This window comes from Eretmochelys imbricata, chromosome 7 (genome assembly GCF_965152235.1).
Source record: "Eretmochelys imbricata isolate rEreImb1 chromosome 7, rEreImb1.hap1, whole genome shotgun sequence".
Classification (NCBI taxonomy): Eukaryota; Metazoa; Chordata; order Testudines; family Cheloniidae; genus Eretmochelys; species Eretmochelys imbricata.
Genome location: NC_135578.1, coordinates 15,197 through 87,285, shown reverse-complemented (window position 1 = coordinate 87,285; position 72,089 = coordinate 15,197). Strand labels below are relative to the sequence as shown.

The 72,089-nt window shown below is 43.4% G+C and overlaps 1 protein-coding gene and 1 long non-coding RNA gene across 3 annotated transcripts; one reads left to right on the top strand and one right to left on the bottom strand.

Annotated features, from left to right (window-relative positions):
* Nucleotides 1-19,237: 19,237 nt before the first annotated feature.
* On the bottom strand, nucleotides 19,238-53,168 carry CCDC51 (coiled-coil domain containing 51). 2 transcript variants are annotated; one of them, XM_077821779.1, is made up of 4 exons: nucleotides 53,049-53,168; nucleotides 41,538-41,884; nucleotides 38,377-38,541; nucleotides 19,238-20,693 (listed from the first exon to the last, which is right to left on the bottom strand). In XM_077821779.1, the coding sequence occupies exons 2-4, from the start codon at nucleotides 41,844-41,846 to the stop codon at nucleotides 19,911-19,913; spliced, it is 1,257 nt and encodes a 418-aa protein (XP_077677905.1). In that variant the 5' UTR covers nucleotides 41,847-41,884; nucleotides 53,049-53,168; the 3' UTR covers nucleotides 19,238-19,910. The 2 variants fall into 2 exon arrangements, with proteins under 2 accessions (XP_077677905.1, XP_077677904.1); XM_077821778.1 differs by lacking the exon at nucleotides 53,049-53,168 and adding an exon at nucleotides 49,469-49,550.
* Nucleotides 53,169-53,199: 31 nt separating this feature from the next.
* LOC144267645 (uncharacterized) lies at nucleotides 53,200-70,588 on the top strand. Its single transcript, XR_013346645.1, has 4 exons — nucleotides 53,200-53,290; nucleotides 53,632-53,687; nucleotides 63,901-63,984; nucleotides 70,411-70,588. It is a non-coding gene; the product is annotated as an uncharacterized LOC144267645 (long non-coding RNA).
* Nucleotides 70,589-72,089: the final 1,501 nt, after the last annotated feature.

Genomic DNA, 72,089 nt, shown 5'->3' with positions numbered 1-72,089 from the left:
TAAACTTGGAGAGTGGCCAGTTTGGATGAGCTATTACCAGCAGGAGAGTGAGTTTGTGTGTGTATGGGGGTGGGTTTTTGGAGGGGGGTGAGGGAGTGAGAGAACCTGGATTTGTGCAGGAAATGGCCTAACTTCATTATCATGCACATTGTGTAAAGAGTTGTCACTTTGGATGGGCTATCACCAGCAGGAGAGTGAATTTGTGTGGGGGGGTGGAGGGTGAGAAAACCTGGATTTGTGCTGGAAATGGCTTTTAGATAAGCTATTACCAGCAGGACAGTGGGGTGGGAGGAGGTATTGTTTCATATTCTCTGTGTATATATAGAGTCTGCTGCAGTTTCCACGGTATGCATCTGATGAAGTGAGCTGTAGCTCACGAAAGCTCATGCTCAAATAAATTCGTTAGTCTCTAAGGTGCCACAAGTACTCCTTTTCTTTCTAGGAAAATTAAAGTCACCCATGAGAATCAGGGCATGCGATCTAGTAGCTTCCGCGAGCTGCCGGAAGAAAGCCTCATCCACCTCATCCCCCTGGTCCGGTGGTCTATAGCAGACTCCCACCACTACATCACTCCTGTTGCTCACACTTCTAAACTTAATCCAGAGACACTCAGGTTTTTCTGCAGTTTCGTACCGGAGCTCTGAGCAGTCATACTGCTCCCTTACATACAGTGCTACTCCCCCACCTTTTCTGCCCTGCCTGTCCTTCCTGAACAGTTTATAACCATCCATGACAGTACTCCAGTCATGTGAGTTATCCCACCAAGTCTCTGTTATTCCAATCACGTCATAATTCCTTGACATCACCAGGACCTCCAGTTCTCCCTGCTTGTTTCCAAGGCTTTGTGCATTCGTATATAAGCACTTGAGATAACCTGCTGATTGCCCCTCATTCTCAGTATGAGGCAGGAGCCCTCCCCTCACAGACATTCCTGCCTGTGCTTCCTCCCGGTATCCCGCTTCCCCACTTACCTCAGGGCTTTGGTCTCCTTCCCCCAGTGAACCTAGTTTAAAGCCCTCCTCACTAGGTTAGCCAGCCTGCTCGCAAAGATGCTCTTCCCTCTCTTCATAAGGTGGAGCCCGTCTCTGCCCAGCACTCCTCCTTCATGGAACACCATCCCATGGTCAAAGAATCCAAAGCCTTCTCTCCGACACCACCTGCGTAGCCATTCATTGACTTCCACGATTCGATGGTCCCTACCCAGGCCTTTTCCTTCCACGGGGAGGATGGATGAGCTTGCTGCAGCCGCACTGCCTCCTGTTGGATGGCTGCCTGGACATGGGTAGCCTCCTTCTGGGCAGCTGTGGCTTGTATCAGTGCCCACACTACCTCCTCCATTGTGGTGAAAAATAAAATAAATAAACCCTCTCCCTTTTTTTTTTTCTTTTTTTTCCCAAAGACCCTCCTTCTTCCGCCGCGCTGTGCACACCAGATCCCACTTTTGCACCAGTTGTGACAAAGTTCCTGCTCTACCTTGGTGGGTCTTGCACTTATTGGCAGATTTGCTCGCCTTGGAGCTTCACAGCAGCCCTCAGTTTGGCCGTTTTCATGAACCCACAGTCCAGGTCAACTCCTGGACTTGACCAGGACTTGACCAGGAGTTCGGAGGTTTGGGGGGAACCCGGGCCCGCCCTCTACTCCGGGTTCCAGCCCAGGGCTCTGTGGAATGCAGCTGTTTAGAGTGCCTCCTGGAACAGCTGTGTAACAGCAACAACTCCCTGGGCTACTTCCCCATGGCCTCCTCCCAACACCTTCGTTATCCTCACCATTGGACCTTCCTCCTGGTGTCTGATAATGCTTGTACTCCTCAGTCCTCCAACAGTCCATGTTCTCACTGTCAGCTCCTAGCGCCTCTTGCTCCCAGCTCCTTACACGCACACCACAAACTGAAGAGAGCTCCTTTTTAAACCCAGGTGCCCTGATTAGCCTGCCTTAATTGATTCTAGCAGCTTCTTTATTGGCTGAAGGTGTTCTAATCAGCCTGTCTGTCTTAATTGTCTCAAGAAGGTTCCTGATTGTTCTGGAAACTTCCCTGTTACCTTATCCAGGGAAAAGCGACTTACTTAACCTGGGGCTAATATATCTGCCTTCTATTATCCTCCTGTAGCCATCTGGCCCGACCCTGTCACAATATCTAGTGTAGTATGTAGCACACTGCCTCCAGATTGGCATACATACATCATATGATACATCATATCATATCACTGCTCAACAATACTGGATCCATCCCAAGGTCATAGTCCTTATGTGATAGAATGTACCCATGTTCACACCTTACACACTATTGTAATAATTTTTGTACAAGGCACGTTTTGTAAGGTATCATTTGAAAACTCATAATTTGCTCAGCAAAGTTATGAGATTCCTTGTATCATGTTATTAATACATGTTCCAAACCCCACAGCCCAGCTCAAACAGAAGTCGGCAAACAAGTCTGTCCTAGACAAAGGAATGCATGCTCTGCTTAATTTGCATTTAAGCAGTAAACAGAATCGTCAAGCAGGAAAGGAAACAAGGAAAGCTCAAACAGGTGAGAAAATGCCAAGAGGAAACATCCTTCCATGTAGACTCTGTCAGTGTATGGTCCCAGTGTTTGCTGGCATTCAAGCAACAACCGTTCTTTATCTCTTTGTGTTATCCTCAAGAGAGTAATATTGTTCATGGTAACCTGGTTGAAATAGGGGAATTTAATTAAGGGGACATTCAGAGGTGGCCGTTCCTATTGGGCTGTTTGCCTGTGGCTGAAAAGAAATCCCCCTGCAGTTAGTCACTCCTTTTTTCCTCCAGCAGCTGCAAATGTTTCAAGCCTCCCTCCTTCATCCCAAAGGCTATCTCAGATAAGGCAGTGAAAAAAAACACATGCACAATGAAATGTTCTCTGAGCTCATGCAGTCCTCCGGCACTGACAGAGCTCAGCAGAATGTATGGAGGGGCACAATAGCAGAGTACAGGAAAGTGGCCAATGAACGTGAAGAGAGGTGGCGGCAGGAAGATCAGAGGAAGCATGAGGCAACGCTGGAGCTACTGCGGGATCAAACGGACATGCTCCAGCATCTGGTGGAGGTTCATGAATGGCAGCAGGATCACAGACTGCTGCTGCAGCCCGTTTAACTGCCCTCCGTCCTCCCCAAGTTCCATAGCCTCCTCACCCAGACGCCCAAGAATACGGAGGCTCCGGGCACCCAACCACTCCACCCCAGTGGACAGCCCATGCAACAGAAGGCTGTCATTCAAGAAGTTTTAAAGTGGCCTTTTCCTTCCCTCCTACCCTCCTCCCACACCCCACCTGGGCTACCTTATGAGTTTTCTCCCTATTTTTATAATCAATTAATAAAGAATACATGTTTTTTAAACGATAGTGACTTTATTTCCTTTGCAAGCAAGCTGTGATCAAAGGGGGAGGGCAGGTGGCTTACAGAGAATTTAGAGGCAACCCAGGGGGTGGGTTTTCATCAAGAAGAAACAAACAGAAGTGTCACACAGTGCCCTGGCCAGTCATGAAACTGGTTTTCAAAGCTTCTCTGATATGCAGTGCTTCCTGCTGTGCTCTTCTAACTGCCCTGGTGTCTGGCTGCGCATATTCAGTGGCCAGGCGATTTGCATCAACCTCCCATCTGCCATAAATGTCTCCCTCTTACTGTCACAGAGATTGTGGAGCACACAGCAAGCAGCAATAACAATGGGAATATTGGTTTTGCTGAGGTCTGACCGAGTCAGTAAACTGCACCAGCGACCCTTTAAATATCCAAATGCACACTCTACCACCATTCTGCACTTGCTCAGCCTATAGTTGAATTGCTCCTTACTACTGTCCAGGGCTCCTGTGTATGGCTTCATAAGACAGGGCATTAAAGGGTAGGCTGAGTCCCCAAGGATAACTATAGGCATTTCAACATCCCCAACAGTTATTTTCTGGTCTGGGAAGTAAATCCCTTCCTGCAGCCCTTTAAACAGACCAGAGTTCCTGAAGACGCGAGCATCATGAACCTTTTCCAGACATCCTACGTTGATGTTGGTGAAACGTCCCTTGTGATCCACCATTGAAAAGTACCCCTTCCGGTTTATGTACTGGCAGCCCTGGTGGTCTGGTCCCAAGATAGGGATATGCGTTCCGTCTATAGCCCCACCACAATTAGGGAATCCCATTGCAGCAAAGCCATCTAGTATGACCTGAACATTTCCCAGAGTCACTACCTTTGATAGCAGCAGCTCAATGATTGCGTTGGCTACTTGCATCACAGCAACCCCCACAGTAGATTTGCCCACTCCAAATTGATTACCGACTGACCAGTAGCTGTCTGGCTTTGCAAGCTTCCACAGGGCTATTGCCACTCGATTGTGAACTGTGAGGGCTGCTCTCATCTTGGTATTCTTGCGCTTCAGGGCAGGGGAAAGCAAGTCACAAAGTTCCATAAAAGTGCCCTTACGCATGTGAAAGTTTCGGAGCCACTAGGAATCAATCCCAAACTTGCAACACTATGCGGTCCCACCACTCTGTGCTTGTTTCCCAGGCCCAAAATCGGCTTTCCACGGCATGAGCCTGCCCCAGTAACACCATGGTCTCCAAATTTCTGGGGACCTCGGTTTCAGAGAAATCTGTGTTCATGTCCTCATCATCGTGCTGCCATTGCCTCCTCGCCTGGTTTTTCAGGTGCTGGTTCTGCATAAACTGCATGGTAATGTGCGAGGTGTTTACAATGGTCATAACTGCTGCAGTGAGCTGAACGGGCTTCATGCTTGCTATGCTATGGCGTCTGCTCGGGCAATCCAGGGAAAGGGGCATGAAACGATTGTCTGCCATTGCTCTGACGGAGGGAGGGGTGACTGACAACATGGCTTACAGGGTTGGCTTACAGGGAATTAAAATCAACAAAGGGGGTGGCTTTGCATCAAGGAGAAACAGAATGACCCCCTCAAGGATAGAACTCAAAACCCTGGGTTTAGCAGGCCACTGATTTCACGGAAGGAGGGAAGAAGGGAGGAGAAAATGAATACAAAACAAATCTGTTCTATTTCTTGATTTGATCCACTTCATCTATCTTTATACATCTTGCTGGCAGCAGATGGTGCAGTACGACTGCTGGCCATCATCATCTCCCGGGTGCTCGGCAGAAGACGGTGCAGTATGACTGCTGGCCATCGTCGTCTCCTGGCTGCTTATTAGAAGACGGTGCAGTAGGACTGCTGGCAGGACTGAATCGCCATGAGACGAAACTTAAAAGGGAAATGACCTGGCTGAGCCACTCCGATGTTTGCCCAGGTGCCCCTGACCGACCTCACCGAGGTCGGCTAAAAGAGCACCCTGGAGTACAGCGACAATGGCTACCAGTCATACTGCACTGTCTGTTACCAAAAGGCAATGAGCTGCTGCTGTGTAGTAATGCACTACCGTGTCTGCCAGCACCCAGGAGACATACGGTCACTGTGAGCTGAGCGGGCTCCATGCTTGCCATGGTATGGCGTCTGCACGGGTAACCCAGGAAAAAAGGTGCAAAACAATTGTCTGCCACTGCTTTCATGGAGGGAGGGAAGGTGGGGCCTGACGATATGTACCCAGAACCACCCACAACAATGTTTTTGCCCCATGAGGCATTGGGATTTCTGCCCAGAATTCAAATGGGCGGTGGAGACTGCGGGAACTGTGGGATAGCTACCCACAGTGCAACGCTCCAGAAGTCGACTGTTGCCTCGGTAGTGTGGACGAACTCCGCCAACTAAATGCACTTAGAGCATTTGTGTGGGGACACATAATTGACTGTATAAAAACGCTTTCTACAAAACTGAATTCTATAAATTCAGTCTAATTTCGTAGTGTAGACATGGCCTAAGTATTTAAAAATGACATTTATAAAATAACATGGTGTAAAACTATCATCACAAATTGCAAATTAAAACTTTTAAATGTATAAGCATTTTACTTGCTTGGGCGCATTTGCCTCATGGCACACAAATTTGAACTCTGCTTCAAAAATTTGCACAGAAGAAATTTTTTGCGAACATGGCCTGTCAAAAATTAGTGGGAACATTGGTCCTGACTTGCAGGGGGTGGTCAGTAAAACTGCTGAAAGGCTGTGGTGAGAAACTCTGATTTAATCTGATATTGTTTGTTAAGTTACATAGCAGTAAACTTCTTAACTTCAATTTCTTTTAATCATTTCTGACTTTTATGCCTCATTTGCATTCACGTAAAATCTCTCTCTGTAGTTAATAAACTTGCTTGACCTAATCCAGTGTGTTTAAACTGAAGTGTCTGAATAACTAGTTGAGATGATAAACTGACATATTATTCCCTAAAAGAGAATAATAGACTTAAAATATTTGTACTGTCTGGGAGAGGGCTGGGCCATACAGGGCATACATATCTGGGGGAAAATCCGAGACTGGGGGTGTGTTGTAGTCACCCTGCAATATAACCAAGGCTGGTGAGAGCCAGCGTGCAACCCAAATGTGGCTGGTAGAGTGCAGTTACACACAGACACTCAGGGTGTGGCTTTCATGCTGGAAGGCTCTTTGAGTGGCCCAGGTGAGAGCTATTTCAGCAAGGCATGGTAAGGCACCCAAGATTGTAGGGCAGGGGTGACATAGCCCCCCACTGTTCTGGACTGTACCTTGGTATGTCACACCTTATCTGTACATATGAAAATGGGCTAGGACCCAACTAACACCACGACTGTCTTGAGCATGGTGTACCGCATGAATAGCGGTCAAAAGGATGCTCTGACAGAGCCTAAGTTCATCTACACAAGAATTGGAAGCAAAGTGTTCATCAGTGGAGAGTCCATGGCTACAAAACTTTTGGCCACCAGCGTAGGCTGAGCCCTGAATCTCACCACTTGAGAGTGCAGCTTTAGATATTCTATTTACAAAAATTACATTCCAAAAATCTGGATAACAATCCCCCTATAACAATGCTGCCTTTGGTGAGACACAACTGAGAGTACCAATTTAAGACAAATTGCTTAGGGCAGAGCAGCTCAAGGCTGGGGTTCCTTTGCACACCAAGGCAAACCAAACCAGCCAAACAGAGAAGACTTTGGTTTTACCCCAATGGCTATCCAGAATTTATACAAGCAATTCCCTTAGGGTATGTCTACACTACGGAATAAGGTCGAATTTATAGAAGTCTTTTTTTAGAAATCGGTTTTATATATTCGAGTGTGTGTGTCCCCACAGAAAATGCTCTAAGTGCATTAAGTGCATTAACTCGGCGGAGCGCTTCCACAGTTCCGAGGCTAGAGTCGACTTCCGGAGCGTTGCACTGTGGGTAGCTATCCCACAGTTCCCGCAGTCTCCGCTGCCCATTGGAATTCTGGGTTGAGATCCCAATGCCTGATGGGGCTAAAACATTGTCACGGGTGGTTCTGGGTACATATTGTCAGGCCCCCCTTCCCTCCCTCCCTCCCTCCGTGAAAGCAAGGGCAGACAATCGTTTCGCGCCTTTTTTCCTGAGTTACCTGTGCAGACGCCATACCACGGCAAGCATGGAGCCTGCTCAGGTAACCGTCACTGTATGTCTCCTGGGTGCTGGCAGATGCGGTACGGCATTGCTACACAGTAGCAGCAACCAGTACGACTGGTAGCCATCCTCGTCGTATCCGAGGTGCTCCTGGCCACGTCAGCTGGGAGCGCCTGGGCAGACATGGGTGCAGGGACTAAATTTGGAGTGACTTGACCAGGTCATTCTCTTTAGTCCTGCAGTCAGTCCTATTGAACCGTCTTCTGCCGGGCAGGCAAGAGATGAGGATGGCTAGCAGTCGTACTGTACCATCTTCTGTCGGGCAGGCAAGAGATGAGGATGGCTAGCAGTCGTACTGTACCATCTTCTGCCGGGCAGGCAAGAGATGAGGATGGCTAGCAGTCGTACTGTACCATCTTCTGCCGAGCAGCCATGAGATGTGGATGGCATGCAGTCCTTCTGCACCGTCTGCTGCCAGCCAAAGATGTAAAAGATAGATGGAGTGGATCAAAACAAGAAATAGACCAGATTTGTTTTGTACTCATTTGCCTCTTCCCCCGTCTAGGGGACTCATTCCTCTAGGTCACACTGCAGTCACTCACAGAGAAGGTGCAGCGAGGTAAATCTAGCCATGTATCAATCAGAGGCCAGGCTAACCTCCTTGTTCCAATAAGAACAATAACTTAGGTGCACCATTTCTTATTAGAACCCTCCGTGAAGTCCTGCCTGAAATACTCCTTGATGTAAAGCTACCCCCTTTGTTGATTTTAGCTCCCTGAAGCCAACCCTGTAAGCCGTGTCGTCAGTCGCCCCTCCCTCCATCAGAGCAATGGCAGACAATCGTTCCGCGCCTTTTTTCTGTGTGGACGCCATACCAAGGCAAGCATGGAGGCCGCTCAGCTCACTTTGGCAATTAGGAGCACATTAAACACCACACGCATTATCCAGCAGTATATGCAGCACCAGAACCTGGCAAAGCGATACCGGGCGAGGAGGCGACATCAGCGTGGTCACGTGAGTGATCAGGACATGGACACAGATTTCTCTGAAAGCATGGGCCCTGCCAATGCATGCATCATGGTGCTAATGGGGCAGGTTCATGCTGTGGAATGCCGATTCTGGGCTCGGGAAACAAGCACAGACTGGTGGGACCGCATAGTGTTGCAGGTCTGGGACGATTCCCAGTGGCTGCGAAACTTTCCCATGTGTAAGGGCACTTTCATGGAACTTTGTGACTTGCTTTCCCTCTGCTGATGAGCTCTGCATGGTCACCTGCAGCTTGCCACGCTGGCCAAACAGGAAATGAGATTCAAAAGTTTGCGGTTCTTTTCCTGTCTACCTGACCAGTGCATCTGAGTTGAGACTGCTGTCCAGAGCGGTCACAATGGAGCACTCTGGGATAGCTCCCGGACGCCAATACCGTTGAATTGTGTCCACAGTACCCCAAATTCGAGCCGGCAAGGCCGATTTAATCCACTTGTCAGGGGTGGAGTAAGGAAATCGATTTTAAAAGCCCTTTAAGTCGAAATAAAGGGCTTCATCGTCTGGACGGGTGCAGGTTTACATCGATTTAATGCTGCTAAATTCGACCTAAAGTCCTAGTGTAGACCAGGGCTTAGACACTCCAGTTTCCCAGTATCACCACCAGTGCCACTTGTTATGGGGATGTATGGTTATTAAAACCAATACCCCGGTAAAAGAAAAAGGTTCTCCGGATTGCAAAGGGCCAAGCCCCAGACCCAGTCAATATACAAGTCAGATCTTACCCACAAATCATGCTGTTGCCAATCCTTTAGAATCTAAAATCTAAAGGTTTATTCATAAAAGGAAAAAGATATAGATGAGAGCTAGAATTGGCTAAATGGAATCAATTACACACAGTAATGGTAAAGTTCTTGGTTCAGGCTTGTAGCAGTGATGGAATAAACTGCAGGTTCAAATCAAGTCTCTGGAGTACATCCACAGCTGGGATGGGTCATTCAGTCCTTTGTTCAGAGCTTCAGTTTGTAGCAAGGCTCCTCCAGAAGTAAGAAGCAGGATTGAAGACAAAATGGAGGGGTTTCCAGGGTCCTTTATATTCTCTCTCATGTGGGTGGAAACCCCTTGGTTTTCCTGTGCAAAATTACAGCAAGATGGAGTTTGGAGTCACACAGGCAAGTCACATGTCGATGCATGACTCAGTTCTTTACAGGCTGATGCCATTGTTTACATGTTAGTTTGAACGTTCCCAGGAAAGCTCAGATGTGAACTGTCATCTCCCAAAGTTTATTGTCAGTTAAGTGTTTCTTGATTGGGCACTTACTGAGAATCGTCCTTTCTCAAGAAGCTGACAAATGCTTCACTGAGGCTACTTAGAATCAAAACACATTGAGATACAAGTACATAGCCAATATTCATAACTTCAACTACAAAAATGACACACACCCACACAGATAGCATAATCATAACGAGCAAATCATAACCTCTTTATAGACACCTCATACAACAATCTTTGTACAATATTTGCTGCAAATATACAACAGTGGTTGCAACAATGATCTATATGGTTACAAGTTATGTCAGTAATGTTGCACCTCCCTTTACTTATCCCCCACATGACTGCACTAATGAAGGAAGAGGAAGAGAGTTTACCCTTTTAGAAAGAACCAAATGTATCCCTTAAAATTATGGGGCACTACGATACCATGTGATGGTCATAAGAAATATATTGTTGGTGAACATCTCAAAAGTGCTGAGCACAAAAGTCAATCAAAACAGAAGAATTATAGTTGCCTATCAGAATAGAGAGACTTGCATACTAACATCAGGTTTATCAAGAAATAGCTGGACAATGAACATTGAAATCCCTGCGCTATAGCTAATGGATGGCAGAAGCTCAGACTACACAGATTTGCACACTGCAAAGTTGTGAAATAATTAACTATACACTGACCATGTAAATAGACATCCAGAACAAGAGTGAGGGGAATTAAAAATCACAAAAGGTACAGTTATGGGTCAGTAACTGTAGAGCACCCTTGCACTCTGGGTGAATGAGACATCTCCATTTCTGTATGACACAGGATACAAAGTAGTTATCAAGTTGCAAAGTGACTATAAAATATCAGACTCAAAGAAGTTATGAACAAACCAAAATCCCTTCTTCTCTGTCTTGAGGCATATTATTAATCCTGAAGTGAACAGTGGGTCTCTTTCTGTATCACAATTCAGATTCACAGCATTTTTTCTTTACACTACAATGAGAGAATCAAATTCTCCTTGCCCTTCTCATTCCAGTAGTCCCAATGAAGTCAGTGGGAATACTTACATATTGTGAGCTCAAAAAGTTACAAAAGCATCCAGAAGGGTAGCCTTAATCAACAATAAATTATGTATAAGATTGAATTTAGGAAATGTATATATAAATTTCAGTTTGCATTAATTACTAGTGTGCTATATTGCCCTCATGTGGGGATGAAAATTGTGAGATATTCCCTGTATATTTATTATTAGTATGTGTATAAATGCCCTCATGAAAGAATTAATAAAGTCACTAGCCTCCAAACTTAGTTTTACCATGATGCCTCTGGAACACTGCCAGCTGATATTAGCTAGGCAAGGAATGAACTGCAATGTCTACTACTGATCTCCTTATTTATCTCCAAACAAACTTCTGTCTACAGCAGTGGTTCCCAAACTTTAACAACCTGTGAAGCCCTTTCACTAAAATGTCAAGTCTCGCAAACCCCCTCCTAAAAATGAATATTTCCATGGATTTCTTCTTTACCTGAGTATAAATTATAAAAGCATTGATCTTGGAAATACAAAATTTGTTTTTATGACATACTTATTACACACTATTTATTATTAATCATTACACTATTTTTATTACATTATGAAAACGGCAACACTCTTCCAAGATCTCACTTTCATAGCTTGTATCACTTTGAATAAGCCTGTTATAAGACAAGGCTCCACTGGTCTATAGCTAGTCTACACAAAAACATTTCCCTCACTGTCACTGTAGCGAGGTGATGACTCACAAGTGCGGCACCTCCTGCTGGTTGTCTCAGGAATTAGCTCTTCCAGACCCAAGCGCCCTCTGTAGGCTGGTGTCTCGCCTGCCGCTTGCCCCCCGTGTCCCTCCCGGACCCCGCTGCCCTTTACCCAAGGGTTCCGCCCCAGCAATACCCTCACACTCTGGGTCTCCCCTCCCAGGGGAACCCCCAACCCTCTAATCCTACCTTGCCTCAGTGGCTACTGCCAGTCATCATCTAGCTCCCACTCACGGGGGCAGACTGCAGTCTGTCATGGCACTCATCATTAGCAATGGGTTAGGACCAGCTGCCTCTGCCTAGTCCCAGGCTGCACCTCTGCAGCCCCAGTACCTTTGTAGGCCTTTACCAAGACTTGCAGCCTGGGGAGTTACCAGGCTGGAGCTCCCAGCTCCTCTTACCCTTTTCCCAATCCTGCTCCACTCCAGGTACCCTGCTCAGTTCCCAGGCAGTCAGGTCCTTCTCTCTCTACAGCTAGAGGGAGAGATTCTTTTCAAGCTCCTCGCTCACAGCCCTTTTATAGGGCCAGCTGTGGCCTGACTGGGGCGTGGCCCCAGCTGTTTCCCCAATCAGCCTAGCCTTTTCTCTCAGCCCCAGGCCTCTTCAAGGGCTGGCTTTTAACCCTTTCTGAGCTGAAACGGGGTGACTGTCCCGCTACAGTCACCTCATTCCCCATTTATGTTTCACCCACCTGTTGCCTTTTGTCTTAAGACTGTAAACAGGTTGGAACAGGAATTGTTTTACTGTATGCTTTATCAGGGCATAACTCAATTGGTACCTGACCTAGCTGGGGGCCATAGGAATTACTTCAAACACAAGAAAGAAAGTCAAACATAGATGAACAGCATGTAAAAATTAGGGGCTACAAATCCTAATGGAAATAGTTATTCTAACACTTACCTTAAAAGTGATCCACGAAGAGGGAAACATAAGTAATCCATGAAGAGGGAAAGCTATAGATTATTGTAGTTAACATTCATTTATTATTACAGTGCACCTTGCTAATTGTGCAATATTGTATTTACGAGAAATAATCCCTTCCTGACCCAATGATCAGATTATGGCGTGACACATGAGATTGAGTTACTCCCATCTTGGCATGTATTACTACAAATGTTATCATAATATAACTTGGGCACCTAAAGTCAGGCATTTAAATCCATATCCATATTCAGATACCCTCATAAGCAGTCTGATTTTCAAAGGTACTGATCACCTGCAATACAACCTCTTAGAAATTGAGCCCACTTATTTCAGGTTATGCCAGCATGCCCTCTGAGCCTCCTAGTGAAGACACAGCATATGTTGGGAGAAAAAATGGAACTCTGCTGTTGTAGAAACACTACCTCCCCCCGAACTATGTTAGCTATACTGACAGATGTACTCTTCTGTCAGCATAGCTGAGTCTACACTGCGGATTTTGTTTGAATAATTATTAGGGCTGTCAAGCAATTAAAAAAAAAGGAATCGCAATTAATCACACTGTTAAACAATAATAGAATACCATTTATTTAAATATTTTTGGATGTTTTCTACATTTTCAAATATACTGATTTCAGTTACAACACAAAATACAAAGTGTACGGTGCTCAGTTTATATTTATTTTTGATTACTAGTATTTGCACTGTAAGAAACCAAAGAAATAGTATTTTTCAATTCACGTAATACAAGTACTGTAGTGCAATCTCTTTATCATGAAAAATGAACTTACAAATGTAGAATTATGTACAAAATAATCTGCATTCAAAAATAAAACAATGTAAAATTTTAGAGCTTGCAAGTCCACTCAGTTCTACTTCAGCCGATCTCTCAGACAAATAAGTTTGGTTATAATTTGCAGGAGATAATGCTGCCTGCTTCTTGTTTACAATGTCACCTGAAAGTGAAAACAGGTGTTCACATGGCACTGTTGTAGCCAGTGTCGCAAGATATTTACATGCCAGATGTACTAAAGATTCATATGTCCCTTCATGCTTCAACCACCATTCTAGAGGACATGCATCCAAGCTGATGACAGGTTCTGCTCAATAACTACCCAAATCAGTGCAGACCGACATGTTCATTTTCATCATCTGAGTCAGATGCCACCAGCAAAAGGTTGATTTTCTTTTTTGGTGGTTCAGGTTCTGTAGTTTCCACATCGGAGTGTTGCTCTTTTAAGACTTCTGAAAGCATGCTCCACACCTAGTCCTTCTCAGATTTTGGATGGCACTTCAGATTCTTAAACCTTGGGTCGAATGATGTATCTATTTTTAGAAATCTCACACTGGTACCTTCTTTGCATTTTGACAAATCTGCAGTGAAAGTGTTCTTAAAATGAACCATGTGTGCTGGGTCATCATTCAAGATTGCTATAACAGGAAATATATGGCAGAATGCGAGTAAAACAGAAGAGGAGACATACCATTCTCCCCCAAGGAGTTCAGTCACAAATTTAATTAACGCATTATATTTTTAACAAGCATCATCAGCATGGAAGCACGTCATCTGGAATGGTGGCCGAAGAATGAAGGGCCATACAAATGTTTAGCATATCTGGCACATAAATACCTTGCAACGCCGGCTACAAAAATGCCATGCAAACACCTGTTCTCATTTTCAGGTGACATTTTAAATAAGAAGAAGGCAGCATTATTGCCTGCAAATTGTAACCAAACTTGTTTGTCTGAGCAATTGGATGAAGTAGGATTGAGTGGCCTTGTAGGCGCTAAAGTTTTACATTGTTTTATTTTTGAATGCAGATTATTTTGTACATAATTCTACATTTGTAAGTTCATTTTTCATGATAAAGAGATTGCACTACAGTACTTGTATTAGGTGAATTGAAAAAAATACTATTTCTGTGACTTTTTATGGTGCAAATATTTGCAATAAAAATAAATATAAAGATAGCACTGTATACTTTGTAGTCTGTGTTGTAATTGAAATCAATATATTTGAAAATATAGAAAACACCCAAAAATATTTAATAAATTTCAATTGGTATACTATGGTTTAACAATGCAATTAATCACGATTAATTTTTTTGAATTAACTGCGATTAATTGACAGCCCTAATAATTATGTCACTAGGTGTGTATTTTTTTCATACCTGACAGACATAACTATGCCAGAACAAAATTTTCAAGGTAGAACAAGCCCAGGTATCTAACTTTAAACTTCCAAGGGTGAAAATTGTGATCAGCATTCTCAATGAGGCCGACTGATATTGGTAAATTGTATGATTTTCTATTTCTTTTTTTGTAAATGCATCCACGTATACTATTTTTTTAAACCTAAACATTCAGCAGACATCTTTATTGAGCTTCTCCATCAATGCTGACATTTAGACGCTCTTGCAAGACATATGAAATTAATATTACTTTACATTTATGGAAATTAAATTTAATTTGCACTTGTGCTGCCCTTGAATCCACTGGAATTTTTTCAATCATCAGTGGCACTTACCAACCCACGAAATTTCACCAACAAACGCTAACAATATGTTACTCACTTTGCCCTCGAAATAATTAATATATTAAAATGCAAAGGTCACAATACAAATTCTTAAAAGCTCTTACTCTTCACTGATATGCAGCCAACCATCGAAATGTTCCCTATTATTACTGTTTATTATTTATATTACAGTAGTGTCTGAATGCCCCAAATGAGGGTTGGGGCCCCACTGTGCCGCATTTTGTACAAAAACATAAGTGACAGCCCCTGCCCCAGGGGCTTAAGGTCTGAATATTTTACAATCTTATGGTGTAAATCTGAATATCGCATAACCAGTTTTCATCTATTTACGTCTTACCTTGTGCTTATTTTTCTTAATCTTTCACACGGGACCTTATCATAAACTTTTTAAAAAAACAGACACATTTTTTTTCACCTTCCTCTAAGCAACTGGCAGAAGATGAAAGATTCTGGACAAGTGGGGAATGTCTAGTGGATACATTAGGGAATGGTATAGAAAATGGTCATCTTTAATGTACAGTGTATGTATAGTGTTTAATGTACAGTAGTGTTTAATGTACAATCTAATGTATAGTGTTTGGTAAGGACATATTAATTAAAGTCACTTATACTAAATTTGGCAGTGTAGCAAATACCAGTGAAGACAGAGAAATAATACAAAGGGACCCAAAGAGAACAGAAATAGGGGAAGGTAATAAAATCAGAGAAATGCAAACTAATACATCTTACAAAAAGTAATCAAACAAAAACTAACTGGGCAGGAGAAACCTAGAATATAGGAAGGCTGAAAGAGCCAGGTGGACAGCAAATTAAACAGGAGTTTGTCATTTTGTGATGCATACACAAAGGCATCACATCATGGAGCAAGGCAGACATAGTCTCTCTTCTATGCAGAGCTGTGCTGTGTATTCTTTCTAGAATACTCTTTTCAGTTCTGGTCATGCCAATATTTAAAAAAATTGAGAAAAACTGGAAAGTGTTCAGAGAAGAGCAACTATGAGGAGGAAAGAAAAAGGTGGTAATTGGCTAGAGAGTTAGTTAATAGACATGAACTGACTACAGCTAAGGGCTAAATCTAGGCCCTAACTACTCAACAAATGCTTTGCAATTATAGCTATATACTGGCACAGCCCCCAACATAGACATCACTTATGCCAAGAGGAGATTTTTCGCTCAGCATAGTAACACCACCTCCCTGAGTGACATTAGTTATGCCAAGCATAGGTGCTGACTTTTATTTTTCCTGGTGGGTGCTCCACTCTCACTCCGCCTCTTCCTGCCCCCACTCCATGCTCTTCCCTGAGGCCCTATGCCAGCTGCTGAATAGCAGCCCAGCTGAACAGCTGTGACTGGTGGGTGTTGACCACTCCCACTATTTTTTTCCATGGGTGCTTGAGCGCTGCAGCACCCACAGAGTTGGTCCTATGCTTGATTCTCTCCTCACTTGTAGCAGTGTAACGCAGGAGCAACCCCAATGAAATCAGTGGCGTTACACTGATATAAAATTAATGAAACACAGGTGGATCACCAGCCTGGGAAGCAGTCTGATGAGTGGCACTATGGTTCACCAGCAGATATAAACCCAATCTGACTAGCCAGAGAAGGCACGTCAGACTGGCAGTGCCAGCAGGAATTTGAAACACACTTCTTGAATTGAAGAGGGTAATAAGCAAGGGTGAATCTAGCCGGCACAACTATACTGTAGTGCTGTAGTGTAAATAAGACCTGCATTAACCATGTTTTTGGGCAGTTAATTTCCCTTGTTTCTTGAGGAAGAAGTGTTAGTGAGGGTGCATGATTGGAGGGCCCCTATGAGAGGGGAATGATCTGTCACTTTAGATACCAGCTCTGCTCTCCTCCTGGCCCCACCATGCTCCCTGTAGGGCTGGAAGAGACATGGGAAGAAAGGAAGATGGTAACCAATGGGCTGTGAGGAGCACCTCTACCAGTTGGAGGCAGCAAGATGAATAGGGAACCCAGACTTTGTATCCACTTCAGGGAGCTAGTGCAAAGGAAGGGGCTCTGCAGTACAGGAGAACTGTTGATGTGTGGAATGGCCCATTCACCTCAGTCGGGTGTGCTCAGATGAATTAGGATGCTCCAAAGAGATGAATAGTCTAATACAATAGCTCTGGGTGGTGTGAAATGACCCACTCATCTCAATGGGAGTTCCCCTCTACTTCAGTTTCAGTTGTGGAATACCATTGTTCAAGGTAATCTCACTATGCATGTCCGTTTTAGAGCAACTGGGATATTAAATGGCAGGTTTCAGAGTAGCAGCCGTGTTAGTCTGTATTTGCAAAAAGAAAAGGAGTACTTGTGGCACCTTAGAGACTAACAAATTTATTTGAGCATAAGCTTTCGTGAGCTACAGCTCACTTCATTGAATGCATCCAATGAAGTGAGCTGTAGCTCACGAAAGCTTATGCTCAAATAAATTTGTTAGTCTCTAAGGTGCCACAAGTACTCCTTTTCTTTCATTTTTAAAGGTGATCTGTAAAGGGGCAATAACTGAGATTGTGCCTTTGTTTGATTTTCTTCTGATGTGTTGTTTTGGAGAGGGACGAGACATTTATATTGCCTCCTTTTATATTAAAAATCCAGGTCCTGCCTAGCCTGGGGGATTTATGCTTTGTCTTTGTCTAGACTAGAGTTGATGGTCCTGTTATAATTTGAGCTAATAGATTGTAAATGCTAACTGTGTTGATAAAGTCTGCTGCAGTTTCCACGGTATGCATCTGATGAAGTGAGCTGTAGCTCACGAAAGCTCATGCTCAAATAAATTGGTTAGTCTCTAAGGTGCCACAAGGACTCCTTTTCTTTTTGTGTTGATAACTGAAGTTCTCCACAAATGTTTGTTCTGGGGCACAAAGTTTTGTGGTTTGCCTGAGGCTGAGCCAACATGTCCTGATACTTTGCAAGTCTAGATTAGCATTTACAGTCACTTAACAAGGAATTGGCAATCAATTACAACAAGAGGACAAATGCCAGTCCAGACAAAGCCTATGATAACAGGAGAACTAGTGAAATGATAACATCATTCACAAGACTCAAGAGACAAAAAATTGAGCAAAGGAAAGGGGAAGGGATTTTAAATCACATTTTGCAAAACTCTGTTTTGTCTAATTTTGTCAACACCTATTTAACTTCAGTGCCAAATGAGTATTTTGGATAAAGGATGCATGGGTGCAAGGGAGAGATGAGAGAGACAAATTTGCTCCCAGATTTTTACTATTGTGGGGGGCCAGGACAGTCATCCCCCGCTTCCTCCCCTAAATGGCACCCTGAGGACAGACACTTCCCCACCTACGCAGAGCAGCTTGGCACTGGCAGAAATGCAGGAAGGGAGTGGCAGTGACTCTGCATGTCCCTCCACCACCAAACTGTGCCCATGGTGGACTCCCCTCCCCCTCTCCTGACACTGCAGCATGCCCGCCCACCTCCAGCTAGGCTCCCGTTGCCTGAAACAGGACTCATCTAGTGCTGCCTGCAGTTGGAGCCCTTGCCCAGGAGATATAGGTAGAAGGCGGGGTGACCAAGGTGAGCAGGGTCTCACCGCTGCTGATCAGGCTGGGCTTCTGCAGAGCAGAGGGAACCCTGCGCTCCTCCCCTCGCCCAACACTAACCCTGGCTGGAGCAGCTTCCTGAGGCTGCTGGAGGAGGGGCTGCACCCCCCACCCAGGGCTGAAGCAGGACTGGGTCAGCCTTTGCTACAGCAAGCCCAGGGGCTACAAAAGTTGAACAGCTCATAGGTGATTAACACAGCCATCTATTAGCTGATCGGTGGGGACCGGGCTGCTCAGGAACTACTGATCCCTGGCTGGGGCTGCAGCTCTATAGCTGGTGGGTGCTAAGCACCCGCTAATTTTTTTCCCCTGGAGCAGCCATGGAGTCCAGCACCGATGATGCCGAGAGAAGCACTATTCTGTCTCCATAGCTGTGTCTACACTAGGGGATTTGCCAGCATAGCAATGTTACCAAGAGTGGTTTTTTCCCCACACCCCTGACTTACAAAGCAATGCCAGCAAAACTTTATAGGGCAGCCAGTGATGGATAAGAGCTGCAGGGAAAGCATGGGATAGACTTGAATCACCAAAAGGGGATGCAACAGTCATATGCCAGTCTCAATCACGTTTGTATACCTGTCCCTGTCCTCTCATTATTTGGTTATCTGACATCTATTTAGGCTGTAAACTCTTTGGGACTGGGAACAGTCTATAATTAGGCAGCTAAAGCATCAAGCATGCTTTTGAGACACTATATAATTAGTAATAGAAGTGAGTCAATAAGTTACCAAAAATATTTTAATTGCACCCTCAAGCTGTACACACACCTTGAATGGATAATCGCAGGATCATTTTCCTGTAACCTTCATCCTTCCTTGGACATCCCATCCCTATTGTTTGTCACTTCCACTCATTGTACCATATTTAAAATTTACATAAAAATCTTCATGGTAGACATTTTTATTTGTTTGATAAATTGCCCAGCAGAGTTTTGGGTATGGACAAATTGAAAAATCAATAAGGTAAGTAATAAGCTTGAATGAGGGAGAATTATATATGGAAACCAAAGGGTATAAACACAAATAATGAAAAGTTTAAAAAAAAAAATCAATCTGAACATGAGGAACAGTCTCAGAGTAAACTCTACAGGATTGCAGAATAAACTAGAAAAGATGATGGCAGAAGAATCGACCAAAATGAAGTTGTGGAACTCCCATTGCTTGAGACATTTAAACTTGACTGTACAAAGTGCTAGACAGAAAAAAAAATAATGCAAAAAGTAAACCTGCCTGGGGGGAAGGACTAAATGTTCAAATGTGTTTTCCATTTCTATGAATTATGGAGAAAGCAAGATTAGAAACTGTTAATACAGATTTTTAACTAGCACTAACTCCCAGTGTTTAGAGTACAAATGTAATTTTATTAACATAGGAAATTATGTTTCTCTCCATTGGAGACTAATTTCCTTTCAATAAAAGGTATAGCACGGGAAGAGTAACAGCAAACACAGTGCAGGTTAGTGCAGTGCTAAAGATTGAACTTCTTTTGATTTGTGTTTCCAGTCGCCGCTCTGCATCACACAATTCTAGAATCACATCCTGCATGGCTAAGGCCTGACCCTTTACCTCAGCTGAAGAGCCAAGCACCATTCTTTCCACAGGTCTAGAATGAACTGCATGTTTAACATTTTGTACCTCAGCAGTCATTTGTCCTAAACTTTTTTCCAGGGTGCTAAGCTGCTGTTGTAAACTCCCCATGCAGGAACTGACTTGTTTAGAGTAGTTTAGATGTTCTTTCAAAGAAACTAAAAGAGGGTCTGTTTTTAATGATGCAGTCGTGCCTTCTTTAGCTAAGGAAACATCCTCTTTCATTTCCTGTGATGTCCCAGCCCCAGCTTCCAACATGTTCCTCAGGGTCACAATGAGGTCACTGAGATCCTTCTGTTGTATGTAGTGGTTTGACGCCTGTTCTTTGATAGCCTCCTGTAAGCTTATCGGTCCCTTCTGTGCTTCAAGAACTAAGGCTTTTAATTCTTGCAGCCTTACTCGGTTAATATAGGTGGAACCAAGGACACCGATAATAGCTCCCAGTACAGAACCAATAATGGACCAGTTCTTTGTTTTTTCTGCTCTTGTTCTCTCTTTTTCATGGCTTTCCCTCACAGCTGCAGAGAAGAGAGAGAACTTTTCCCGCTCAGATTCCTCTGCACTTACATAGGCAGTTCGGTACCTCTTCTCCTCCTGCAAAAAAACATGACATATTGAATAAGATGTGATGTGTAATTATAAAAGCACATTGAAGTCTACATCTACGAATTAAATACTTGGTTTGGGGTATACATACCTTTTTCTCTATGCACGGAACTATAGTGGAATTTAATATACCTCAGCTGTGTCCCGGAATCATTTCTATCTCAGAAATGTCTTATTTTAGTGTCAGATTTCCTTAGTCAAATCTAGTTATCACAATCTGAGATGTAATTTCCAGTGAAAATTAAAGACTAAAAATGATGATCAAGAATTACACTTTAAGCTTTGCTGTGCAGAGATTTGTCACATATAGGTCTGTCCTTGGTATCTTCCTCTTCTCCCTTTACAATCTACCTGTGAGTCATCTTATGTGCCCCCATTACTTTAAATTACCATCTTTACACCAATGACTCACAAATCTACCTTTCCACTCTTGATGTCTGTCTCCATTCATCCATGCATCTCAGTCTGTTCCTCTGATGACACCTCCTGGATGTCTCAAGCAATCTGAAAGTAATGCAGCCAAACCCACACTGCATTTTCCTCCAAAGTTCTCTCTACTTACCTTCATTCTGTCAACACTGACACCATCATCTTTTCCTGTCAAATATAGCGGACCCTGTGCGGGGGATTTGGGATCCATGCGCGGTACCTCGTTAACGCAGGGACCACATTATAGCGGGAACCATGTTAAAATGAATTGCAATTAAAGTAATTAAATTTGGGATCCATGGCCGTGACTGCGTTATATGTGAATTCGTGCTATATAGAGGCGCGTTCTAGCGAGGGTCCGGTGTAGTACCATAACCTGAGAGTCCTCTTCCAGTTCTTCATCTCTCACCCAAAACACCCAGGCTTGGTCTGTATCTTGACCAGAACATTTTTTGAGAGTCCATTCTCTTTTCTTTTTTCTACATTGCTAAAACTTGTCCAGGCCTGCATCTCCCAAATCTGGATTACCAAAATTGCCTCCTCTCTGGCCTTCCATGATACACTGTCTGACTCAAACTCACCCATCTACGTTGCCTGACCCAAACAAAACACAGCTAATTGATCTTTCTTGATCTTCACTGACTACAATCACTTAATCTCCCTTTGAATCACTCCACTTGCTTCCCCTCTTCCATTATATCAAGTTCCAATGTTTTCTCCTCACCAGCAAGCCCTTCACAGCTCTGTCCCTCAGTACTTAACCACTGCTGTTTTCTTACTGCTTTACCCTGTAGCCCACTTACAATCCTAGATTCAACCACCCATGCTTCTCAAACAAGAATCTGCAAACTTTCTTCTACTCTTCTACATTTTTATGGCTGACTTAGAACAACGCTTCCTCAGCTCTCGTCCCCTAACGCCCCTACTCTACTTGCGCTATATTGATGACATCTTCATCTGGACCCATGGAAAAGAAGCCCTTGAGGAATTCCACCATGATTTCAACAATTTCCATCCCACCATCAACCTCACCCTGGTCCAATCCACACAAGAGATCCACTTCCTGGACACTACAGTGCTAATAAACGATGGTCACATAAACACCACCCTATACCGGAAACCTACTGACCGCTATTCCTACCTACATGCCTCCAGCTTTCACCCTGACCACACCAGACCACACGATCCATTGTCTACAGCCAAGCTCTGCGATACAACCGCATTTGCTCCAACCCCTCAGACAGAGACAAACACCTACGAGATCTCTATCAAGCATTCTTACAACTACAATACACACCTGCGGAAGTGAAGAAACAGATTGATAGAGCCAGAAGAGTTCCCAGAAGTAACCTACTACAGGACAGGCCTAACAAAGAAAATAACAGAACGCCACTAGCCGTCACCTTCAGCCCCCAACTAAAACTCCTCCAACGCATTATTAAGGATCTACAACCTATCCTGAAGGATGACCCAACACTCTCACAAATCTTGGGAGACAGCCCCCCAACCTGAAGCAAATACTCACAAGCAACCACATACCACACAACAGAACCACTAACCCAGGAACCTATCCTTGCAACAAAGCCCGTTACCAACTGTGCCCACATATCTATTCAGGGGACACCATCACAGGGCCTAATAACATCAGCCACACTATCAGAGGCTCGTTCACCTGCACATCTACCAATGTGATATATGCCATCATGTGCCAGCAATGCCCCTCTGCCATGTACATTGGTCAAACTGGACAGTCTCTACGTAAAAGAATAAATGGACACAAATCAGATGTCAAGAATTATAATATTCATAAACCAGTCGGAGAACACTTCAATCTCTCTGGTCACGCGATTACAGACATGAAAGTTGCGATATTACAACAGAAAAACTTTAAAACCAGACTCCAGCGAGAGACTGTTGAATTGGAATTCATTTGCAAATTGGATACAATTAACTTAGGCTTGAATAGAGACTGGGAGTGGCTAAGTCATTATGCAAGGTAACCTATTTCCCCTTGTTTTTTCCTACCCCCGCCCCTGTTCCTCAGACATTCTTGTTAAACCCTGGATTTGTGCTGGAAATGGCCCAACTTGATTATCATACATATTGTAAGGAGAGTGATCACTTTAAATAAGCTATTACCAGCAGGAGAGTGGGGTAGGGGGAGAGAAAACCTTTTGTAGTGGTAAACACCCATTTTTTCATGGTTTGTATGTATAAGAACTTCTTCTGTATTTTCCACAGTATGCATCCGATGAAGTGAGCTGTAGCTCACGAAAGCTTATGCTCAAATAAATTGGTTAGTCTCTAAGGTGCCACAAGTACTCCTTTTCTTTCTTCTACTCTGTTTCTTACACATAGATTGATAAATTTTAATCCCAGAAGGGACCATTATGATAATCTAGTCTGATACTCTGTATAGCACAGGCCAGAGAACTTCAACAAAATAATTCTTACAGCAGATCTTTTAGAAAAACATCCAATCTTGTTTTAAAAATTGTCCATGATGGAGAATCCATCATGATCCTTGGTAAATTGTTCCCTTAGTTAATTACTCTCACCATTAAAAATGTATGCCTTATTTCTAGTCTGAATTTGTCTAGCTTCAATTTCTAGCCACTGGATCGTGTTATAGCTTTCTCTGCTATATTGAAGAGCCCATTATTAAGTATTTGTTCCCTACGTAGGTTCTTATAGACAATCAGGTCACCCTTAACCTGCTCTTTGTTAAAATAAATAGATTAAGCTCCTTGAGTCTATCACTATAAGACATGTTTTCTAATCCTTTAATCTCTCTCATGACTCTTCTCTGAACCCTGTCCAATTTACCAACATCCTTCTTGAATTGTGGGCATCAGAACTGCACACAGTATTCCAGCAGTGGTCACACCAAAGCCACATACAGATGTAAAATAACCTCTCTATTCCTGCTTGAGATTCCCCTGTTATGCTTCCCAGAATCACATTAGCTCTTTTGGCCACAGCTTTGCACTGGGAGCTCATGTTCAGCTTATTAGCCCACCATGAACCCCAAATCTTTTTCAGAGTCACAGCTTACCAGGATAGAGCCCTCCATCCTGTAAGTATGGCCTACATTCTTTGTTTCTAGAGGTATATATTTACATTTAGTTATACTAAAATGCATAATGTTTGCTTGTGCCCATTTTGCCAAGTGATCCAGATCATTCTCAATCAGTGACCTGTCCTCTTCATTATTTGCCACTCCCCCAATTTTTATGTCATCTGCAAACTTTATCAGCAATGATTTTATGTTTTCTTCCAATTTATTGATAAAGATGTTAAATAGCGTAGGGCCAAGAACCAGTCCATGCAGGACCCCACTAGAAATAGACTCGCTCAGTGATGATTCCCTGTTTACAGTTACATTTTCAGATCTATCCGTTCACCAGTTTTTAATCCATTTAATGTGTGCCATGTTAATTTTATATCATTCCAGTCTTTATTCAAAAAGTCAAATGCCTTAGAGAAGTCAAAGTATATTATGTCAACACTATTACCTTTATCAAACTTGTAATTTCATAATGTAAAACAAATATGAAGATAGCTTGACAGGATCTATTTTCCATAAATCCATGTTGATTTTCATTTATTAAATTATCCTCCTTTAGGTTCTTTATTAATTGAGTCCTATATCAGATGCTTCATTATCTTGCCAAGGATTGACATCATGCTGACAGGCCTATAATTACCCAGGTCATCCTATTTACCCTTTTTAAAAATTGTCACATTAGCTTTCTTCCAGTCATCTGAAACTTCCCCAGTGCACCAAGATTTATTGAAAATCAGCATTAATGGACCAGCGAGCTCCTCAGCAAGCTCTTCTAAAACTTTTGGATGCAAATTATCTGGAACTGCTGATTTAAAATTATCTAACTTTAGTAGCTTCTGTTTTACATCCTCCATAAATACTAGTAGAATGGAAGGAGTGTTATCACCAGATGACAAGATTGCATCATCTGCTTTTACCCAAATACAGAAAAGGAATATTTATTGAACACTTCTGCCTTTTCTGCATTATGATTGATAACTCTACCATTTTCATCTATTAATAGAACACTATCATTGTCAGGATTCCTTTTGTTCCCAATATAATTTAACAAACTCCTCTTTATTATCCTTAACTCTGCTGGCCATAGATTTCTCCTTGTGTCCCTTGGCTTCTCTTATCAATTTTCATACATACATCTCTCTCGAGACAGACAGACAGACACACAGCTCCCTTCACGTCCCCTCTAAACCAGGTTGGTTTTTTAACCAGCACAGCTTTCTTCCTCAGTTGTGGGATTGAGGCTTTTTGGGCATCTAGTAAGGTGTTCTTCGATGATGTCCAATAATCATTCAGATTTTTCTAATTAAATTCTGCCTCCCAGTTGATTTAGCTCATAACTGTTTTCAGCTTTGTGAAATTGTATATTACTGGTCTGGAATTTATTCTGCTTGCACATTATAAATGTAATCAGGATCACTTGTACCTAAATTACCATTAACTTCTAATTCTGTGATAAGTTCCTCTTTATCTATTAGGATAAGGTCTAATATAGTGTTCCCGTGTTGGCGGCAACACTTGTGGAGTTAGGAAATTGTCATCTATAATGTTTTGAAATTCCGAGGATGTTTTAGTACAGGCAGCATGAGACCTTCAGCATATGTCACTCAAATTGAAGTGGATGGAAAGCCCTCCCTAAACACACCCATAAGATTACTACCCTCTCCTTCATATTCCTTTTCAAAACCCATTTCTGCTATGTGGCCTACAAGTCACCCAACATTTAATGACTAGGCTAAAGGTCTACATTTATGCTATAAAAAAGTTCATGCAATAAAAAAGTTATAACATTTTAAATGCATATACACATTTGGAATATTTGATTATCTCCTTCTTCCCCAGCCTACATATATCCCTAGTCTTCCTAGGCTGTGAGCTCCATGTCAGCCTTTGTATTTGTACAACATCTAGCACTGAGAAGCCCTAATCCTAACTGCGGCTTCTGGGTACTACAATAATGTGATCTGTAAATGAAATACAAAAAAATTCCTTACGTTAAAAGGGAAAGGATAAAGTTTCAGAGTCAAGCAATCAGAAGTTAAACACCAGAACCTTAATTTGGCCCCATAAAGAGGCACACACCTCTTGAGCACCTCATATTGTCTCAGTGGTATACCACAGTCCATTTCTCATCCTTGGAACCCCTTGTAGGCTGCCAGCTAAACTGAGCAGTTCTTCAGTGGCCAGGCCCTCTGGCAAGTCACAAAAGCCAAATGAACTCCTTCTGGAGTATTAAAGAGTTCAATAATTAAACAGTCTATTTGCCCTCACTGAGGTCTTCAGCCCCAGCTCTGAGCCCTTTAAAATCAGCCCTTTGTTCAGACTCTCAAATAAGGCTTGTCCCCTTCTTAAGGTTTACACCGGGGCCAGTAGGGGAACCTAGGCCTGTCTACTACTCCAGGTTCCAAACCAGGGACCAGCTGACACATACTACTTGATTCAATTTGTTGCTGCTTCTTCCCTGGGCCTCTTCCTACCTGGTCCTTTTAGTTTCACCCTTATCTCAGGATTAAGGTTCTTACATCCCCTCTCTCTCTTTGCAAACGCAGATCTTCAAAATGCAGTCAGAAAGCAAAACTCTGGCTTTCCCTCAAGTTCCTTTGGCCAGAGAAGAGCACCATTCCTTGCCCTTCTGGTGTCAGCCTGGAACAGAACTGCTAAGGCCCTGCAACTCCTTTTATCTGAACCTGCTGAGCGACTGGCTGTCGCTAGCCCTTCTAGCCCTTGAAGGACCAGTTCTCTCGAGCTTTCAAGACAGCTGCTTCAGTGAATTCTCTCTAAGCAGGCCTGGAGGACTCAACTTTGTTGCTTTTTTCCTTCAACCTCACTGCTTCCTGGGGGTGTAGCAGAGCAATAGTGCCTCCAGTAGGGGCCACAAAGACCTGGTACACCCTGACACAGGCCCCCTAGTATAAGATTCTCTACCAGAGCTCTACCTCATTCTGTGCCCAGGAAGGACACAGGTCAGCAAATGAAGGAAAGTGTTTAATATTTCTTTTTAAATTCAATACTTTCTCTGCTGAATACAAAATTATTAATTTACTCACAGACCTTTCTCTGTTATCACCATATATCGGAATATGAGAAATATAGAGTTTTTTTTCACATCTTTGTGAGATGGGGAGGTATTATTAGCACCATGCAACAAAAAGGGAATTTAGGCAAAAAAGGATTAAGGCCAAATTTGCATGGACACTCAGTAAATGGATGCACAACTTGAAAATAATAATAGTACCTAGCTCTTATATAGTGCTTTTCATCCATGGGTCTCAAAGAGCTTTATAAAAGAAAGGAAGTATCATTATACCATTTTACAGACAGGGAAACTGAGTTGGAGAGATGAACTGACTTGTCCAGCAGGCCAATGGCAGAGCTGGGAGTGGAATCCAGGTCTCCTAAATCCCAGTCCAGTATTCTATCCGCTAGGACACACTGCCATATTTGAGGCAATTTGGACCAATTTTTCAGAAGTGATGGGCATCCATGGCACCCAGTAACTTCAGTTGCATTTGTGAATGCTCAACAATTCTAAAAACAAGGCTGACAGTTTGAAGCTAGGCACCCAATCATTGATGCATCTAAAATTAGTGGATACTTATGCAATTTTGGCCTTTAATCTTTCTATGAGGCATAATCTTTCTATAGTATTTCCAGATAATACTATAAACTAGTGGATTAGATTTAAATCTGGAAGTCAGGGGACTGGTTCCAGCACCAACTTGCTATGAAACCTTGGATGACTCACTTGCTCTTCTGGAGCATGCGTTTCACTATCTGTAAAACAGAGATAACAACAACAACAACAACTGCAAACATTCAGGTCTAAGTGACTTGCCTAGCATGTCACAGGAAGTCTGCAGCAGATCCAGGCATACTGACGTGCAATTAACTGCCTTAGATACAATATCATTCTTTCTTCTTACAGTCCCCTTCCTTATTCACTACAAACCTTCCAACTTTGGCAGCAAATGAGGCAGGGGACCTACAGACAATAGCTACAGACTCATTCAATACACTACCCTGAATCATTCACTGAGCACTGTCCACTCTGAGCATGAAATGAAGAAGTGGACCTGTGAAAAAATTGTATGTGATCACCAAATCATAGGGTTAGAAGGGACTGCAAATGCATCTGGTCTAACCCCCTGCCAAGATGCAGGATCACATAATTAAAATCTTTATCATAATGCACATGCACATGGGGGAAGAAGTAACCTTGACTATAATATTTCCTAACTTTTGAGTGCCTGGCTTTTCAACCTTAAGATTCTTTTAAGATTGCATGTGAGGTATGGTACCACACACTGAACGAAGATTCTCCAAGCACCATCCATGATGTGCACTGAATAAAGCAAGAGTCCTGTGAAAAAATAGTATGTGATCATATAACTAAAGACTGTATCATTGTGCATATGCACAAGGGGGCAAATATAGGCTGGCAAAGACAACCTTAAATATAGCATTTCCTAATATTTCAGTGACTTTGCAACCTAAATAACTTTTAAATCATCGCTTTTGTATATATTTTTATATAAACACACAGGATTATTAAAATCCTTCCAAGTCTAAATAAAGCTCTAATACCTATCCTAAAGTCTCAAAAGAAATAAACTCCAAATAAAAAGTTACTAATTTAACCAGATTTCATCTTGAAACTCAACCATACTATGCATTTCTGATGCTTCAGCTTTTACAACTGTCTCCTAGATTCCCTCCATTCCACTGAAACAGTCCCCAGTAAAGTAATTGTAATGACTGCCTGTGACCCAAGAACTTCTTAATGCCAACTGAGAAGGAGGTGCAGAGGGGTTACAGGCCTCACATGGGTCTGGTGTATACATTTTAGTTCACCAGAGAGTATCATGTGAGGTCTGTGTCACTCTGGTCATCAAAATCATTGTGAAATGTATATATAAATACTATGTAAGGAGTTATGTATACATACTGAAAATATGTTCTTTAAAAGTCTGTAGGTACAGGTCACCACCAAAGGTGAAAAGTGGTTTTCTGTCAGATGTTTATTCATCTATCTGTTCACAAGTAAACTGAGTATTGCCTCAATCACAATGGGCTTCTTACCACCAGTCTGAGCTGAATGCTGATGAAGGATTGTGAGGCCTTCGGAGAAAAAAAAAAATCTAAAAGGAAGAGAAAAGCAATGGGGGGTTGGGGGGAGAACCCTATTTGGTGGGCACACTTCAAAAGTTTTCTTAACTATATTTGGGGGCAGAGAAGACTCCCAAGCACCCTTCACTGAGAAAGTATAAAAATAGCAGTTTTGCTTCATGAATAAGGGGTCTCCGCTAGTCTAGGCTGAAAACACTGAAGAGAACTTTGGGTGAGATAAAACTCCTTTAGACAGGAGGTTAACCTCCATCTGCTCTGCTTCTTTCTGCAGACCTGAAGAAGAGCTCTGCATAGCTCAAAAACTTGTAACTTCCATCAACAGAAGTTGGTCCAGTAAGAGATATTAGCTTCCCTACTTTCTCTCTCATATATTGCATACCCATACAGCTACAACAAAACTGCAAACAGGAAGTTAACCTTTTAAATTTAGTCTCTAGAAAGTGTTAAGATTTCATCTCATATATAGCCATTTGTTCCCAATATTCTTACTCACTATTACTAGAATCTTGGACAATAAACTTATTCTTTATTCATTATAAACATATCTAAGTTCTGTGGTGTTAGCACAAGGTGGCGGTCCAGAGCTGAATCTTACAAGCTGGTGTGTTTTGTTCCTTTAAGAACATTGGGCGTGGTAATATTGTGAGTATTCCGTGAGTAAGAGGTTGGTGCTGCAGGGAATTCTCCAAGGACTCACAGGTGTGTGCCTATTGCTATCTATACAGAGAAAGTGAGGCTTGCAAAGGTCTGGAAAGTAGTGCTTGTGTTGCCAGAAGCTGGTGCACTGAGGGAGCTGATTCACAGCAGGCACAGACACAACTGCCTCATGCTAAGGGCAGGTGGTGATGGGGTACCTCAGAAACCTGGGTATCCCTGAGGAGCATCACACCACCTGCTCAATACAACCAAAGATCTCTCTTCTCTAATTATTCTCCTTGACTCCTTTCCACATAGTGAATCTCCCCTTTCTTACTGAAGCCTCTGTCTTCTGTGAGCTTCTGTGACTCTGTCCTCTCTTGGTTCTCTTCTCCATTGCAGCTGACTGCTTTTTTTCCAATGGTGGTTTCAGTGCATCCTCATCCTCTTCTTTCCCTTCTCTAGGCATCACTAGATTCCTCTCTTGGGTCTGTTCTTGGTCTCCTCATTTTCTTTCCCTGTACTTCTCCCTGATCATCATGCAAAGTATGGATGGTCTAAACTCAGCACGAAGACTTGGGAGCACTGGAGCTGCCAAGCTCATTTCTTCACTTTGTCCATGATCCTTCTCTTGGAGTGCAAGAGTGAGAGCATGTGTACAGAACTGTTAATACATCCCTGTCACAGGGTTCAAGATGCAATCCAGACCAGTGAGGGGTTGTATCACTTCTCACCCTATAACCCTGAGTGCCTCACAATCCTTTGCTATTATAGCTCTCTGCCTGGGATGCTCACAATAAGCAATAAGTATGCAGCTTACACCATGAGTATCTGTGTGCTATGCAGCCAGTCCTGGTTCACCAACTGTAACCCACAACCCCACTTTGGCTTCAACCAGCCTTGGTTACAACCAGCAAGGTGACCCCAACACACTTCCAGTCCTGACGTTCCACAAAACTATGTGCCTTGAAGTGTCCAGCCCTCTCTTGGGCACTTCAGAGGAAATAATAAGGTGTGTTGGTCCTTTAAAGAAACAAAACACAGGGGACTGGACTAGATGACCTCTTGAGGTCCCTTCCAGTCCTATGATTCTATGACAAGCATATTATAACTTATTAACTTAACTGTGGTAAATACACCCTTCCCTTCAAACACAGCATTGAGCTGGTTTATAATAGAATAAAAATAAAACAAATTTATTAACAAAATATACATAGGATTAAGTGAGTTCAAGTATAAGGAATGAAGATAAAAAAAAGTTACAAGTAAAAACAGAATATGCTTTCTAGTGACTAAGACTTAAACTACAGTTTTTGTTCAAAGTAGATTTCTTACCAATCTTTTTTTCCCCGCCTGCCATCGATGACTCTCTCTCAGGCAGAACCTTCCACAGAAGCACAAAGGACTGGTTTTCCTTGTCTTTCTAGGAAAGATCTTTGCCTATGCAGGTGTCTCACCTATATGCAGTTTCCAGAGACTTCAAACCCCGCGCCCCCCCAGCTGAAGGGCCCATCTTTCTCAGCTTGCAAGAGTTCTGCTCCCTTATGTGTGCCTAGTGACGGATGCCAAAGACGGCTTCTGTCCTTGCTTATATCTTGCAAAGTTAATTGACCTTGTTTCAAGAAGCAGGATGACCTCATGTTGTTCTTCCCTTCCTGTGGGCTTCCCATCCCCTTGCTGATAACTATGTAAACAGGTCTTCCATTGTTTTTAGTCACACCTTGCTTAATCTCATTGGAGACAGGGAGATAGGTGCTTCCCTCCTATATGGGAGGGAACCATTTCCTTCTTGGCTTGGTCACAGACTGTAAAGCATAATATTAATGGGTATCCATAGCGCCTTATGTAGTGTTAATGCAGACAATTCACAACATCAATCACCAGTGTGTCATTAGGTTCCAGAAAAGACCTTACTTGATACACTTTTATAATACAGTAATATTGTATACAAGCAGTTGATTCAATTGCCTTTCACTTAGGGTTCAGCCCCCATGTCTTTACAGACCAGTAAACCTTTGCAATGTATTCTTTTAAAAGTAAAACTCAGTCCAAGCTACTTTCTCTCGCTGCGGTTTAGATGCCATGCTGTCTCCTTCCCCACCTGTTAGCTTGATATCTTTGTTTACCAAATTTGTAATTAGACCTTCATTGTCTCTGCCTGATGACTGGGCTGGACAGAGAAGCAAATACATATTTCCTTTGTCTAAGGGAGCCTGTGCTTATGCATTGCTCGCCAAACACATTTTAAGAATATAATTCTAGCACATATTTATAATTGTTTGTACATCCCTGTGCATGCACCATACAAGAATATTAATGAATGAGTTATTAATTTTCCAGTGATATATTTTACATGACAACTTTTAGATACATATTATAAGTACAGTGAGTTGGGGTACATTGAATTGGTCACTCCTTACCTGATACCAGTGAGTTCCTTCCCCTTTGGCACTGGGATGCTCTTAGGGTTGTAATTCCCCCACCACATAAAGAGATGGAGAAGTAGAGCTAGGTTACATATGAACAAGGAGAAAGCTATAGAGATACCCACTTTCCTTGTCAGAGGATGGAGGGAAATGGAAGAAAGAGTGGAAAGCCTCCAACAATATCTTCCCCTGTCAAGATACTTCATTGATGCTCTATGTTTTACCACATCAATTCACATTCTTTGTGTTGGCCTTTAAGAATCTGCACAGCTATACTTCTGTTTTCTTATATTTCTTCTTTTATGCACTATGCTTTGCGATTCATATCTCCTTGATACTCCCTTTGTCTCCTTCTCCATCCCCCACCCCAATAATCCCACGTCCCAGCAGCCAAGACAGTGTAAAAGAGGGTAGAAAGACCCCTTCCCAGCAACCAGGGCAGAGAGGAGGACAAGAGAGAAAAGTAGATTGAGCAGAGTCCATCTACATGCCAGCAGATAGGAAAAGAGAGAGAGAAAACTTTGTCTTTAAATTGCCCTGACATATTTCCAGCCCAAGTGATACAGATACTTTTACATATGGCAATTGACCTCCAACAGCACAAGCATAGACAAGCATTACATGGACAAGCATAGCCTACAAAAATAAATAAATACTACTCTTTACACAGATAAAGCAACTCTGTGGCTTTAGTATTATTCAGATTTATACATCTGTGTAATGGGGTGCAAAGATATTATCAGTAAATCTGAAGTTAACTTCCACACAACTTTCCCTTCTCTTTACATAGGTGCTGAGAAGGGAGGACTATAAATATGGCTTGCCTGGGAGGCAGAGGCAAGAGAAAACCTTCAAAAACGGAGAGTTCCACCCCCAGGGCTAGAAAGACTTTGCTGAACCTCTTACCTGGGGAACTGTATTGTTAACATTCCGATTATATTACATTATTTTAAGTTTTTTGCTGGGGGAGGGGGGCGAAGAGAAGGTTGTTACAAGCACTAACCCTTGAGGCAGAGACTTGGCTGACTATAAGTGTTTTTTCTCCTGTGTCATTCCATAATCTTACAGTCCCTTTCATGCATACTGTTGGAAACTCTACACCCACTAGAGTGTTTTCACATAAGGGCCTCCAGCTTCACATGTTGCTGTTTCCTCTCTGAAACCCAACATGTCCAAAGCTAATGTACTCAATGCTTTTTTTGCCTCTGTCTTCACGAACAAGGTCAGCTCCCAGACTGCTGCGCTGAGCATCACAACATGGGGAGTAGATGGCCAGCCCTCTCTGGAGAAAGAGGTGGTTAGGGACTATTTAGAAAAGCTGGACGTGCACAAGTCCATGGGGCCGGACGAGTTGCATCCGAGAGTGCTAAAGGAATTGGCAGCTGTGATTGCAGAGCCATTGGCCATTATCTTTGAAAACTCGTGACGAACAGGGGAAGTCCCAGATGACTGGAAAAAGGCTAATGTAGTGCCCATCTTTAAAAAAGGGAAGAAGGAGGATCCTGGGAACTACAGGCCAGTCAGCCTCACCTCAGCCCCCGGAAAAATCATGGAGCAGGTCCTCAAAGAATCAATCCTGAAGCACTTACATGAGAGGAAAGTGATCAGGAACAGTCAGCATGGATTCACCAAGGGAAGGTCATGCCTGACTAATCTAATCGCCTTCTATGATGAGATTACTGGTTCTGCAGATGAAGGGAAAGCAGTGGATGTATTGTTTCTTGACTTTAGCAAAGCTTTTGACACGGTCTCCTACAGTATTCTTGTCAGCAAGTTAAAGAAGTGTGGGTTGGATGAATGCACTATAAGGTGGGTAGAAAGTTGGCTAGATTGTCGGGCTCAACGGGTAGTGATCAATGGCTCCATGTCTAGTTGGCAGCCGGTGTCAAGTGGAGTGCCCCAGGGGTCGGTCCTGGGGCCGGTTTTGTTCAATATCTTCATAAATGATCTGGAGGATGGTGTGGATTGCACTCTCAGAAAATTTGAGGACGATACTAAACTAGGAGGAGTGGTAGATACGCTGGAGGGTAGGGATAGGATACAGAGGGACCTAGACAAATTAGAGGATTGGGCCAAAAGAAATCTGATGAGGTTCAATAAGGATAAGTGCAGGGTCCTGCACTTAGGATGGAAGAACCCAATGCACAGCTACAGACTAGGGACCGAATGGCTAGGCAGCAGTTCTGCGGAAAAGGACCTAGGGGTGACAGTGGACGAGAAGCTGGATATGAGTCAGCAGTGTGCCCTTGTTGCCAAGAAGGCCAATGGCATTTTGGGATGTATAAGTAGGGGCATAGCGAGCAGATTGAGGGACGTGATCGTTCCCCTCTATTCGACATTGGTGAGGCCTCATCTGGAGTAGTGTCCAGTTTTGGGCCCCACACTACAAGAAGGATGTGGATAAATTGGAGAGAGTCCAGCGAAGGGCAACAAAAATGATTAGGGGTCTGGAACACATGACTTATGAGGAGAGGCTGAGGGAACTGGGATTGTTTAGTCTGCAGAAGAGAAGAATGAGGGGGGATTTGATAGCTGCTTTCAACTACCTGAGAGGTGGTTCCAGAGAGGATGGTTCTAGACTATTCTCAGTGGTAGAAGAGGACAGGACAAGGAGTAATGGTCTCAAGTTGCAGTGGGGGAGGTTTAGGTTGGATATTAGGAAAAACTTTTTCACTAGGAGGGTGGTGAAACGCTGGAATGCGTTACCTAGGGAGGTGGTAGAATCTCCTTCCTTAGAAGTTATTAAGGTCAGGCTTAACAAAGCCCTGGCTGGGATGATTTAATTGGGGATTGGTCCTGCTTTGAGCAGGGGGTTGGACTAGATGACCTCCTGAGGTCCCTTCCAACCCGATATGCTATGATTCTATGGATAACCCATGTTTGTCCATATCCATGGTCTCCCAAATCTGATTGAGGGATGCAATTCATCTTTTGGTTCTGGTGGGAGGGACTGCAAATTTTGGGGGTCCACGCCTCTGCTCTGCATAACATCCTCAGATCAATGGTCAAACACAGAAAGTAAACCAAATCTTGGAATAGTATCTATGATGCTACACCAACTATCATTGGGATGACTGGTCCTCACTATTACCATAAGCAGAAAAAGCTTCCACAGGTCAGAGCCCTTTCTTTGCAAACTACAAGTTCCACACAAAGTTACCTGTATCCTCCTCCTATCCAGCAGCATCAGATTAGATTCAACAGATCAATCAGACTCAGGAGAGACTGAAAGGCCATCTTGAAAAAGCACAACTGGATTATAAAAGGCATGCAGACCAGCACAGTCAACCAAGACTCCCTTATTCAGTAGGGGATCAGGTACAGCTCTCAACAAAACATCTTTGTACAGACAGACTTTCCTGCAAACTAGTTCCTGGGTCCCTATCGAATCTGATGACAGATCAACCCAGTCACTTTTGAGCTCCACCTGCCTCAACCCTCAGGATCCATCTGCTTTTCCATGTTTCAATGCTAAAACATATGCAGAAAACCCCTTCCCTCAGTGGGAGCAACCATCTCCTCCACTGGTATGCACGCAAGGCCATGAAAGTATATCACTGAAGAGGTCCTTGATTCCAAGTTTAAGTGGGACAAATTCTGGTATCTATTCAACTGGGAAGGGTATGGCCCAAAGGTGCATACATAGGAACTGGCAGAAAACATTCATGCCTCTATTCAAGGTGTTCCACAAAAACCACAGAGAAACGCGGTTCAGCACCCCACCAGGATACCCCTAGGGGAGAGGATACTGTCGTGACCCCCTGGGTCTTGAACCTGGGTCTGCTGGGTTCCCAGTTGACTGTCAGCTCCCCGCTCCCACCCAGCAGGTCACTACTAACTGATTGACCGAAGAGATGATGAAACCTGAAGCTAGATCTGGGTCCTGATTGGAGGAACACCAGAACCTCTGATTGGGTTTAAATAGGAAGCCCTGACCAAAGAGAGGCACAGGAAGTTGTCTGCACAACTGGGCTCTACCTGGCTGCTATATCGGACCCTGCCTTCTCAACTCACTCCCAAAAAAAAAAAAAAAAAAAAAAGTCACTAGAATTTTTACTGTAATCCAAAAGGAATTTTCCCCTTTAAATAAAAAACCAAAAACATCAAACAGAACAAATCAAAAACAAAAACATACATACATCACTTTCAGGAGAAAACAAAACAGAGTATTCTAACTCAAAAGGTGAAAGTTTCAGACCAGTTTTATTACTTTGCAGTTATACAGTATGTTACAAACAATGAGCCAGATTATCTGCCCTGCTGTGTGCAAAAGGGATGGAATCTTCCTCTAATTTCCCTGCTGAGGATACCAACACCATGGGGGAGTCCCCAGAAGAGAAAAAGACGACACAGCTAGCTCATAATCACCATTCCCTGTAGCCTGTTATGGGGGGGAGCGGGTCCTATTGCGGACATGCAGAGGATGTGGCTAATGTACACTATGCTCCAGCTACGCTCAGCTGGAGAGTGTCACTTAGGGACCACTGCCAGCTAGCACAAACTAGAGTGGCATGTAAACTGCTCTAACTTGCACCAGGGACACGGCAAGAATCAGGAAGCTATAATCAGCTCCTTAACAGAGTCTCTTCTCTGCTGTATTCAGTCTAGGCTGAGTGCAGCATAGAATTTAGCTACTTCACAGATCTTGCCTTAACTGTCTATCCCACCCCAGCCCTCTTGCTAAATTCAAATTTACTATTCAATTTACTAGCACTAATTTGTTGATTAAGGAGGTAAGTAGTAAACTATTAATCTCAACATAAAAGATGATTAACTGTCAGACCATTAAGACTGTGTGTGTGTGCATGCATTCACTGAGGACGAAAATGTGTACAGTGAGAAGGATAGGGTCAATACCACAGCAGCATCCAGTATGATGCCACATGGCATACATGCAGGAAATAGGGATTTAGAAGTTAAAATACTTACTCAGCAGGCACTTTAGTCTTAATGGATGAGACACAAACTTGGAAATCACGAGGCTGGTTTTGATATCAAGTTCCTGTGAAACCCTCTGTGAGTCACTCTCTCAGAGCCTCTACTACACCATTTGTACAACGGAGATAACAACAAACTATATCTTAGCCTTGACCTAGACAGTGGTGACAGCTTTATCCCTATGTCACGTATGCAGTCACATGAGGCCCTGTTCTTCCAGGGGTCTCATAACACACTGACCTGACCCATCAGCTAGAGTGCGATCCTTAATTCTTTCTCTTGTCCTATCGAACTCTGGTGCCAGGAGTAGTGGAAGTCCTCCTCACATCATTGCTTGGAAAGCTGCGTGTCAGCTCCACCTAGTGGCATTCTGGTCCAAGTAGAAGTGCCACTTGTTTTTGAAAAAAAGAAAAGGAGTACTTGTGGCACCTGAGAGTGTAGCTCACGAAAGCTTATGCTCAAATAAATTTGTTAGTCGCTAAGGTGCCACAAGTACTCCTTTTCTTTTTGTGGATATAGACTAACACGACTGCTACTCTGAAACTTGTTTTTGAGTCTGCACAGTCTTTAATAAGGTTAAGGAGTTCTGCAATCAGACACCAGGTGGGAATGGACAACATCGTAAGTGGGGAGGAAGATACATGGGCCATGCAGATATTTCACCTAGAGCCAGTCCTGTCAAACAGATTAGCTGCTCATGAACTAAGTTCTGCCTTTACAACTGTATTCAATTCTAGACTTTCTTACTGAACTCCAGCTTTACAGGGAACACTGTCCCAACTACCCCTGCCTTCTTAGGCAGACAATTTATTCTCTTTGTTCACTTAATCTTGGGTTTTCTTCCACAGCTTTACTAGCATATTCCAACCCTAACCTATATGAGCCATCTCTCTAATGTGTAGTGTACCAAATTCATTCCAAGTCAATGGCACTAGAGATTAATTTAGGTTTCAATTTTGGAAATAGGATTGGGTATTTGCAATAATGATCAGTAGAGGTAAAAACAAGGGACACACTGTCCCCAAGCACCAACTCTTGGCATATCCCTTACCTGCAGCAATCTGTGTTCCAGGGTAGCTAGTTCCAAGTACTGGGTGTCTTCCCGGGATACTCGATCCAAACGATCACGAACTTCCTTCAGTTTGATTTGCTGGGCTTCTACGCTCTCACGAGCTTCTCGTACAATTCCTCGAGCTACCATAAACACTTTTTCAGCCTGAAAAGAGGGAATGTAAGCAGGTTCCCGTTTATCACTGAGTAGGTCTAAATTGCTGACTTCATGGATGTGAATTTGGAGAAGGGAGATTTCTCATTTAACAAGTCCAGAAGACAAGCTACTAGGCCTGAACACATTCATAATATTAATTCATTCCTCAGTTCATTTCCAGAAAAGAAGATATACAGCTGCTCCTTTTAAAAAGTTCAGTGAAGGAATCTCCTTTGTACTGGCGAACTGAGTACTATATCTGCAGTCTCTGTGACCCACGGATCTCAGTGTCAATTAGCAGAGGACACAGGGATGTATAAGGTTTACAGTAGGGCTGTCAAGTGATTAAAAAAATTAATTGTGTGATTAATTGCACCGTTAATAGAATATTATTTATATAAATATTTTTGGATGTTTTCCACATTTTCCAATATATTGATTTCAATTACAACACAGAATACAAAGTGTACAGTGCTCACTTTTTGTTTATTTTTTATTATTTGCACTGTAAAAACAAAAGAAATAGTATTTTCCAATTCACTTAATACAAGTACTATAGTGCAATCTCTTTATCATGAAAGTTGAACTTACAAATGTAGAATTATGTACAAAAAATAACTGCATTCAAAAATAAAACAAAGGCCACTCAGTCCTACTTCTTGTTCAGCCAATCGCTCAGACAAACAAGTTTGTTTACATTTGCAGGAGATAATGTTGCCCGCTTCTTGTTCACAATGTCACCTGAAAGTGAGAACAGGCATTTGCACGGCACTCTTGTAGCCAGTGTTGCAAGATATTTACATGCCAGATGTGCTAAAGATTCATATGTCCCTTCATGCTTTAATCACCATTCCAGAGGACATTCATCAATGCTGATGATGGGTACTGCTCTATAACAATCCAAAGCAGTGCAGACCGACGCACGTTCATTTTCATCATCTGAGTCAGATGCCGCCAGCAGAAGGTTGATTTTCTCTTTTGGTGGATCAGGTTCTGTAGTTTCTGCATCACAGTGTTGCTCTTTTAAGACTTCTGAAAGTATGCACGAAACCCCTTCCCTCTCAGATTTTTGAAGGCACTTCAGATTCTTAAATCTTGTGTTGAGTGCTGTAGCTAGCTTTAAAAATCTCGCATTGGCACCTTCTTTGCGTTTTGCCAAATCTGTAGTGAAAGTGTTCTTAAAACAAACAACATGCTGGGTCATCATCCGAGATTGCTATAACATGAAATTTATGGTAGAACGTGGGTAAAACAAAGGCAGGAGACATATAATTTTCCCCAAAGGAGTACAGTCACAAATTTAATTAACGCATTATTTTTTTAACAAAAGTTATCAGCATGGAAGCATGTCCTCTGGAATGGTAGCCAAAGCATGAAGGGCCATTCGAATGTTTAGCATATCTGGCACATAAATACCTTGCAATGCCGGTTACAAAAGCATCATGCAAACATCTGTTCTCACTTTCAGGTGACATTGTCAATAAGAAGCTGGCACCATTATCTCCCATAAATGTAAACAAACTTGTTTCTATTAGCAATTGGCTGCACAAGAAGTAGGACTGAATGGACCTGTAGGCTCTAGAGTTTTACATTGTTTGTTACATAACTGCACTCAAAAACAAAAAAACAAACAAATCTACATTTGTAAGTTGCACTTTCCCGATAAAGAGATTGCACTATGGTTCTTGTATGAGGTGAATTGAAAAATACTATTTCTTTTATCATTTTTACAGCACAAATATTTGTAATCAAAAATAAATATAAAGTGAGCACTGTACACTTTGTATTCTGTGTTGTAACTGAAATAAATATATTTGAAAATGTAGAAAACCATCCCAAATATTTAATAAATTTCAATTGGTATTCTATTGTTTAACAGTGCGATTAAAATGGTGATTAACTTTTTTAATTGCAATTAATTTTTGGAGTTAATCGCGTGAGTCCTAGCTCACACGGATCGCCTAGATCTGTTATTTACATACTAGTTCTTCAAAGAGTGTCATGTGAGGTCTTTACTGAAAGCCTGTGTCACACTCGTCTTCATAATAATTGTGAAAGTGCTGATAACATGTAAGGAGTTACATGTATATACTGAAAACTATGCTCTTAAGGTCTATGTCTTTGGTCTGGTCACCAGAAGGTGAGAATACAGGTTTCTTCAGGCAAGAGATATTTATCTGTATGTCTGATTACATGGAAATTGAGTATTATATGATTCACAATGGGAGTCCATTTACATTCTGAGAGGGAATTTACGGACGAAATAAACCAGCAGGAGGAAAAGTCCTGTTTATAAGTGAAGACAATGGATTTTTGAACTATTATAACAGTACCTATAGGCACAGAGCTACACTCTGAATCTTTTATTGAGGGGACAAGTTGAGAGCATGGCAGAGTGGGATCACAACCTATCTGGCTGAAAAAGGCTGGTGAGCATTAGTAGGTTCTAGAATGACTGTTATGATTTTATTTTATATGTAAACCTTTATTTCCAATACCTCCATCAACTTATTACTTGAATCTCTGTTCAGTGTGAAATAAACTTCTTGTGTTCATTAAAAATGTGTTTAAGGGCTGTGTGTTGAGCAGAGTGGTGATCCTGAGGTGAAACTAGTAAATTGGTGTGTACTATTCTTCTGGAAGTAGTGGATCTGTTAATTCTGGGAGCAACCAGTGGAATGGAGGCTGGGCACTCCAGAGGGATACGTGGAAGTCTCGGGGGTTGGAATGTACCTATCATTAACCTGTAAAGAAACAGCAGGGCCCGCAGAGCAGTGTTTGTGTAACCACAGGCTGGTGATGTTGGGGAACTGAACCACAGCAAGCATAGACAAGACTTCCTTGTGCTAAAGGCAGGTGTTGGTGAGAAGCCTCCCAACCCTGGGTGCCCTAGAGAAGTGTCACAGTTTTCCTTTCTATTTCAAAGCTAGAACTTATGTTTTAACAAGACAACTCATCACTAGCCTTCCACGTTGTCTCCGTATGTTAACGATGCAAAGGATTACCTCTGTCACTTTTCCTTGAGCATCTCGAACTTCATTAAGACCAACAAACTCTTCATATCTATCCCACCAACTTTTGACCGTTGTAGAGATTCTTTTGAGGGAGTTTCTTCCCAAAACTTTCCCTACTTCCATCATCCGATGACAAAGTACCATGGCCATTTCCATTGCTGGCTTAGTCTCAGGCCTCTTAGGTCCTGGTGAGCAGTAAGTCCTCACTACATGTAAACTCATTCTTTGGCTCCTCAGTATAAACGAATGGCGATATTGCATGCCATACCGTACTGAGGATATGGTAGCATTACACCTCATGAGATCTAAATCTTGAATCCAATCACTGATTAAAACCACTGCAAGGATAAAGAAGCAAAGAAGAGTCATAAAATGAAAAGGAAAAAATAAATACATACCTCTTAAATCTAATGTACATAAGGCTGTAAAAAGAGACATACGTGCTTGTTAAAAATTAAGACATTAACACTAATGATGGCTCCACAACCATTACTTACTTAGGCTGCACTAGGATACTTTCCATGGTTTTCATCAAAATGTTTATGTATGGCAGTTCTGCCATATATTCTTGCCTTCCTGCTACTCATAAGTATTCCCATGATGCCTCCTGATTATTAATTCACTCAAAGGACCTTGAGTAGTGGACTTTTGCAGAACTGGTAGCAATATAAACTGCCACAAAGAAGTATAGCACTCAAGCACAGAAGCAATTTACCTATGGATCTGTTTATTATACATTTCCACACTTGAGCTTAGCACTATTCTATTCCTGCTACTGATCCTGGGAGGAGGTGGGGGGAAGCAGAGGAAAAAAAGGGAAAGACAAAAAAAAAAATCAATGAAGGGGGAAACAAAGACACCTTCCCCCAAGACAAATTAAATACTGGAGTGGGGAAAGACAAATACACAAGGGACAGAGGTAAAACAGTGGGAGTGCCAAATTTAGTTTTCAACATAATTTCTCCACCTGTGAGTACCTGGAAAACTAAAATCTAAACATGAACCACCAAGATCATCAAATTAGCTCGTAGTGGCTCCACAGAAGGGGTTGCTTTCTGAAACAGGCTAGAAAGGTGTATATATTGTTCCCCCACTCCCTCCAAAAGCAGATGCCCTATCAGTGTGAAATTTCAGTGTTAACTTCTATGCCTTTTGAATTTTTGTTTGGCTACACTTTACAGTTTTTAATTGGAAATCTTTTAAATTGGACTTTGCCTGAAATTTATCCATAGCCATTTTAGCTTTCATTGTTGACAGAAATCTTACAAAAACATTGACTCTCTATAGAAAACTTGGTAGCAAGTTGGGTCCCAAGTAGATCTGGTGCACACAGGTAGTTAAATAGGATTTAGGGGGTCTTATTAGCTAATTGATGAGGCTGGGTGCGTATAGATAAAACCTTCTCCACCAGAAGCTGCACTTTTATTTTGGTCAGATTTTATCCTACAACGGAGAAGCAGTCATGTAGAGCTGCTTAAGGATAAAACAGTCTCATCAGCAGCACTTCTATCCACCACAGGACTGCCTCCTGGTTAAGCTTTTTTTTTTTTTAAACCCATGGAAATTAATACAAGCTTTTTGCATGGGACTGCTGATAAACTGCTGCACAAACACATCTCGTTACATTAACTTAGAGTTAAGATTTTTTTCAAATATATTTTCTCACACCAGTGCAAACACTAATTGGAGGGTCACAAGTTTCATTGCTCAAGTAGGCTGAGCTCTGTGTTATCCAGCTTAAGTGAAAACAGAAGGCTGGCTGCGGGGGATTGACTAAACTGGAGGGAAGTGCTCGCCTGTCCATCCACTGTATTGTGATGCAACATAACCACTGCATTTTGATGCCACATAACCACTGCAGGTAGTGAGTTCAATGAATGTAGAAGACACCTTGCTAAGTGTTGACAGCTTGTAGAAAGTTGATCACCTGTTCACTATAACTAAGGCTAAGATTTTGTCATGGTTATTTTTAGTAAAAGTCACGGACAGGTCACGGGCAATAAACAAAAATTCATGGAGGGGAGGTCACAGCATGGAGGGACACCAGAGCACAAGTGTCGGCTATCCATGCTTCCTTAGTGGACCCCAGTTTAATCGGCCCAGATGTCCAAGTGACGATTCAACCCTTCAAGTCAAACTCTTTTGACTTGCCTACAGCCAGGTTGCCGGTCCAGTATAAGGGCTGGTCAGGAATGTGGACTTTTGCAGTCTATGATGATTATCCCATCCGCATGCTGTTGGGGGAAGACTTGGCCAATCACGTGAAGCTAGCCAAGAGGGTGGGAATTGTCACCCGCAGCCAGGCTAAGCAAGCTGTCACACCTAGCTCTGTTTCAGAAACTTCTACCAGGACCCAGTCAGAGGTGATGGAACCGGACCCCATGCCAACGTCTGCAACAGCAGCAGTGGATCCAGTCACAGAGACCCAGACAGAGCCAGTCCGAGAACCGGAACCAGCAGAACAACCAGCACCAGAACCATTGCCAGCACTGAATCCAGTACTTGCAACCCCAACACCAGAAGACCCCACCGAACCTGCACTGGCAGCAGCAGATAACCCTACACAAGAGGCTCAGCCAAAGCCTGAACCCCAACATAGTGCACCAGTGGACAGCAGTTCACAGTCAACGGAAACAGCCCCATCACCTGCATTGCTTCCAGAGGGACCAAGCCCAGGTCCACAATCCAATGAGGAACTGGTGTCTCCAGCATCAAGGGAACAGTTCCAGACCAAACAGAAAGCAGATGAAAGCCTCCAGAGAGCTTGGACGGCGGCACAGAGCAACCCACCGCCTCTCAGCTCTTTTAATCGATCCAGGTTTGTTGTAGAAAGAGGACTTTTATATAAGGAAACGCTTTCTGGTGGACACCAGGAAGACTGGCATCCTCAGAGACAATTGGTAGTTCCAACTAAGTACCGGGTAAAGCTATTAAGCTTAGCCCACGATCATCCTAGTGGCCAAGCTGGGGTGAACAGAACCAAAGACCATTTGGGAAAGTCGTTCCACTGGGAGGGAATGGGCAAGGATGTTTCGACCTATGTCCAGTTTTGTGAGGTGTGCCAACGAATGGGAAAACCCCAAGACCAGGTGAAAGCCCCTCTCCAGCCACCCCCATAATTGAGGTTCCATTTCAGCAAGTAGCTGTGGATATTCTGGGTCTTTTTCTGACAAAGACACCCAGAAGAAAGCAGTACATACTGATTTGCATGGATTTTGCCACCTGATGGCTGGAAGCAGTAGCTCTAAGCAACACCAGGGATAAAAGTGTGTGCCAGGCACTAATGGACATTTTTGCCAGGGTAGGTTGGCCCTCCAACATCCTTACAGATGCAGGAACTAATTTCCTGGCAGGAACTATGGAAACCCTTTGGGAAGCTCATGGGGTGAACCACTTGGTTGCCACCCCTTACCATCATTAAATAAATGGCCTGGGGGAAAAATTTAATGGAACTTTGGGGATACGTAAATGAGCACTCCAATGATTGGGACCTAGTGTTGCAGCAGTTGCTCTTTGCCTACAGAGCTGTACCACATCCCAGTTTAGGGTTTTCCCCATTTGAACTTATATATGGCCGCCAGGTTAAGGGGCCATTACAGTTGGTGAAGCAGCTATGGGAGGGGTTTACATCTTCTCCAGGAACTAACATTTTGGACTTTGTAACCAACCTACAAAACACCCTCCGAACCTCTTTAGCGCTTGCTAAAGAAAACCTAAAAGATGCTCAAAAAGAGCAAAAAGCCTGGTATGATAAACATGCCAGAGAGTGGTCCTTCAAAGTAGGGGACCAGGTCATGGTCTTAAAGGCACTGCAGGCCCATAAAATGGAAGCGTCGTGGGAAGGGCCATTCACGGTCCAAGAGCGCCTGGGAGCTGTTAATTATCTCATAGCATTCCCCACCTCCAACCGAAAGCCTAAGGTGTACCATATTAATTCTCTAAAGCCCTTTTATTCCAGAGAATTAAAGGTTTGTCAGTTTACATCCCAAGGAGAAGATAACGCTGAGTGGCCTGAAGGTGTCTACTACGAAGGGAAAAGCGCTGGTGGTGTGGAAGAGGTGAACCTCTCCATGACCCTTGGGCATATGCAGCGATAGCAGATCCAGGAGCTATGCACTAGCTACACACCGACATTCTCAGCCACTCCAGGACTGACTGAACGGGCATACCACTCCATTAACACAGGTAACGCTTACCCAGTTAGAGCCCAACCTTACCAGGTGTCTCCTCAAGCTAAAACTGCTATAGAAAGGGAGATCCAGGATATGCTACAGATGGGTGTAATCTGCCCCTCTGGCAGTGCGTGGGCCTCTCCTGTGGTTCTAGTTCCCAAATCAGATGGGGAGATACGTTTTTGCGTGGACTACCGTAAGCTACATGCTGTAACTCGCCCAGACAACTATCCAAAGCCAAGCACAGATGAACTACTGGAGAAACTGGGATGGGCCCAGTTCATGTCTACCTTGGACTTAACCAAGGGGAATTGGCAGGTAACCGCTAGATGAATCTGCCAAGGAAAGGTCAGCCTTCATCACACGTCGGGCTGTATGAATTTAATGTGCTCCCTTTCAGGCTGCGGAATGCACCCGCCACCTTCCAAAAACTTGTAGATGGTCTCCTAGTGGGATTGGGAGACTATGCAGTCACATACCTTGACAATGTGGCCATATTTTCGGATTCCTGGGCAGAACACCTGGAACATCTACAAAAAGTCTTTGAGAGCATAAGGGAGGCAGGACTAACTGTTAAGGCTAAGAAGTGTCAAATAGGCCTAAACAGAGTCACTTACCTTGGACACCAGGTGGGTCAAGGAACTATCAACCCCTTACAGGCCAAAGTGGATGCTATCCAAAAGTGGCCTGTCCCAAAGTCAAAGAAACAGGTCCAATCCTTCTTAGGCTTGGCTGGATATTACAGGCGATTTGTGCAGCAATACAGCCAAATTGTGCCACTGACAGACCTAACCAGAAAGGAACAGCCAAATGCAGTTCAGTGGACTGAAGAGTGTCAGAAGGCCATTAACCAGCTTAAAACGACACTCATGTCTGACCCTGTGCTAAGGGCCCCAGACTTTGACAAACCGTTCCTAGTAACCACAGATGCATCCGAGCGTGGTGTGGGAGCAGTCTTAATGCAGGAAGGATCGAATCAAGAGTTCCATCCTGTAGCGTTTCTCAGCAAGAAGCTGTCTGAGAGGGAAAGCCACTGGTTAATCAGTGAAAAGGAATGTTACACCATTGTCTACGCTCTGGAAAAGCTACGCCCATATGTTTGGGGACGGTGTTTCCACCTGCAAACCAACCATGCGGTGCTACAGTGGCTTCATACCGCCAAGGGAAATAACAAAAAACCTATTCGGTGGAGTTTAGCTCTCCAAGATTTTGATATACAACACATTTCAGGAGCTTCTAACAAAGTGGCTGATGCACTCTCCCATGAAAGTTTCCCAGAATCAACTGGTTAAAATCGTCCTTGAGATGTGGAAAATATTCTTAGTCTTTATACAGTTAGTAGTATATTTAGAGGTGCATGTGTCTTATTAACTCTGTTTTCTCCTAGAGTTCCAGGAAGAAATCACAGCCAGTGTTTCACCCTATCTGTGATTTGGGGGGCGTGTCATAAATATAAAGGGAAGGGTAAACACCTTTCTGTATACAGTGCTATAAAATCCCTCCTGGCCAGAGGCAAAACCCTTTCACCTGTAAAGGGTTAAGAAGCTAAGGTAACTTCGCTGGCACCTGACCCATAATGACCAATGAGGGGACAAGATACTTTCAAATCTTGGGGGTGGGGACGACGGACGACAAAGGGTTCTTTCTGTCTGTGTGATGCTTTTGCCGGGAACAAATCAGAAATGCAAGCCTTCCAACTCCTGTTAAGTTAGTAAGTAATCTAGCTGGAAAAAGCGTTAGATTTTCTTTTGTTTAATGGCTGGTAAAATAAGCTGTGCTGGAGGGAATGTATATTCCTGTTTTTGTGTCTTTTTGTAACTTAAGATTTTGCCTAGAGGGATTCTCTATGTTTTGAATCTGATTACCCAGTAAGGTATTTACCATCCTGATTTTACAGAAGTGTTTCTTTTACCTTTTCTTTAATTAAAATTCTTCTTTTACGAACCTGATTGCTTTTTCACTGTTCTTAAGATCCCAGGGTTTGGGTCTGTGTTCACCTGTACCAATTGGTGAGGATTATTATCAAGCCTTCCCCAGGAAAGCGGGTGTAGGGTTTGGGGGGATATTTTGGGGGAAGATGTCTCCAAGTGGGCTCTTTCCCTGTTCTTTGTTTAAAACGCTTGGTGGTGGCAGCATACTGTTCAAGGACAAGGCAAAGTTTGTACCTTGGGGAAGTTTTTAACCTAAGTTGGTAAGAATAAGCTTAGGGGGGTCTTTCATGCAGGTCCCCACATCTGTACCCTAGAGTTCAGAGTGGGGAAGGAACCTTGACAACTCCAAGATCTCTTTCTTGAGTGGTAACAGTTAATTTAGACCCCATCATTTTGTATGTAGAGTTGGGCTTACTTTTTCCAAAGTGCATTACTTTGCACTTATCAACATTGAAAGCTTATGCTCAAATAAATTTGTTAGTCTCTAAGGTGCCACAAGTACTCCTTTTCTTTTTGCGAATACAGACTAACACGGCTGCTACTCTGAAACCTGTCATTAAGCAAGGCACCGAATTTAGCCGTATGGAGTGGAAATCTATCAACTTCATGAAAAAACTCGTATAGTGTGTATGGTATCACCCATTGTTTCATGTTCTCTGTGTATATAAATCTCTCCACTGTATTTTCCACTGAATGCATCCAATGAAGTGAGCTGTGGCTCACGAAAGCTTACGCTCAAATAAATTTGTTAGTCTCTAAGGTGCCACAAGTACTCCTTTTCTTTTTGCAAATACAGACTAACGCGGCTGCTACTCTGAAATCTGCCATTTTGTCACCCAGTTTAGTGAGATCCCTTTGTAACTCTTTGCAATCAGCTTTGGACTTAACTATCTTGAGAAATTTTGTATTCCTTGCAAATTTTGCCACCTCACTATTCACCCCCTTTTTCCAGATCATTTATGAATCAGTACTGGTCCCAACACAGATCCTTGGTGGAACCCCTTATTTACTTCTCTCCATTGTGAAAAATGACCTGCTATTCCCATCCCTTGTTTTCTATCTTTTTACCAGTCACTGATCCATGATAGGACCTTTCCTCTTATCCCATGACTCCTTACTTTGCTAAAGAACCTTTGGTGAGGGACCTTGTCTAAGGCTTTCTGAAAGTACAAGTACATTATATCAACTGGATCACCCTTGTCCACATGCTTTACTCCTGAAAGCCCATGAAAGCTTATGCCCAAATAAATTTGTTAGTCTCTAAGGTGCCACAAGGACTCCTCGTTGTTTTTGTAATAAAGCAGTGAGGCAGGATTTCCCTTTACAAAAGCCGCGTTGACTCTTCCCCAATGTATTCTGTTTATCTATGTGTCTGAGAACTTAGTTTTTCCTATAGTTTCAACCAATTTGCCTGGAACTGAAGTTCAGCTTACTGGCTTGTAATGGACATGTGACGGTGCCCCCCTTATGGCTTTATGGAAATATTGTTATGAATATAGATATGACATAACTGGACTATGTTTTATGCTACATATGCCATGTAACACATCTATGTAAAGGTTATGATCTACTGAATCTATTAATCCTATTCGCATGCATGTATCGGTTTTGTATTTGAAGTTATGAATATTGGCTGTGTACTGGCTTGATTTTTTAAGTAGCCTTTGTAAAGCATTTGGTCAGCGTCTTGAGAAAGGAATGTGCAAATTAAGTACCCAATCAAGAAGCATTTAACAAACAATGGATGTTGGAAGGTTCCAATCCACATAAGAAGTCTTCCTGGAGACATTCAAGATACCATGTGGGTAACGGCTGTCACCTGTAAGTTCTGAGTTATGCATGGACATGCGACTTGCCCATGTGACTCCAAAACTCACATCTTGTAGCTGGACTTTGCATAGAGAGAGGAGGGGGTTTCCACCCACCAGAGAGTCTATTTAAGCCCGTGAGAGACCCCTTCATTTTGTCTTCAGCTTGCTCAAGAGATGGCCTCTCCACCCCAAAGGTTACCTGAAAGAAACTGGAACAAAGGACAGTAATGGGGCTGTGAGTGACTGCTGGACCCAGATTAGAAGGAGACTAGTCTGTAAAAGGAAGCTTACTGAGTGAGGATTTTATCTGTATTCAGTTTTATTACTGTACTAGACTTAGACTTGTGGGTTCTATTTTATTTTGCTTGGTAATTCACTTTGTTCTGTCTGCTACTACTTGGAACCACTTAAACCCCACTTTCTGTATTTAATAAAATCACTTTTTACTTATTAATTAACCCAGAGTATGTATTAATACCTGCAGGGGCAAACAGCTGTGCATATCTCTCTATCAGTGTTATAGAGGGCGAACAATTTATGAGTTTACCCTGTATAAGCTTTATACAGTTTGGACCCCATTGGGTTTGGACCCCATTGGGAGTTGGGCATCTGAGTGTTAAAAGACAGGAACACTTAAGTTGCTTTCAGTTAAGACTGTAGCACATGCTACAGACCCTGGGTCTGTGTTGGAGCAGACTGGCGTGTCTGGGTCAACAAGACAGGGTGCTGGAGTCCCCAGCTGGCAGGGAAAGCAGGGACAGTAGTAGTCTTGGCACATCAGTTGGCAGCCCCCGGGGGTTTCTGTGATCCAATCCGTCACAGTACAAGACTGCCTCAGAAGCTTAAAGGCTGATTTAAGTGATAGGTTACATACCATAGTTCAGGGGTGGCCAAACTTACTGACCCTCCAAGCAGCATACGACAGTCTTTAGAAGTTTGAGAGCCAGGGCACAACTGCTGGACCTCAAGGCTTCAGCTGGCAGGAGGCGCCTGCCGGGGCTTGAGGCTTCAGCCCTGCTCCTGCTGAACCCCCGAGCCCTGTTGTGCATGGCCTTTGGGGCTGAAGCACCAAGGCTCCCCCTCCCTACTGGGCAGAAGTCCCTACCCTAACACCCTGCTGCAAGGCAGAGGTCCCAAGAATTGTGCAGGGTGGGGGAGCCAGCATCACGAGCTGCACTTTACCTGTAAAAGAGCCACATGTGGCTCGTGAGCCATAGTTTGGCCACCCTGCTATAGTTAGTAGTTCTGTAGTTTCATATCTGAGTTCCTTCAGAACACTTGGTTGAATATCATCTTGTCCAAAACCTTCTCTATTCACACTTCAGTCTGGGACAGTTCCTCACATTTGTCACTTAAAGGGAATGGATCAGGTGTAGGGATATTCCCCACATCCTTTGCAGTGAAGACTGATGCAAAGGATTCATTTCATTTCTATGCAATGGCCTTGTCTTTCCTGAGTGCTCCTTTAGCACTTTGATCATCCAGGGATCCCACTGACTGTTTGGAAGGCTTCCTGATTCTGATGTACTTAAGAGTTTATTCTCTTCTACGTTCCTCACTAGGATTTGCCTTCCAATTTTTAAAGGATGTCTTTTTGCTTCTGTGACACCCTATGCTTCAGGGGAGCACCCTGTAACCTCCATATTCATCATTTGTATATAATTGTGATATTTCTTATAAAGCATGCTGTGTAAGGTATCACGGGAAAGGTTATTATCTGCTGAAAGCCACTGTTCTATCCAAATATGTATATCATTAGTACATATGAAGTTATGAGATTGTGCTGTATGGTTGTCACTACAATATGCTGTGAGTTGGAGATTGACCAGATATTAGTTCCGCAGAGACAACAACAAAGTTGATAATCAACGCCCAGGCGAGTGTTGAACAAGAAAGGATCTTGAGTGGTGCAAGATTGTATATCCCTGTGGTACAAGGCTGGCAGCTGGGGGGATTTGGCTGGTGCCTTTCTCTGTGTAATTCGTGAATGGCTCTGGGAGCATTCAAGCAATCTGGCTGGATGGGGTTGTACTGAGTGATAACAGCACCTGCAGGGATTTGCTGTTTGTCACCAGTAAGGCATCTGGAGAGACAGCTCAGATTTGTGAGTTAAGGGGGCAGAGTGGTCCCACGGTCTCAGGTTGCACCCTGGGGATCCTGTCACAGCTTCTAACTGACTCTTTTACTCTGCTGTGTAGCCATGGTGGAATTTTGTGGTTCTCTTACTGGTTTTTTTGGTGTATATATCTAGTGTGAGTCTCTGTTATGGTGTGTTTAAATAGTCTCCACACAGTTTGCAAGCACTTCACCCTTGTGACAGTTCCTTTTCATTTCCATTTAGCTCACTTTTTAGTGTGTGTGTTTCCCTTTTTTAAGTTAAATGCTACCTAGGTAGGTTTCTTAGGCATTTTCCACCCAAGCAGTACAGCTATAGTCACCTCCTGGACCAGATGCTATGCTACACTTAGGACTACATTAAGAACTGCCTCTCCTGTTGTGGTACCCAAGACAAGCTGCTCCAAGAACCAGCCATTTACAGTGTCAAGAAATTTTGTGTCTGCATCCCTTTCTGAGGTGATTTGTACCCAGTCAACATGAGAATAATTGAAACCCTGCATTATTATTGCATTTCCTGCCTTTGCAGTCACTTTAATCTCCCTGAGCATTTCACAATCATCACTCTAGTCAGGTGGTCCACGTTATGGCTGGTCCCACTGCAATACTATAATTGTTCAAACATGGAATTTCTAGCCATAGAGATTTTAGGGTACAGTTTGATTCATTTAAGATTTTTACTTTATTTGAATCTATGCTTTTTTTCACATACAGTGCCACTCCCCCACCAATGCACTCTGTCATTCCTACATATTTTGTACCCTGGTACAGTGAAAGCTCTTTTATCTGACATTTTACCAACCGGCAAGCTCTATAACCTGGCATTTCTGATCTGCTCTGAAAGTCTGGTTTATAGTGCAGTTGGTGTGGGGACTGCAGGGGGCTGGAGTGTGGGAGGGGCTGCGGGGCATGCTCTGGGAGGGAGTTTGGGTCCGGTACGGGGTTTGGGGTGCCAGATTTGGGGGGGGGGGCACTCACCTCCAGCAGCTCCTTGTCTCTGTTGCTCCTGACAGAGGTGTGGCCAGGCGGTTCTGCAGGCACTCTGCCTCTGCCCCCCCGAGCGCTGACTCCACAGCTCCCAAAACGTTGGCCGGAACCGCAGCCTATGGGAACTGTGGGGGGCAGCATCTGCAGATGGAGACAGCTTACCTGCTCGCAGAGCTGCCTAGCTGTACCTCCGCCAGGAGCAGCAGGGAAGGGGAGCCGCCAGAGATGAGCACCCCCCATCTGGCACCCCAAGCCCCCTCCTATGCCCCAAGCCCATTCCCGGACCCAAACTCTCCATGGAACTAATGACAAACTAGTCTGAACACTTGCATAATTCAGACCATTGAAATTAATCTCATAAGCACTTCCCCCCAATACTCCCTCTATCCCCCCCCATACCTCCCTCCATTACTTCCTCTACGCCCCCCCGGCTCACCCCTCCCTCCCATTCTCCCCATCTGCCTGCAACCCCTTATCAGTACCTACCCGGCTTGACGCGCGTCCCCAACAGACCCCTTCTCTGCGCGTGCCGCGGTACCCCACTCCTGTCTCTCCTATCTCGGGCACGCGCTGACCCCTCTCGGCTGAGCTCGGAAGCGGGCACCTAAAACTGTACGGTGGCCGCAAAAAGTCAGACGGAAGTGATAAGCCGACGGACTTGTACTTCCGGGCAGCGCTGTGGTTGGGAGCGTGTTGAGACTTGGACTGCGCTATGTCGGGCAGAGACGGTAATGGGGTCTCTAGAAAGCCATTGTCCCTTTTTCTCCTGCCGGCCCTGAGGGTTCGCTTTCATGCGGCTAGAGGCTGAGCCCTTCCCATTTCCCGGATCGGCCGCAGAGGAAACAGAGACTTGCTGGGCTTTGTGTTTCCGCCGTCCCTTCGTGCGTGGCTCTGGAGTGGGCGCCGCTCGCGCTCCCCCGCTCTTTTCCCTTTCTCCCCATGAGGGCTCTGGGGCGAGCGTCCCTCTCCTCTTTTCTCCCTCCTCCCGTGAAGGGTCCTGGGGTGGGGGTGGAGCTCTCATGCGAACACCCGGTTCTGCGTCTCACTTTTTCCTTTTCCCTTGGTGTAGGCGGTAAGAAGAAACCTCTGAAGCAACCGAAGAAACAGACAAAGGACATGGACGAGGTGGGAGTCAGTGCTGAGCTCTTCCCTTCGTGGGTGGGCTGAGGGTCAAGCTACTGGTAGGGGACTTTGCTTACCTTGGACTAGGGTCTGGGGAGCAGTGGCACCTATAACCGGGTTTTTTGGAGGTAAACTTGACTGGTAAGGTGGCCACAGTGAAGCTGTGGTCTAATGCAGGGGTTCTCACAACCAAAAAAAAAACTCTTATTGATGGCGGGTCACATTTTCCTGAAATGCTCGGGGCAGGGGATTGAGGTGCAGAAGAGACTTGGGGTGTTGAATGGGGGGGGGGAGCTCACCTCCAGCAGCTCCCTGCAAGCATGAGAAAGGCTATACTGGGTAAGACCAAAGTATCCTGTCTTCTGACAGTGGCCAATGCTAGGTGCCCCAGAGGGAATGAACAGAACAGGTAATCATCAAGTGATCCATCCCCTGTTGCCCATTCCCAGCCTCTGTTTGCCAGAAGCTAGGGACACCATTCCAGCTCATCCTGGCTAATAGCCATTGATCGACCTATCCTCTGTGAACTTATCTAGTTCTTTTTTGAACTCTGTTATAGTCTTGGCCTTCACAACATCCTCTGGCAAGGAGTTCTACAGGTTGACTGCATTGTGTGAAAAAAAACTTCCTTTTGTTTGTTTTAAATCTACTGCCTATTAATTTCATTTGGTGACCCCTAGTTTGTGTGTTATCAGAAGGAGTAAATAACAGTTCCCTATTTACTTTTTCTACACCAGTCATGATTTTATAGACCACTATCATATCGCCTCTTAGTCATCTCTTTTTCTAGATGAAAAATCCCAGTCTTATTAATCTCTCCTCATATGGCAGACACTCCATACCCCTAATCATTTTTATTTCCCTTTTCTAAATCTTTTCCAATTCCAATATTGTATATCTTTTTTGAAATGGAGTGACCACATCTGCACGCCATATTCAAGATGTGGGCGTACCATGGATTTATATAGAGGCAATATGATATTTTCTGTTATATTATCTCTCTGTTTCTTGATGATGCCCAACATTCTGTTTCCTTTTTTGACTACAGCTGCCCATTGAGTAGATGTTTTCAGAGAACTATCCACAATGACTCCAAGATCCCTTTCTTGAGTGGTAACAGCTAATTTAGACCTTCTCATTTAATATGTATAGTTGAGATTATGTTTTCCAATACGCATTACTTGGCGTTTATCAACATTGAATTTCATCTGCCATTTTGTTGCCCAGTTACCCAGTTTTGAGAGATCCTTTTATAGCTCTTTGCGGTCTGTCTGGGATTTAACTATCTTGAGTAGTTTTGTATCATCTGCATATTTTGCCACCTCATTGTTTATCCCTTTTTCCAGATCATTTATGAATATGTTGAATAGGACTGGTCCCAGTACAGACCCCTGGGGGACACCACTATTTACCTCTCTCCATTCTGCAAACTGCTACCCTTTGTTTCCCATCTTTTAACCAGATACCAGTCCATGAGAGGCCCTTCCCTCTTATCCCATGACAGCTTACTTTGCTTAAGAGCCTTTTTTGAGGGATCTTATCACAAGGTTTTCTGACAATCTAAGTATACTATATCTACTGGATCTCTCTTGTTCACATGCTTTTTGACCCCTTAAAGAATTCTAGTAGATTGGTGAGGCATGATTTCCCTTTACAAAAACCATGTTGACTCTTCCCCCAACAAATCATGTTCATCTATGTGTCTGACAGTTTTGTTCTTTACTATAGTTTCAACCAGTGTGCCCGGTACTGAAGTCTGGCTTACTGGCCTGTAATTGCTGGGATCGCCTCTGGAGCCCTTTTTAAAAATTGGCATCACTTAGCTATCCTCCAGTCATTTGACGGAAGCTGATTTAAATGGTCGGTTACAAACCACAGTTAGTAGTTCTGTAATTTCACATTTGAGTTCCGTCAGAACTCTTGGCTCAATACCATCTGGTCCTGGTGACTTATTACTGTTTAGTTCATCAATTTGTTCCAAAACCTCCTCAAATGAACCTCAATCTGTGACAGTTCCTCAGATTTGTGACCTAAAAAGAATTGCTCAGGTTTGGGAATGTCCCTCTCATCCGCAGCCATGAAGACCAATGCAAATAATTCATTTAGTTACTCTGCAATGGCCATATCGTCCTTGAGTGCTCCTTTAGCATCTCGATCATCCTGTGGCCCCACTGGTTTAGCAGGATTCCTGCTTCTGTTGTACTTAAAAATTTTTTTTGCTATTACTTTTTGAGTCTTTGGCTAGCTGTTCTTCAAATTTTTTGGCCTTCCTAATTATAGTTTTACACTTTATTTGCCAGGGTTTATACTCCTTTCTATTTTCCTCACTAGGATTTAACATCCACTTTTTAAAGGATGCCTTTTTGTCTCTCTCTGCTTCTTTTACTTCGTTGGTTTGCCATGGTGGCATTTTTTTGGTTCTCTTACTATGTTTTTTAATTTGGGGTATATATTTAAGTTGAACCTCTATTCTCGTGTCTTCAGAAAATTTCCATGCAGATTGCAGGGATTTCACTTTTGGCACTGTACCTTTTAATTTCTGTTTTACTAACTTCCTCATTTTTCTGTAGTCCCCCTTTCTAAAATTACATGCTACGGTGTTGGGGTGTTTTCCCCGCCACAGGGATGTTAAATTTAATTATATTATGGTCACTATTACCAAGCGGTCCTGCTATTCAACTCTTTGACCAGATCCTGTGCTCCACTTAGGACTAAATCAAGAACTACTTCTCATTTTGTGGGTTCCAGGGCTAGCTGCTCCAAGAAGCAGTCATTAGTGGTGTCTAGAAATTTTATCTCTGCATCCTATCCTGAGTTGACATGCACCCAGTCAATATGGGGATAGTTGAAATTGCCCATTACTATTGATGTTTTTTAAAAAAAAATGTTTAGCCTCTCTAATCTCCCTGAGCATTTCACAGTCACTTTCACAGTCCGTAATATAGCCCTACTGCTATATTCTTATTAGAACATTGCATTACTATCCATAGAGATTCTGTGATACAGTTTGGTTTATTTAAGATTTTTACTTCATTTGATTCTATGCTTTCTTTCACATATAGAGCCACTCCCGCACCAGCACAAACTGTATATTTTGTTCCCTGATATTACTGTGTCCCATTATTCTCATTTCACCAAGTTTCTGTGATGCCTTTTATACCAATATCCTCATTTAATACAAGGTACTCTAGTTCACCCATGTTATTATTTAGACTTCTAGTATTTGTATATTAACACTTTAAAAACTTGTCACTTTTCAGCTGTCTGCCATTACATGATGTAATTGAATGGGATTTTTTTTCATTTGACTGTTTCTCATCAGATCCTACCTGTATTTTATCATATTCCATCCTCTCCTCCTTACTAGGACATAGAAAATCTCCATTAATAGATCCTCTCCTAAGGGATGTTTGTCCGAACCACGTGCTCCTCCACACCTGTTGGCTTTCCCCCAGCCCTTGGTTTAAAAACTTCTCTACAACCTTTTTAATTTTAAGTGCAAGCAATCTGGTTCCATTTTGGTTTAGATGGAGCCCATCCTTCCTGTACAGGTTCTCCCTTTCCCAAAAGTTTCCCCAGTTCCTAATCTATACTCCTCCTCCCTACACAATTGTCTCATCCATGCATTGAGACCCTGCAATTCTGCTTATCTAACTGGCCCTGTGCGTGGAACTGGAAGCATTTCAGAGAATGCTACCATGGAGGTTCTGGATTTCAATTTCTTACCTAGCAGCCTAAATTTGGCCTCCAGGACCTCCCTCCTATCCTTCCCTATGTCACTGGTACCTACATGTACCACAACCACCAGCTCCTCCCCAGCACTACACATAAGTCCTTCTAGATGTTTTGAGAGATCTGCAACCTTTGCGCCAGGCAGGCAAGTCACCATGCGGTTCTCCCAGTCTTCGCAAACCCAGCTATCTATGTTTCTAATGATCAAATTCCCCATAACTATTACCTGTCTCTTTCTAATAACTGGAGTTCCCTCCCCTGGAGAGGTAACCTCTGTGTGAGAGGATACCACAACGTCATCTGGAAGGAGGATCCCAACTATAGGATTGTTTCCCTCTGCTCTAGTTGGATGTTGTCCTTCCCTGCGACTTTGATCCTCCTCAACAGCACAGAGGCTGTCAGACTGGGGGGTGGGACCGTTCTACTGTGTCCCAGAAAGTCTCATCTATGTATTTCTGTCTGTCTCAGCTCCTCCAGTTTAGCCACTCTGGTCTCCAAAGTCTGTACTCTGAGGGCCAGGAGCTTAGCTTTAGGAAAAACAAATATGCACTGTGATATGTTCCCCCTGGGGTACCACCTGAAACTGGGGTACCGCTGAGCCCTCTGACCCACCAGCCTGGGCTCCCTCTCACACTGTGCTGCTGTGACAAGCTGCAGACATGCTCCTGGTCTTACATTTCCACCAGTATACCCACAGGTACGGACACACCGACCCAGCTGCAGTTACATGCAGGGTCTCTGACCAGCCACTGCATGTGAACCAACAATAGAGAGGCTACAGACAAAATAACCACCAGCTTCCCAGCCTAGGACCCCAGAGCTTTACTGTCCTGCCTCAGTCCAAACCCCAACCAGTATGAATTTATTGTCCAGTTCACCTCCCCCTCAATGTGGAGAGGAATATGCAACAGCCTTTGCCCCTTGAGCTACGATTTCCCATGCATTTCACTCAACCTCACTGGTCTAGATAAAGCAAAAACAAGTTTATTAACTACAAAGGATAGATTTTTAAGTGATTATAAGGGATAGTGAACGGATCAAAGCAGGTTACCTGGCAAATAAAAAAAACAAACCGCACACTAAGCTTAATGTACTAGATAGATTGGATATGAATTAGCAGATTCTCACCCTAACTGATGGTACAGGCAGACTTGCAGATTCTTAAGGCACAAGCTGCGTTAGCTTTACAGCTTGGGTTTCTCAGGTTTACATATACAACTGTGGTCTCCAACCTTTTTACTCCCAAGATTACTTTTTGAGTTTAAAGGCAACTGAGGATCTACCCCAACCCTTCTCCAAAGCCCCGCCCCACTCATTCCCTCTCTCACCCCCCGCCCCCCGTCACTTGCTATCCCCGGAAGGGGCCACATGCTGCTCCTGGAAGGGGCCAACACGCCCCTGTGGTCCCTGGGAGGAGTGGGGGGCAGCATGTGGCTCTGTGCGCTGCCCCTTTGCAAGCGCCGCCCCCGCAGTTCCCATTGGCCACAGCTCCCCGTTCCCAGCCAATGGGAGCTGCGGGAGCAATGCTTGCAGGCAGGAGCAGTGTGCGGAGGGAGACCCCTGCCCCCAGGGCTGCACTGGCCACTTCCGGGAGTGGCATGGGGCTGGGGCAGGCTGGGATCCTGTCTTAGCAGCAGGTTTCAGAGTAACAGCCGTGTTAGTCTGTATTCACAAAAAGAAAAGGAGTACTTGTGGCACTTTAGAGACTAACCAATTTATTTGAGCATGAGCTTTCGTGAGCTATAGCTCACTTCATCGGATGCATACCGTGGAAGCTGCAGAAGACATTATATACACACAGAGACCATGGTGTGTATATAATGTCTTCTGCAGCTTCCACGGTATGCATCCGATGAAGTGAGCTGTAGCTCACGAAAGCTCATGCTCAAATAAATTGGTTAGTCTCTAAAGTGCCACAAGTACTCCTTTTCTTTTTTGTCTTAGCAGCAGTCCTGCTGTGCCGCCGGAGATCACGATCAACTGGGAGATCCTCTAGGATCAACCAGTTGATCGCAATCAACCGGTTGGTGACCACTGATATACAGGCTAGAAATCCCTTTAGCCTGTGTCCAGCACTTCCCACAGTTCTGTCTTTGTTCCTCAGATATTTCCAGGGGTCTCTTTGTGTGGGGAGTGAAGAACAACAGATTATGTTAGTCCCTACCTTATATAGCTTTAGCGTATGGCAGGAACCCTTTGTTTCAAAACTTGGTTCTCAGTCTGGTTTGTGGAAAAAACCCAGACATAGCGAGATGGAATCCAAAAACATGTGATCTGGTCACATGCTCATGCAATGTTATAGCAGCCATTGCTTACAGGCTGGCCAAAACTTTCACAGGAAGGTTAAGTTCTACCAGGGTCCATTGGCTTTGCTGATGCTGATCAGCAAAACCGTCTGGCTTCTTCATTTTCAGGGCTAGCTGTAGGTGTCACCCAGAGTAAGCATGATTGAAATGTAGATACATAGTTAATCACCCCGAGCTCCCTTCTATGGCCTGTCACCCCCCTGCTTGCCTCTTGACCATGGTGCCAGGTAAGGCTGGCACTGCTGAAGCCCTGCTACTGTGGGCTGAAGCCCAGAGCCGGAGCCCTATGGCTAGAGTAGGGGTGGGGTGGCTGAAGCCAAGAGCCCTGCAGCTGAAGCTCAGAGCCCTTAAACTGGGAGGGTGGGGGCCTGAAGCTCAGAGGTGGCTGCCAGAGCTCCAAGGCTGATGGGAGAAGGGAGAGTTAAGCTTGCCCCTGGAGCCCCTCAGTGCTGCAGGGAGCGGCCACTGCTTTGCCCCCTCCCACATCTCTGCCCAGGTGGTCGCATGCAGCCATGGTGGCAGCATTTGAGAAGCTGGCTAATGGAATGTGCTGAGACTGCATAGAGCCAGTAAGCAGCTGCCTCTGTTGTAAATCCCGGACTCACTGTAACTCTTTGGTCTGCGATGTGGCCTGCTTGTAGCATCTTGTAGGCAAGCTTGTAGCAGGGCTTGCCTACACTTAGAGCACTGCAGCAGCTGCTACAGCGAATGAAGAAGCTTTACCATTGGTATAGGTACTCCACCTTTCCAAGAGGTGGTAGTGCTGTCTACACTAGTGGTTAGGTTGATATAACTGTTGCTTCAGGGTGTAGAAAATCCACACCCCTGAGCAACGTAGTTTTACTGACATAAATTTATAGTGTAGACCAAGCCTTAATTGTGGACAGTGGTCTCTCCTTACTCTAATCCAGTTTTGCTGCAGAATTTTAATTGATATGAATAGCATTTTATGGCTACTTAATGGCTCGCTTCTGGTCCTAAAAATCTGTTAATCTATAGGTAGATAAGAGGAAGGAGAGCTTCTCCTGCTGACATAGCTTTTGCTGTTTGTGGAGGTGGTTCTGCTATGCTGATAGGAGAGCTCTTCTGTTGTCATAGAACTTATCCACCAGATGCGCTGCATTGGTGCTGCTGTACGTATAGACATGGCCTGTGCCACTGGGTTGGTGTTATTCCACACATTTGAATTCCAGCATTTATCTGCATTCACTCCAGCTGCATTCACTGTTAGGTGTAGCTCTATTGAATGGTGGAGTGATTAGTTGGAGCATCTTGGCAGAGTTGTTGCTATGATGTGAAGAGAAGTGTATGTGCATCTTGCGGGATCAAGTATGTCTCATCTCAGTGCTGAGTTGTGTAGATTGCATCAACAGAGGTGCCCAGGAGTTTTCTTGTTGTGGGGATTGTTTTAAAGAGCATAATTGTTTTAAAATACAAAATGCATCGCTAACATGTTTGTCACCCACCATTCTACAAATATATTGCATCCCTTCTGAGGTTGGATTGTTTTAAATCAAACCAGTACATGTCACTGATTTTAATCATAGTTTAAATCAGCAAACAAGAATTCTTGATTTAAATAATTTATTTTAATTTTGTTTTGCATTTGTAATTTTGGTTATTTTCCTAAAGAAAAGGTTGATTCTCATTGGTTGGTAACCATTACAAGATTTTAATTTGTAACTAAATATTGCCTTTATGGTAAACTTGGTACTTCTTGCTAACGAGGAGGATACACTATTGATGCAGACTTATTGCATAACTTAGTATGTATTTCTTCAGATTCTTAAGTTTTACATTTTTATTATGCTAGGAAATCATAAATGATGCATTTCTCATTTACTTGGTTATTTTTGTGCTCATGAATTGTGTCCAGCTGGATGTGGATGGAAATTTAGAATTATTTTAAAATGCATAAAAACTGCATTTATATTAAATCAAACTACCTTAAATGTGCTGGCTACATACTTTTTTTTCTTAGGTCTAACACAGTATGCATTTTCATTTAAAACAAAACGATTTTTTTAAACAAAGGAAGTAGTAACTGTAGTTAGTTAATTGAACTGATGGTTTCTGGCCTTCATGTCCTTCAAGATTTTAGAATTAGTAGATCTCATCCTTTCACACCTATTTTTTTTTCATTCGTAGACTGCAAGAGAAAAACAAGCTTTCCAGCTCTTTCAGCTCCCAATCGGTTTCTTAACTTTTAATTAACTAATTGTTGAACTGAACTAGTTGAATAAACTGAAAAGAAGAAAATATTCTCTTTGCATGTGCAAAAGAGGCTAGTGCTGTCAGAAGTTTTCGTTTAGCACATCAACAGACTCTGATTCCAGGTGCTTAATAAGTGACTTCTACCAGTTCAGTAGTTTGATGTTCTTCAAAATTTAAGCAGCAGACATATACTGGTCAATACTTTCTATTTAACGTAAAAGATTCTAATAGATTGTAGTATATTTAGCCCTTAACCTATGTTGTCATAACTTCAAATTTAATTTTAAAATGGTTTCATTTAAAAAAAGACAAGTAATATAATTTCAATTAAAAATAACACTTTGTTGTTGTTTTAGAAGGTTAAATTGATTATTTTTTTTAAGCCAACCTGTAACAGTGTTCCTTAGCAGCACTCCATCCTTAGAGGAGCTATGTGTGGTGTTAGCATGTTGGGGTATTGCTCAAAAAGGGAAGGGTTAAGGTTACGTTGAGAGTCTGGTATGTATTTAACTTCGTATTTCCTGGTTTCCAGAGGTTAAAGTTTAGCCACTCTCCATATTCTGGTAGGGCCCATGGCTGCACTGGGCAACCTTCATTTTGTTAATTTTTGGGCATTTAATATTATATGAAATGGCATATCAAGGGTCCATCAGGGATCAGTCCTGATCCAGTCCTGTTCAATATCTTCATCAGTGATTTTAGATAACTGCATAGAGAGTACACTTGTGAAGTTTGCGGACGATACCAAGCTGGGAGGGGTTGCAAGTGCTTTGGAGGATAGAATTAAAATTCAAAATGATCTGGACAAACTGGAGAAACGGGCTGCAGTAAATAGGATGAAATTCAATAAGGACAAATGCAAAATACTCCATTTAGGAAGGAATAATCAATTACACACATACAAAATGAGAAATGACTGCGTAGGAAGGAGTACTACGGAAAGGGATCTAGAGGTCATAATGGATCACAAGCTAAATATGAATCTACAGCATAACACTGTCGCAAAAAAGTGAACATAATTCTGGGATGTATTAGCAGGAGTGTTGTAAAACACAATAAGTAATTCTTCTGATGCGCTCAGCACTGATTAGGCCTCAACTGGAGTATTGTGTCCAATAAAAGCCCAGAGGAGAACAACAAAAATGAATAAAGGTCTAGAAAACGTGACTTTGAGGGAAAATTGAAAAAAAAATTGGGGTTGTTCAATATGGAGAAGAGAAGACTGACAGGGGGCAGGACGGAACACACACGTGATAACGGTTTTCAAATACATAAAAGGTTGTTACAAGGAGGAGGGAGAAGAATTATTCTTCTAAACTTCTGAGGATAGGACAAGATGCAATGGGCTTAAATTGCAGCAAAGGAGGTTTAGGCTGGACATTAGGCTGTCAGGATGGTTAACCACTGGAATAAATTGCCTAGGGCAGGATTTCTCAAACTTCATTGTACCGCAGCCCCCTTCTGAGAACAAAAATTACTACAAGACCCCAGAGAGAGGGACCGAAGCCTGAGCCCCGCCATTGTGGGGGTACTGAAGCTTGAGGACTTTATGGGCCTTGGACTTGGGCTTCAGCCCCAGGCCCCATCAAGTTTAACAGCCCTGGCGACCCCATTAAAATGTGATCGCGACCCACTTCGGGGTCCCAGCTCACAGTTTGAGAACCGCTGGATAAGAAGGTTATGGAATCTCCGTCATTGGAGGTTTTTAAGAACAGATTAGACAAACACCTGTCAGGAATGGTCTAGTTATTACTATTGAGGTCCCTTCCAGTCTTACATTTCTATGATTCTATGGCTATCTTGCTTTAGTTTAGAAGAGATTTATAGTTTTGTGGGTTTTCTTGTTTTATGTAATTTTATGATTTCCAGTTGCTTACCTCCAGTTTACTGTTTTTCACAAAACCCTTGTCCACTGCAGTGGTCAGAGGGAAGATGCTAACAAATGTTGACTTTTCTTCAGGAAGATTTGGCGTTCAAGCAAAAACAGAAGGAAGAGCAGAAGAAACTTGCGGAGATGAAGACAAAAGCTTCTGGGAAAGGCCCCCTTAGTAAGTGGCCCACTCAATAACTGGCTTGCCTTAAGGATAGCAAAAGTTAAGAAATTATTTTTAATGTTTTTTGCTACACTGCCATAGCAAGGACTATACTTTAGGTTATTTTTAGGGCTGTCAAGTGATTAATCGCACTGTTAAACAATATAAGAATACCATTTATTTAAATAGTTTTTGCCGGTTTCTATATTTTCAAATATACAAATATAGGGTCAGGCCTGGGGACTCGAGGCTCCAGCCTCTTCTCTCTCTCTCTCTCTCTCTCTTCCCCCCCCCCTCCATCCCCCCCCCCGGTGGGGTTTGTGGCACAGGGCTCCAGTGCCCCCATCACCCAGGAAGCTGTGGGTTGGGGTTGCTTCAGCCCCCCTGCCGCCAATGTCTCCCGCCCTGTCCTAGGTATGCAATTAACATGTTAAAAAAATTAATGCATTAATTTTGCTTTCAGTTAATTAATTGCAGTTAACACCTGCACTTGACAGCCTTAGTTATTTTAAATTCCAAAGTGAGCTGGTTTTAACTGCAAATTACTCAAGTTATTAAACACACATAAGAAATTAGGAGCGACAGATGAAGACCAGAATGATTCAATTAAGATTTCTTGATTGACCCAAACTAGTCCATTCTAATAACTGTACCCACTGACAATCCCATTACTATTTCATCTCGCCAACACTTTTTATTAGAAAAATAAAATTCTATCTTAAATATGCAGGATACATAAGAAAAAGTTGATCAAACATATTTTGCATTTAAAACTGTTTAATATAATAGTTTCGCTATAGTTAGTGAATTTAACTGATTGTTTCTGATCACCATGTCCTTCAAGATTTTGGAACGACCAGTTCTCATCCTCTCACACCATGTTATTACTCACAGATTGGAAGAGTGAAACAAACTTTCCTGTTTTTTTCAACTCCCAATCAGTTTCTTAACTTTGAATTAACTAGTTGTTGAACTGAACTAAACTAAATGAATAAATTGAGATAAAATTATTCTCCTTGTATCTGCAGAAAGTGGTTACTGCTGTGAAAAGCTAATTTAGCACTTCAGCCAACTCTGGTTCTGTGTATTTAACCATTGACTTCCAATAGTTCATTGGTTTTACTTTCTTTAATACTTGGGTAGCAAACATGTACTGCTTATATTTTTTATGTAATGTACATGATTCTAATAGCCTATGTTAAGGCCTAAACATACTGTAATCTATCATAATTACAAATTTATTTTTAAATGTTTATTTTTAAAAACTGTATTTAAATACAAAAAATGATTTTGTTGACTTTTTAAAAAATCTTTTTTTTTTTTTAAATTCACCATCTCTTCTCCCTACCTTCTGTTGTCTGTCTGTTCTACATAGTCCCTGCCCTGAAGATCTTAAAATGTCTCATGTTTCCACATTGCTTAGTCTTAGCATATGCACAACATGCCTCAGGTGGTACATCACTAGGATTCATCACCGAATTTGGTGTGCTGCTTGGATCATTAGCTTCCTTTGTCCCAGCCAGGTACTAACAGGAAGTGTGATATGAATGCTGATCCATGTGCACACCCACCCCTGCCCCCCAGTTCTTAGTACAGCAAGGCCTTGATTCTGATTGGGGCCTCTAGTTGCTATTGGAAGGTTGCTGTTGTCTGTATTCTTACAGCCTCAAATAGACCTTCATAGAATCATAGAATATCAGGTTTGGAAGGGACCTCAGGAGGTCATCTAGTCCAAACCCCTGCTCAAAGCAGGACCAATCCCCAACTAAATCATCCCAGCCAGGGCTTTGACCTTAAAAACTTCTATGGAAGGAGATTCCACCACCTCCCTAGGTAACGCATTCAAGTGTTTCACCACCCTCCTAGTGAAAAAGTTTTTCCTAATATCCAACCTAAACCTCCCCCACTGCAACTTGAGATCATTACTCTTTGTTTTGTCATCTGCTACCACTGAGAATAGTCTAGATCCATTCTCTTTGGAACCCCCTTTCAGATAGTTGAAAGCAGCTATCAAATCCCCCCTCATTCTTCTCTTCTGCAGACTAAACAATCCCAGTACCCTCAGCCTCTCCGCATAAGTCATGTGTTCCAGTCCTCTAATCATTTTTGTTGCCCTCTGCTGGACGCTTTCCAATTTTTCCACATTCTTCTTGTAGTGTGGGGCCCAAAACTGGACACAGTACTCCAGACAAGGCCTCACCAATGTCGAACAGAGGGGAACGATCACGTTCCTCGATCTGCTGGCAATGCCCCTGCTTATACATCCCAAAATGCCATTGGGGTTCTTGGCAACAACGGCACACTGACTCATATCCAGCTTCTCGTCCATTGTAACCCCTAGGTCCTTTTCTGCAGAACTGCTGCCTAGCCATTCGGTCCCTAGACCGTAGCGGTGCATGGGATTCTTCCATCCTAAGTGCAGTACTCTGCACCTGTCCTTGTTGAACCTCGTCAGATTTCTTTTGGCCCAATCCTCTAATTTGTCTAGGTCCCTCTGTATCCTATCCCCACCCTCCAGCATATCTACCTCTCCTCCCAGTTTAGTGTCATCTGCAAACTTGCTGAAGGTGCAATCCACACCATCCTCCAGATCGTTAATGAAGATATTGAACAAAACCGGCCCGAAAACCGACCCCTGGGGCACTGCACTTGATACCGGCTCCCAACTAGACATGGAGCCATTGATCGCTACCCATTGAGCCTGACAATCTAGCCAACTTTCTATCCACCTTATTGTCCATTCATCGAGCCCATACTTCTTTAACTTGCTGGCAAGAATACTGTGGGAGACCATGTCAAAAGCTTTCCTAAAGTCAAGGAACAACACGTCCACCGCTTTCCCCTCATCCACAGAGGCAGGTATCTCGTCATAGAAGGCAATTAGATTAGTCAGGCATGGCTTGCCCTTGGTGAATCCATGCTGACTGTTCCTGATCACTTTCCTCTCCTCTAAGTGCTTCAGAATTGATTCCTTGAGGACCTGCTCCATGATTTTTCCAGGGACTGAGGTGAGGCTGACTGACCTGTAGTTCCCAGGATCCTCCTCCTTCCCTTTTTTAAAGATGGGCACTACATTAGCCTTTTTCCAGTCGTCCGGAACCTCCCCCGATCACCATGAGTTTTCAAAGATAATGGCCAATGGCTCTGCAATCACAGCCGCCAACTCCTTTAGCACTCTCAGAATCAGTGCATCCGGCCCCATGGACTTGTGCTCGTCCAGCTTTTCTAAATAGTCCCGAACCATTTCTTTCTTCACGGTGGACTGGTCACCTCCTCCCCATGCTGTGCTGCCCAGTGCAGCAGTCTGGGAGCTGACCTTGTTCGTGAAGACAGAGGCAAAAAAAGCATTGAGTACATTAGCTTTTCCCACATCCTCTGTCACTAGGTTGCCTTCCTCATTCAGTAAGGGGCCCACACTTTCCTTGACTTTCTTGTTGCTAACATACCTGAAGAAACCCTTCTTGTTACTTTTAACATCTCTTGCTAGCTGCAATTCCAGGTGTGATTTGGCCTTCCTGATTTCACTTCTGCATGCCCGAGCAATATTTTTATACTCTTCCCTGCTCATTTGTCCAATCTTCCACTTCTTGTAAGCTCCTTTTTTGTGTTTAAGATCAGCAAGGATTTCATAGAATATTATAGAATATCAGGGTTGGAAGGGACCTCAGGAGGTCATCTAGTCCAACCCCCTGCTCAAAGCAGGACCAATCCCCAATTAAATCATCCCAGTCAGGGCTTTGTCAAGCCTGACCTTAAAAACTTCTAAGGAAGGAGATTCTACCACCTCCCTAGGTAACGCATTCCAGTGTTTTACCACTCTCCTAGTGAAAAAGTTTTTCCTGATATCCAACCTAAACCTCCCCCACTGCAACTTGAGACCATTACTCCTTGTCCTGTCGTCTTCTACCACTGAGAATAGTCTAGAACCATCCTCTTTGGAACCACCTCTCAGTTAGTTAAAAGCAGCTATCAAATCCCCCCTCATTCTTCTCTTCTGCAGACTAAACAATCCCAGTTCCCTCAGCCTCTCCTCATAAGTCATGTGTTCCAGACTCCTAATCATTTTTGTTGCCCTTCGCTGGACTCTCTCCAATTTATCCACATCCTTCTTGTAGTGTGGGGCCCAAAACTGGACACAGTACTCCAGATGAGGCCTCACCAATGTCGAATAGAGGGGGACGATCACGTCCCTCGATTTGCTTGCTATGCCCCTACTTATACATCCCAAAATGCCATTGGCCTTCTTGGCAACAAGGGCACACTGCTGACTCATATCCAGCTTCTCGTGCACTGTCACCCCTAGGTCCTTTTCCACAGAACTGCTGCCTAGCCATTCGGTCCCTAGTCTGTTAAGTCTGATTTCACTGTTAAGCCAAGCTGGTCGCCTGCCATATTTACTATTCTTTCTACACATGGGGATGGTTTGTCCCTGTAACCTCAATAAGGGTTCTTTAAAATACAGCCAGCTCTCCTGGACTCCTTTCCCCCTCATGTTATTCTCCCAGGGGATCCTGCCCATCAGTTCCCTGAGGGAGTCAGTCTGCTTTTCTGAAGTCCAGGGTCCATATTCTGCTGCTCTCCTTTCTTCCTTTTGTCAGGATCCTGAACTCGACCGTCTCATGGTCACTGTCTCCCAGGTTCCCATCCACTTTTGCTCTCCCCTACTAATTCTTCCCGGTTTGTGAGCAGCAGGTCAAGAAGAGCTCTCCCCCTAGTTGGTTCCTCCAGCACTTGCTCCAGGAAATTGTCCCCTACACTTTCCAAAAACTTCCTGGATTGTCTGTGCACCGCTGTATTGCTCTCCCAGCAGATATCAGGGTGAGAGAAGTCTCCCATGAGAACCAGGGCCTGCAATCTAGTAACTGCCGTTAGTTGCTGGAAGAAAGCCTCGTCCACCTCATCCCTCCAGTCCGGTGGTCTATAGCAGACTCCTACCACGACATCACCCTTGTTGCTCACACTTCTAAACTTAATCCAGAGACTCTCAGGTTTTTCTGCAGTTTCATACTGGAGCTCTGAGCAGTCATTCTGCTCTCTTATATACAGTGCAAATCCCCCACCTTTTCTGCCCTGCCTGTCCTTCCTGAACAGTTTATATCCATCCATGACAGTACTCCAGTCATGTGAGTTACCTCACCAAGTCTCTGTTATTCCAATCACATCATAATTCCTTGACTGTGCCAGGACTTCCAGTTCTCCCTGCTTGTTTCCCAGGCTTCTTGTATTTGTGTATAGGCACTTGAGATAACTTGCTGTTTGTCCTGCTTTCTTAGTATGAGGCAGGAGTCCTCCCATCTCGAACTCTCCTGCTCGTGCTTCCTCCTAGTATCCCATGTCCCCACTTACCTCAGGGCTTTGGTCTCCTTCCCCCGGTGAACCTAGTTTAAAGCCCTCCTCACTAGGTTAGCCAGCCTGCTTGTGAAGATGCTCTTCCCTCTCTTCGTTAGGTGGAGCCCATCTCTGCCTAGCACTCCTCCTTCTTGGAACACCATCCCATGGTCAAAGAATCCAAAGCCTTCTCTCTGACACCACCTGTGTAGCCATTCGCTGGCTTCCACAATTCGATAGTCTCTACCCAGACCTTTTCCTTCCATGGGGAGGATGGACAAGAACACCACTTGCGCCTCAAACACCTTTATCCTTCTTCCCAGAGCCCTGTAGTCTGCAGTGATCCGCTCAAGGTCATTCTTGGCAGTATCATTGGTGCCCACGTGGATGAGGTGACACTCATGCTGTACCCACGTGAGCATTTGCCCTTCTGCCAAAAGGTTTTTCAGGACTAATTAGGGTCCCTGACAAGGGAGTGGAGCCATTGATGGGGACTCATTTTTTCTGATCTTTTGTTAATCTGTATGGCTTTCTTCCCCAGACGTGGTGTGGGAGGAGGAGAGGAAAAAAAATTGTTATTGAAAAAGCTGTAGGCAAAGCCTTTCAAGTATATTTTCTGACTTAGTGGGCCAGATTTTGCTGTTACACCCATGTGAGCCCACAGTGGTTACCAGGACCGGAGAGGTGAATGAACAGATTTTCAGTGGTGGTAGCACTGTTTTGTGTGCTGTACATCTTATGTAATAAGAGGACAAAGTAGAGGATTTTCTTGAATGGATGCAAGAGGTCTCTGGATGCATAGTCCTGCTGACTAAAATAGGTGCGTAACTGATGTAACAGGAATTCGGTCTTAGTGCAAAGCTTGTAATACAAAATAAAGCATGTGTTGATGAGGAAGTTGAGAAAGTAGTAAAATAAATTATGCATAAAACATTAACTCAAAGTCAGGTGGACTGTAATACAAACAGTGTGGTGGTTGAGGTGAAGTTCTTAGATAGGGGATTGAGTCGACGTGGTAATAAAGGAAGTTGTTGTAGAAGAAATTTGGCATGTGGGACTAAACCTCTGTATAGGCTTCAGATGTCTGTATTGTGGTTTTCTTTCTTTTGGCAGCTGGTGGTGGCATCAAGAAGTCTGGCAAAAAGTAGTTACATGCTGTAGAAGAAGCAGTCTGCTCCCATTGGTTGCTTGTCTATGCAATGGATCTGCGGATTCCTGTAGTCAAGAAAATTCACTGTCATTTGAGTACCTTGTGCATTTTGCTCAGTCAAAATAAATTGTTTTGTTAAGATATGGTGTCTCTCTCTATTGCTCTGTAGACTGACTTTCAAAATGCATTACCGATTTAACTTCATAGGAGACTACAGTTGAAGACCATTTGAAATTACAGTTGGCCCATAGTGTAGCTGGTGTTTAGTTCCAAGAACAAACTTATTCAACTTCTGCACTGCTGATATCTGTGTGCAATTCAAGGTGTCTGATTTATACAGCTCTATAGTACATGAGTCCTGGATATCAGAGAGACTGCCTCTCTCCCCATGTACTGCTGTGACTGAGGTGCTTGAATAGTGAACGGACTTTCTCATTGGAGGGTCCCTGTTCCTTCCCATGCCGCATCTGCTTCCTGAAAAATTCCCACTGTTCTCTCTTTGCTTGGGGAAGTGGGATGGGGTATTATCTAAGAAATGCCTTTGTCTTGCTCTAATTTTAATAAATTACATTAGTGTATCTTGTACAAATCTATTATGTGATTGGTTGCACTCTTTAAATTAATACAATTTTCCAGTGATTAATACCTGAAGTATTAAGTAGGCTGAAAAAATCCACTATAAAGCAGAAGCATAGGGAGTATTTAAAGGTGAGCATGTACGGAGGAGCTGGTTAAAGTTGGGTTTGAGGGTTTGCATGTGGGGGTGGGAGAGAGACCACTTGCTGTGAGCACTGGGAACCAGAGGACACTTAATGCAAGTAGCCAGGGAAGACTAGTTTGTCTTTCTGTATGGGATGAGTGGTTTAAGATGGCTGCTACTTTGTAAGTAAGCATGGAGTGGGAGGAGCAGATAAGTGAGGAATAAAATGTGAAGAGTGGTTTATGTCAGTCTCTTGGGGCATGCTTCAAGGAAGTGTCTGGAGAGGAGTGGTTAAGTGAGCACCAGGAGAGAAAGTTTAGGGTGGAGACAGAAGAGGACATTTTTTAGTGTGAGCAGATGGAGGATAAGGGTGCAGAGTGAGCATTTGGGGACAGGAATAGCTTACAAAATGAGCACCATGGGAGGAATGGGTTAGGGAATCTGGAAGCTGTTTTGGGTGAATGCATGGTGAAGGGTGGAGAACCGTTTAAGTCAAGTACAACTGAAGGAGTGGTTTATGGTTCAGAACATAAGGGTGATGGCTTAACTTAAACCTGTGGTTTAGCCTAAGGAATCTCCACACTCAGGGCTTGTCTCCACTTATTGATGGATCTTGCATCTGCTGGAACAGATAAGAACATAAAAACATAAGAATGGCCATACTGGGTCAGACCAAAGGTCCATCTAGCCCAGTATCCTGTCTACCAACAGTGGCCAATGCCAGGTGCCACAGAGGGAGTGAACCTAACAAGTAATGATCAAGTGATCTCTCTCCTGCTGATGACAAAAGTGACACAGGACAAGGAACCTGTAAGTGAAACTAGATGGAAACTCTTGAGCCAAAGATTTTTCCTGTGTAAGACTAAGTGGACCTAGGGTTTAATAGATGTGAGCCTTTTAATTACATGAGAGATTTTAATGCTGCTCCTAGTGAGGAAGAGC

Excerpts from the sequence above, each read along its gene's own strand:
- CCDC51 (XM_077821778.1), bottom strand. The coding sequence starts at position 49,496 with ATGTCCATGCATAACTCAGAACTTACAG. Across the intron at positions 38,542-41,537 it reads CTCAAGGAAAAGTGACAGAG|GCTGAAAAAGTGTTTATGGT; the intron begins GTAATCCTTTGC and ends CCCTCTTTTCAG. Across the intron at positions 20,694-38,376 it reads TGGAACACAGATTGCTGCAG|GAGGAGAAGAGGTACCGAAC; the intron begins GTAAGGGATATG and ends GTTTTTTTGCAG.